We start from the raw sequence: 72089 nt of genomic DNA, 5'->3' as shown, positions 1-72089 counted from the left end.
ATGGAGTCCCAGTGTCCATCATTTCTGATAGAGATAGTCGGTTCACATCAAGGTTTTGGAGATCGTTACAAGGAGCTCTAGGTACTCGCCTTGATATGAGTACAGCTTATCATCCTCAAACGGATGGGCAAAGCGAGCGAACAATCCAGACATTGGAAGATATGCTACGCGCGTGCGCGATCGATTTCGGAGGTAGCTGGGATACTCATCTCCCATTGGTTGAATTTTCTTACAACAACAGCTATCACACAAGCCTCAAGGCTGCGCCGTTTGAAGCTTTGTATGGGCGCAAGTGTAGATCCCCACTGTGCTGGGCTGAAGTGGGTGACAAGCAAATGACTGGTCCAGAATTGATCCAAGAAACAACAGACAAGATTTTTCAGATACGGGATCGCCTTAAGACAGCGCGCGACAGACAGAAGAGCTACGCAGATGTGCGAAGGAAACCGTTGGAGTTTCAAGTAGGGGATAGAGTACTTTTGAAAGTCTCTCCATGGAAAGGAGTCCCCCGTTTCGGCAAGCGAGGAAAGTTGAATCCGCGCTACATTGGACCATTTGAGATCCTGGAAAGGATCGGTCCGGTTGCTTATAAACTCCGTTTACCCGCCGAACTCAGTGGAGTTCATGATACGTTTCATGTGTCCAACCTCAAAAAGTGCTTATCTGACGAAACGTTGATTTTGCCGTTGGAAGAGATTCACATCGACAAACAGCTGCACTTCGTAGAAGAACCTATAGCAGTAACCGGTTGGAAAGAACAAAAGTTGCGCAGAAGCAAAATCAAGTTAGTAAAGGTTCAATGGAAATCAAGGCGTGGGCCTGAATTCACTTGGGAAAGAGAAGATCAAATACGCAAGAAATACCCACACCTCTTTCAGAGCATGGCTTCTGCCAGCAACATCTCCTAAATTTCGGGACGAAATTTGCTTAACAAGGAGAGAATGTGACACCCGGTAAATTCCCAATCCCTTAAACCAAGTAATCAACCTAAATATTAGGTAATTGTTATATGCGCCCTGCGCGAGCGCGCCATATTAGAATCAGCGCGTGCATTTGTTATGTGCGCCCTGCGCGAGCACGCCATGTTAGTCAGCGCGGGCATATTATGTGCGCCCTGCGCGAGCGCGCCATGTTAAGAACCAGCGTGGGCATATGTTATATGCGCCATGCGCGAATGTTTTGGCTTTATGTTTTCATGTACCTTAACGTTATGTTGTCTAATGGGTTGACCATCCCGCATGATGCTAAGGCGGGTGCATCCTAAATCGTTTATGCGCGTGCGGAAGGGAACTAACCTCCCCGCATGGCGGGAACATTGAGAGCTAGTTTGTCTGAATCTCCAAGATGGAATTGACTTCAACATAACTGATCACTATGTTGAAATACCAAGACCACCTGGAGAATCTACAAATGAAACTCAATGTCCTAACTGCGAGAAGGTTACGCACCTACCCGCAGCAAAGAAATGTCCTTCACGCAGAAAGCTATGCGCACAAAGTGATACGCACAGAACACTTAGTCTATTCTCCAGACGTAAGGAGATTACTCCCGCCCAAAAGGAAACAGTAGCGTGTTTCAGAGATTTTCCACTTTTTACTGTACACGGACAAAAGTACCTGAAAAAGCACACTGTAACATGAAAAGTCAACTGTCAGCCACCCTATTCTCACCAACCCCAGACCTGCATGTCCTGACCAAATCAAATCAAAATCTTTTATCCACTACTCCACTTTTAAATAAATAATAATAATTTCCATACATTATCATCATTACACCTAGATATGAAAAGATTACAATCCCCTAAAGCAAGGGATTGTGTTCCCTTGAGTTTGCCTATAAATATGTAACCTAAACTATCACCCAAAACACACACTTCAAACTTCTCTCTTAAGAACTGCAACTTGCACTAATCATCTCCCAAGCATCCGTTGTTTTCGTTTCCGATCCTGTTACCAGGTAAGCCAAGAATATAACCTTGAGATCTGCTTTCCAACCCTTATATTCTCCTAATTCTTGATCTTAATATATATACTTCTTGTTATTTAATCGCATTCTAGACCTTCAATTCCGAGGCCAACACCAAGAAAACCCGAATCTCGATTAATCCCTTAACAAGAACCACATGTGAGTCTCACAGCCCCTATTCTCGCTGTTTTCACTGTTTTTAAACTGTTTTCGGGGCGAGGGACACGTACTTAAATAATGTTTTATCATAGTATACTTACAAGCTATGCAAGCGATTATGTGTTTAAATTATATTTCATAATGAGCAATGCGAACGGTTATCTAAGGTTTTCGATGTATGTGCGCTAGAACTCGAGTAAGTGATCACTTTACCATTGGAACTCTAAGGGTAGGGACTGCTGGTTTGATCCACCCACTCGTAGGGGTCGCACCTCTTTGCATGGACGAGTGCCTAGTATGGTCATGGGGCAGTACTATGGGTTTGAGCCCGCTCGTAGGGGTCGCGCCTCTTTGCATGGACGAGCGCCTTGTTTTCCGGCACAACGTCTGCGCTTAACCCGCGGGACGGTATTATTCGCTCGTAGTGGCAGCGCCACTTACACAGACGAGCACGGTTTTTCAGATGTGTCCGCGCGTAACCCGCGGGACGGTATTACTTGTTTCGCTCGTAGTGGCAGCGCCACTTACACAGACGAGCACAGTTCCCAGAAATGTTCGCGCGTAACCCGCGGGACGATTTTATCAGAATGTGTTGATAGAACTATGTTTTACCAAGCATGTGTTTTAATGATGCTATCAGAATTATGTTTCAGAATGATTTTTATCAAGATTATGATGCAATACGATTTATCAAGTTACTAAAACTTGTGAACTCACTCAGTTTATACTGATTCAAATGTTTTTACGTGTCTTTCAGGAGATAACTAGGTAGCGCATGGAGTCACACTTAGAGCACCTCACGCTGAACATCTAAAACTAGCTTTTTGGAAGATTTTAGTTCTATCCCTTCGATGCGCGTGGTTGTTCCCGCCGCGCAAGGGGATACGGCGTGGAAATCTTCAACAGTTTTTATACTTGGATGTTTTTATGTAATTTTTTTAAACAATGTAATGTATTTGTATTAAACATTTCATGCGCAATGAAAATCTTACTTTGAATGTTTGCAATGGCCCGTGCTTAATTATCAATCCCCACTCGCGCGCGCCCGGCTGTTTCCGCCGCTCAGGGCCGGGTGTGACATTTTGTATAAATGGTTTCCGTGTAATGAAAGTGATTTTGTATTGAACGCCACTGCATATACAAATATTCTAAAAATGGGAAACAAAAAGCTTTATTTTATAGGCCACTTCCATATCAAAATAAATTTTACAACACGGTTCATTTTTGTAGTATTTTACAAACCTCAATGCACAAAAATAAAATATAAATATTCTCTCTCAATATTACTATTATATATATATATATATATATTAAAAACTATTTTCGGTTAACTCACATAAACAACTATTTATCTAACTCTTGGTTCTTCTTTTAACACGTGTACCATGGTCGTTATAAGCTTATTACATCTTATTTGTTCTCTTTCTACATCTTATTTTTTTAGCTCCACTGTCACTTGATTCTCTCCACAGTTAAATCTCCTCCGCAATCATCGTCTTCTCCACCATGTAATGTCAGTACAACGTATGTCGACAGCGGCACACGGTTCTTTATGCGGGAGTTGTCTTCGTTTTTGGTTTCTATGATCTTTTCCCTGTCTTGCTACAAATTGAAAGGGTAATGTATTTCCTTTTCATTATATGTTATACTTTACTAAATCACGTGATATAACAAATGGAAAATAGTGTATACTTTAGATATGGGATATTGGTTTTTAATACTCCTAACTTTCCCTCATTGGTAGATAACACTCCCAACTTTTGATTTGTCACCCACCACTCCCAACTTTCACCCTATTTTCCTGTACCACTTCCCGTCTAAATGAACACTAATCTCGTTAATGTTTTGGACTAAAAATGTCATTCAAATTAGTTGAGGGGGTAAAAAAGAAATTTTATTTTTAACACACAACCTCCATTTCCGATGACTTCGTTTTTCCGGCGACCTTATTTTTTCCGGATAATTTGAGTTTTCCGGCTATCTCGCCTTTCAGAATATCATATCCATCATTTCACCGAGCTTCACATATGATTTGAGTTTTCCGGCGAGTTGCAGGTTTCTGGCGAACACCATATCCATCATTTCACCGCCCACAGCCCCAAACCGCAACTCCCGCCACCACCAATGTCTCACCCGGCCACCTTTCGGGATCGCCTGCGTGCCGGAAAATCGAGTTGCAAGTTTTCGGCGAGCACCATCTTCATCATATCTCCACCGGTGCACAATCTTCATGATCTCCATCACCTTTTTACACCTCTGAACCATCTCCATTTTCTGAAAAACGAGATAGTCGTAAAAATCAAATTCGCCGGAAAAAAAGAGGTCGCCGGAAAAACGAGGTCACCAGAAATGGAGGTTGTGTGTTAAAAATAAAATTTCTGATTTACCCCCTCAACTAATTTGAATGACATTTTTTGTCCAAAACATTAACGTGGTTAGTTTTCATTTAGACGGGGAGTGATACAGGAAAATAGGGTGAAAGTTGGGAGTAGTGGATGACAAATCAAAGTTGAGAGTGTTTTCTATCAATGAGTGGAAATTGGGAGTATTAAAAACCAATATCCCTTTATATATTCACACATGTTACTTTTAAGCCGATTAAAATATGTTCTCAACCCAAAAGCCCACAGCTGAAAATCTGACAAGCCCAGCTCAGAAAATAAGTCCTGTCCAGCCCATCGAAAAATAATACCAAAAAAACAAACACACATGACAACCCCAGAAGTAGAGGTGTTCCATACTTCCGTAGAACGGCAAGACCGGCCGAACTAATCATGTTAAGCGAACCAGTCGTTTAACATTATTAAGTAATGCTTTGGCTTATGTTTTATACATTCTCTTCTTTGTCTTCGATGTGCTTTATACCTAACAAACTTTTTTACTTGAGTCTTTGGCCATTGGGTAACTCTGCGACTTAAGTTTTCATTCTTTAATTGTATACGAAATTATTCGGTGGCGGATCTAAAAATATTCGTTAACAGGGTTGAAAATATGTCGCTTTGAAGCAAGACAAGTAAAAATATTTACATTAAGTCGTATTAAAATCAAACTTTTAAGTGGCATACTAATAAAATTACACAAGGCTATAACATATATAAATGAAACTGTAATTCTCAAAAAAAAAAAGGAAAAAAGAAATAATAATAATAATAAAAATAAAAAGATTTAAGTGTCAAGTCACATTTAAGTAAGTTGTTGTCCTCTCAACATGCTTCGGGTCCTCTCCTATGTTATCTCTTAATTGAATTAGGTATTTAACCATCAACACGTTCTTTTGTCTAGTCATAATGTATTAAATGTATATAGCTACACTAGTTTTTATCCCCCGTATTACGGAGGTTGTGTTTATTTTTCGTGTCTAATATTCATATTTTTTTGTATTTTAATTTTATGTATTATAAAAAAGTTAATAATATACTTAGGGTTTGATGATGAAATAGTTTCACAAATAAATGACATGTTATAACCCGTTTAAAAGCTATGAGTTTGATAAGACTCATGACCCACTTATTTTTTTACTATAAAATTGTTTCTTATTATAAATAATATATTTTTCTTAAAAAATTGGATATTAATATTTAGTATATCCATACTTTATAAGATTTGCATATTAAATACTTTGTGATATTTATTTTTATAACAGTGAGATGTTATAACTCGTTTAAGGTTATTTAGGTATGATGAGACCCATACCGTGAATTCGGGTCAAATGCACTTGAAGTCTTCATTTACAAATAAAACAATATGGTGGCTTGAGTAAATGTAAGAAACAATCATAAAGCTTTTAAATGTTTCGTTTATTTACGGGGGTTGTTTTATATTATTTGTTTTTAATATTTATTTATGTTTTGAATTTTTTTTTTATTGTATGAAAGTTAATAATATACTTATGGTTTGATGATAAACTGTTTCACAAATAAATGAGATGTTATAACCCGGTTTAAAAGCTATGTTGCTTGATGAGACCTAGGGCTGTGCAACGGTTCAGAACCGCGAGAACTGAACCGGAACCGAACCGGAACCGAAACTGAGTGAAAAGTAGAACCGGAACCTATTATAGTGTCACACCCGGCCCTGAGCGGCGGAAACAGCCGGGCGCGCGCGAGTGGGGATTGATAATTAAGCACGGGCCATTGCAAACATTCAAAGATTTTCATTGCGCATGAAAAGTTTAATACAAATACATTGTTTAAAAATTACATAAAAACATCCAAGTATAAAAACTGTTGAAGATTTCCACGACATATCCCCTTGCGCGGCGGGAACAACCACGCGCATCGAAGGGATAGAACTAAAATCTTCCAAAAAGCTAGTTTTAGATGTTCAGCGTGAGGTGCTCTAAGTGTGACTCCATGCGCTACCTAGTTATCTCCTGAAAGACACGTAAAACATTTGAATCAGTATAAACTGAGTGAGTTCACAAGTTTTAGTAACTTGATAAATCGTATTGCATCATAATCTTGATAAAAATCATTCTGAAACATAATTCTGATAGCATCATTAAAACACATGCTTGGTAAAACATAGTTCTATCAACACATTCTGATAAAATCGTTCCGCGGGTTACGCGCGAACATTTCTGGGAACTGTGCTCGTCTGTGTAAGTGGCGCTACCACTACGAGCGAATAATATAATGCCGTCCCGCGGTTTACGCGTGGACATTTCTGAAAAACCGTGCTCGTCTATGCAAAGAGGCGCTGCCCCTACGAGCTAATCAATAATTCCGTCCCGCGGGTTACGCGCGGACGTTGTGCCGGAAAACAAGGCGGTCGTCCATGCAAAGAGGCGCGACCCCTACGAGCGGGCTCAAACCCATAGTACTGCCCCATGACCATACTAGGCACTCGTCCATGCAAAGAGGTGCGACCCCTACGAGTGGGTGGATCAAACCAGCAGTCCCTACCCTTAGAGTTCCAATGGTAAAGTGATCACTTACTCGAGTTCTAGCGCACATACATCGAAAACCTTAGATAACCGTTCGCATTGCTCATTATGAAATATAATTTAAACACATAATCGCTTGCATAGCTTGTAAGTATACCATGATAAAACATTATTTAAGTACGTGTCCCTCGCCCCGAAAACAGTTTAAAAACAGTGAAAACAGCGAGAATAGGGGCTGTGAGACTCACCTGTGGTTCTTGTTAAGGGATTAATCGAGATTCGGGTTTTCTTGGTGTTGGCCTTTGAATTGAAGGTCTAGAATACGATTAAATAACAAGAAGTATATATTAAGATCAAGAAATAGGAGAATATAAGGGTTGGAAAGTAGATCTCAAGGTTATATTCTCGGCTTACCCAGTAACAGGATCGGAAACGAAAACAACGGATGCTTGGGAGATGATTAGTGCAAGTTGCAGTTCTTAAGAGAGAAGTTTGAAGTGTGTTTGGGTGATAACTTAGGTTACATATTTATAGTCAAACTCAAGGGAACACAATCCCTTGCTTTAGGGGATTGTAATCTTTTCATATCTAGGTGTAATGATGATAAAGTATGGAAATTATTATTATTTATTTAAGAGTGGAGTAGTGGATAAAAGATTTTGATTTGATTTGGTCAGGACATGCAGGTCTGGGGTTGGTGAGAATAGGGTGGCTGACAGTTGACTTTTCATGTTACAGTGTGCTTTTTCAGGTACTTTTGTCAGTGTACAGTAAAAAGTGGGAAATCTCTGAAACACGCTACTGTTTCCTTTTGGGCGGGAGTAATCTCCTTACGTCTGGAGAATAGACTAAGTGTTCTGTGTGTATCACTTTGTGCGCATAGCTTTCTGCGTGAAGGACATTTCTTTGCTGCGGGTATGCACGTAACATTCTCGCAGTTAGGGACATTGAGTTTCATTTGTAGATTCTCCAGGTGGTCTTGGTATTTCAACATAGTGATCAGTTATGTTGAAGTCAATTCCATCTTGGAGCTTCAGACAAACTAGCTCTCAATGTTCCCGCCATGCGGGGAGGTTAGTTCCCCTTCCGCACGCGCATAAATGATTTGGGATACACCCGCCTTAGCATCATGCGAGACGGTCAGCCCATTAGACAACATTAAGTTATAGAAACATAAAACCAATACACTCGCGCATGGCGCATATAACATATGCCCACGCAGGTTCTTAACATGGCGTGCTCGCGCAAGGCGCACATAACAAATGCACGCGCTGACTAACATGGCGCGCTCGCGCAGGGCGCACATAACAAATGCACGCGCTGATTCTAACATAGCGCGCTCGCGCAGGGCGCACATAACAAATGCACGCGCTGATTCTAACATAGCGCGCTCACGCAAGGCGCATATAACATAATTACCTAATATTTAGGTTGATTACTTGGTTTAAGGGATTGGGAATTTACCGGGTGTCACATTCTCCCCCTGTTAAGCGAATTTCGTCCCGAAATTTAGGAGACGTCGCTGGCAGAAGCCATGCTCTGAAAGAGGTGTGGGTATTTCTTGCGTATTTGATCTTCTCTTTCCCAAGTGAATTCAGGCCCACGCCTCGAGTTCCATTGAACCTTTACTAACTTGATTTTGCTTCTGCGTAACTTTTGTTCTTTCCAATCGGTTACTGCTATAGGTTCTTCTACGAAGTGCAGCTGTTTGTCGATGTGAATCTCTTCCAACGGCAAAATCAACGTTTCGTCAGATAAGCACTTTTTGAGGTTGGACACATGAAACGTATCATGAACTCCACTGAGTTCGGCGGGTAAACGGAGTTTATAAGCAACCGGACCGATCCTTTCCAGGATCTCAAATGGTCCAATGTAGCGCGGATTCAACTTTCCTCGCTTGCCGAAACGGGGGACTCCTTTCCATGGAGAGACTTTCAAAAGTACTCTATCCCCTACTTGAAACTCCAACGGTTTCCTTCGCACATCTGCGTAGCTCTTCTGTCTGTCGCGCGCTGTCTTAAGGCGATCCCGTATCTGAAAAATCTTGTCTGTTGTTTCTTGGATCAATTCTGGACCAGTCATTTGCTTGTCACCCACTTCAGCCCAGCACAGTGGGGATCTACATTTGCGCCCATACAAAGCTTCAAACGGCGCAGCCTTGATGCTTGTGTGATAACTGTTGTTGTAAGAAAATTCAACCAATGGGAGATGAGTATCCCAGCTACCACCGAAATCGATTGCGCACGCGCGCAGCATATCTTCCAATGTCTGGATTGTTCGCTCGCTTTGCCCATCCGTTTGGGGATGATATGCCGTACTCATGTCAAGACGAGTACCTAAAGCCCCTTGTAACGATCTCCAAAATCTTGAGGTGAACCGACTATCTCTATCAGAAATGATGGACACTGGGACTCCATGTTTTGAAACCACTTCTCGAATATACAATCGGGCTAACTTTTCCATCTTATCGGTTTCCTTGATCGGCAGGAAGTGCGCTGACTTAGTTAGCCGATCCACAATAACCCAGATCGTGTCATAACCCCCAGGTGTCCTTGGCAGTTTGGTGATGAAGTCCATAGAGATTTGTTCCCACTTCCACATGGGAATTTCTGGCTGTTGAAGCAACCCTGATGGTTTCTGGTATTCAGCCTTTACCTTCGAACACGTCAGGCACTTACTGACATACGTCGCGATGGCGCCTTTAAGATTGGGCCACCAATACAGCGTTTTAACATCTTGGTACATCTTGTCTGCGCCAGGATGTACGGAATACCGTGTCTTGTGAGCTTCGTTTAATACTTGCTCGCGCAATCCTCCCTTGAGAGGGACCCATATGCGGTTAGCGAAAAATAGATTGCCGTTCTCTTTAAGTTCCAAACTTTTAATCATACCCCCAAGGCATTCGTTTTTAACAAACTCCGGTTTCAAGGCTTCTTGCTGAGCGTCTCGGATGCGGGTAGAGAGATCTGTGTGAATGGTCAACCTTAGAGCCTTGACTCGTAGCGTTTTTATTCGCTCCTTCCTACTTAGCGCGTCTGCTACCACATTCGCCTTTCCAGGGTGGTACTTAATTTCACAATCATAATCATTCAACAACTCCACCCATCTTCGTTGCCTCATGTTTAAATCCTTTTGATCAAATATATGTTGAAGGCTCTTGTGATCCGTAAAGATTATACACTTTGTACCATAGAGGTAATGGCGCCAAATCTTTAGCGCGAAGACAACCGCTCCAAGTTCCAGATCATGCGTTGTGTAGTTCTTTTCATTGGTCTTGAGTTGGCGCGAGGCATACGCTATGACCTTGTCTCGCTGCATAAGGACACATCCGAGTCCCTGATGTGAAGCGTCGCAGTAAACGACGATGTCATCCGTCCCCTCGGGCAGAGACAGAATTGGCGCACTACATAACTTCTGTTTCAACATTTGAAACGCTGCTTCCTGATTTTCGCCCCAAACAAACTTCTTGTCTTTCTGAGTTAGCGCGGTCAGAGGTAGAGCTATCTTGGAGAAGATCTCGATGAAGCGTCGATAGTAGCCAGCTAGTCCTAGGAATTGCCTCACCTCAGTTGGGGTTTTTGGCGCTTCCCAGTTTTCGATGGCCTTGACTTTGGAAGGATCAACGTGTACTCCTTTCTTGTTTACGACGTGACCGAGAAAGTGAACTTCTCTAAGCCAAAACTCACATTTGGAAAACTTTGCATACAACTTTTCTTTCCTCAACAATTCCAAAATCAATCTCAGGTGTTGCTCATGCTCGGTCTTGGTCCGAGAGTAAATCAGAATATCATCTATAAACACAATCACAAACTTGTCCAAGTATGGTTTGCACACGCGGTTCATCAGATCCATGAATACAGCCGGCGCATTAGTTAGCCCGAAAGGCATCACTAAGAACTCATAATGGCCGTATCTAGTTCGGAAGGCTGTTTTCGGCACATCTTCCTCATGGACCCTAAGTTGGTGATATCCTGACCGCAGATCTATCTTCGAATAATAACTGGATCCCTGCAACTGGTCAAATAAGTCGTCAATCCTCGGTAAGGGGTACCGATTCTTGACTGTCAGCTTGTTCAGCTCCCTATAGTCAATACACATTCTGAACGAACCATCCTTCTTCTTAACAAACAATACTGGAGCTCCCCAAGGTGAGAAGCTTGGGCGTATGAAACCCTTATCCAATAGTTCCTGTAACTGATTGGATAGCTCTTGCATCTCAGATGGAGCTAATCGATAAGGCGCTCGAGCTACTGGCGCAGCTCCTGGGACTAAATCAATACGAAATTCGACTTGTCGCGGCGGCGGTAATCCGGGCAAATCTTTAAAAAAACTTCTGGAAATTCGCGCACTACTGGTAAGTCTTCAATTCTTCGCTCATCTCCTTTCTTCTCTACTACATGCGCCAGGAAGGCGTAGCACCCTTTCCTTAGGCACTTGCGCGCTTTTAGGCACGAAATTAGTTTCGTCGCAACTCCCCTTCTTTCCCCTTGAATCACCAAGGTTTCTCCGTTCAACAGTGGGATCCGAACCTGCTTCTCATGGCAAATAACTTCCGCGTGGTTCTCGACTAACCAATCCATACCTACCACAATGTCAAAACTTCTCAAGTCTATTGGCAACAAATTAATATTGAACCCGTGACCTCCCATGACTATTACACATTGTTCAGTTCTTTCGTTCGCGCATAACTGCCTACCATTGGCTAGTTCTATAGTATAAGGCGTGTCTAGCCTACTGGTTGCTAGGCCTAGGGAGTTTTTAAACTCAGCAGATATAAAACTTAGGTCAGCGCCAGTATCAAATAAGACAGATGCAAAATGGCCGTTAAGCAAAAACGTACCGGTTACCACATTCGGCTCTTCTTTAGCTTCACCCGCGCCGATCACAAAAGCTCTCCCGCGAGCTTGGTTTCCCCTTTGCGGGCAATCCCGACTGAAATGCCCTGGCTTTCCGCATGCGTAGCAGTTGTCGCTCGCTCCAGCTTCTCTGACACGGCAATTTATCGTCTTGTGCCCTGGTCTGCCACATTTGGCACATTCGATTCTTGCGCATTCACCCTCGTGGTGATACTTGCATTTGTTGCACCATGGGCGAGGCCCGCTGTATCCTTTCCTTGATGGCTCCGCGGCTTGGATCGCGTAAGCCCTTACGCTCTCCTGCTTCTTGAACGGTGGTTGCTTGGAGTCGGACCCTCGGTGGTGAGAGTTCCACTTCCTCTTGGGATCAGAGGTTCGCTGCTCGATTCCGCGCGTAGTTAACATACCCGCACGGACCGTATCCCTTGTAAGGGTGATGGCCCGCGCTACCGCCTCATCAAAGGTTGGAGGCGCTGCGGCGTTGAGCGGAACCCTAACAACAGGAGGTAACCCAAAAATATACCTCTCGATCTTCTTTTCCTCCGTGTTTGCCATGTCTGGTACCAACTGGCAAAGCTCGTTGAACCGGTTGTTGTAGGCGTCGATATCCGTTCCTACCATGGTGTGGTTCCAGAATTCCTGTTGTAGGTTCTGAATTTCTGCGCGAGAGCAGAACTTTCTCATCAACATTTCCTTCAATTCCTCCCAGGTCTTGTGGAGAGCAACTTCTCGCCCCAATGTTTTCGTTTGAAGCTTCCACCAAGACGAAGCTGCCTCTTGGAACATGCAGGTCGCGTAAAGGACCTTCTGGTTCTCACTACATCCGCTAATGGAGAGAACTGTCTCCATCTTGTCAATCCAGTTGTAGAGCCCAATGGCCCCTTCGATACCCTTGAATGGCCAAGGCTTACAGGCCATGAATGTCTTATAGGAGCACCCTTTGTCCAAGGCTCCTGAATCGGGTTCTGGGGTCTCGTTCTGACGACCCTGACTTGATTCGGCCTTGCTGGCCTCATGTGTCGCAATCGCCTGCGCGATTATTTCCGCGAGTTCCTCGGGTGTCATGGTAATTCCCTTGGCTCTGGTTGGAGGCATTCTCGCTTTAAAAGAGTGAAAATATATTAAACTTAGCGCGTGTACTCTGAGCACATAATGTTCTTTATCTTTATTCACTAGACACTGTGTGACCCGTGTTCCTAAGTGTGTGTATAGTTTCTTTTGAAAATATTCTTTGAAAAATATTTCATGCGATTCCCCAACGGTTATAGTCTAGGTTAAAACTTCTTTTCCTAGTTCGCTATAACCAGTGCTCTGATACCAATCTGTCACACCCGGCCCTGAGCGGCGGAAACAGCCGGGCGCGCGCGAGTGGGGATTGATAATTAAGCACGGGCCATTGCAAACATTCAAAGATTTTCATTGCGCATGAAAAGTTTAATACAAATACATTGTTTAAAAATTACATAAAAACATCCAAGTATAAAAACTGTTGAAGATTTCCACGCCATATCCCCTTGCGCGGCGGGAACAACCACGCGCATCGAAGGGATAGAACTAAAATCTTCCAAAAAGCTAGTTTTAGATGTTCAGCGTGAGGTGCTCTAAGTGTGACTCCATGCGCTACCTAGTTATCTCCTGAAAGACACGTAAAACATTTGAATCAGTATAAACTGAGTGAGTTCACAAGTTTTAGTAACTTGATAAATCGTATTGCATCATAATCTTGATAAAAATCATTCTGAAACATAATTCTGATAGCATCATTAAAACACATGCTTGGTAAAACATAGTTCTATCAACACATTCTGATAAAATCGTTCCGCGGGTTACGCGCGAACATTTCTGGGAACTGTGCTCGTCTGTGTAAGTGGCGCTGCCACTACGAGCGAATAATATAATGCCGTCCCGCGGTTTACGCGTGGACATTTCTGAAAAACCGTGCTCGTCTATGCAAAGAGGCGCTGCCCCTACGAGCTAATCAATAATTCCGTCCCGCGGGTTACGCGCGGACGTTGTGCCGGAAAACAAGGCGGTCGTCCATGCAAAGAGGCGCGACCCCTACGAGCGGGCTCAAACCCATAGTACTGCCCCATGACCATACTAGGCACTCGTCCATGCAAAGAGGTGCGACCCCTACGAGTGGGTGGATCAAACCAGCAGTCCCTACCCTTAGAGTTCCAATGGTAAAGTGATCACTTACTCGAGTTCTAGCGCACATACATCGAAAACCTTAGATAACCGTTCGCATTGCTCATTATGAAATATAATTTAAACACATAATCGCTTGCATAGCTTGTAAGTATACCATGATAAAACATTATTTAAGTACGTGTCCCTCGCCCCGAAAACAGTTTAAAAACAGTGAAAACAGCGAGAATAGGGGCTGTGAGACTCACCTGTGGTTCTTGTTAAGGGATTAATCGAGATTCGGGTTTTCTTGGTGTTGGCCTTTGAATTGAAGGTCTAGAATACGATTAAATAACAAGAAGTATATATTAAGATCAAGAAATAGGAGAATATAAGGGTTGGAAAGTAGATCTCAAGGTTATATTCTCGGCTTACCCAGTAACAGGATCGGAAACGAAAACAACGGATGCTTGGGAGATGATTAGTGCAAGTTGCAGTTCTTAAGAGAGAAGTTTGAAGTGTGTTTGGGTGATAACTTAGGTTACATATTTATAGTCAAACTCAAGGGAACACAATCCCTTGCTTTAGGGGATTGTAATCTTTTCATATCTAGGTGTAATGATGATAAAGTATGGAAATTATTATTATTTATTTAAGAGTGGAGTAGTGGATAAAAGATTTTGATTTGATTTGGTCAGGACATGCAGGTCTGGGGTTGGTGAGAATAGGGTGGCTGACAGTTGACTTTTCATGTTACAGTGTGCTTTTTCAGGTACTTTTGTCAGTGTACAGTAAAAAGTGGGAAATCTCTGAAACACGCTACTGTTTCCTTTTGGGCGGGAGTAATCTCCTTACGTCTGGAGAATAGACTAAGTGTTCTGTGTGTATCACTTTGTGCGCATAGCTTTCTGCGTGAAGGACATTTCTTTGCTGCGGGTATGCACGTAACATTCTCGCAGTTAGGGACATTGAGTTTCATTTGTAGATTCTCCAGGTGGTCTTGGTATTTCAACATAGTGATCAGTTATGTTGAAGTCAATTCCATCTTGGAGCTTCAGACAAACTAGCTCTCAATGTTCCCGCCATGCGGGGAGGTTAGTTCCCCTTCCGCACGCGCATAAATGATTTGGGATACACCCGCCTTAGCATCATGCGAGACGGTCAGCCCATTAGACAACATTAAGTTATAGAAACATAAAACCAATACACTCGCGCATGGCGCATATAACATATGCCCACGCAGGTTCTTAACATGGCGTGCTCGCGCAAGGCGCACATAACAAATGCACGCGCTGACTAACATGGCGCGCTCGCGCAGGGCGCACATAACAAATGCACGCGCTGATTCTAACATAGCGCGCTCGCGCAGGGCGCACATAACAAATGCACGCGCTGATTCTAACATAGCGCGCTCACGCAAGGCGCATATAACATAATTACCTAATATTTAGGTTGATTACTTGGTTTAAGGGATTGGGAATTTACCGGGTGTCACATATAGTAAACCGGTCGGTTCCAGAACCGCTAAAGCCGGTTCTCGCTAAACGGTTCTGGCTAGAACCGGTTCGATCATTTATTTATCAAATGAGTTATGCAAACTTTGCGATTTGCAAAACAAGTTTATACAATTGTATGTTTTCTTTCACGGTAAAACTAATTTAGATTACAACATGAACATCCATTATATTTTTTATTAAAACCTAAGTGTTCAAGTTAAATAAATCATTAGCAACGATAGATTAATGGAAGATCATATCATTTTATATTAAATTACATTGATAGCTTAAATCAAAATTTATCATGGTTGCTAGTTCTTGAACGTAAAGAAAGAAGATTTTGAATCAAAAAATGATTGAACGGATGCTGGTTAATAAGTTACTCTATAAAAAATGGGGATTGGTAAATTTATTTAAAACGTTTTGAATATTCCGGTTCTTCGATTCCGAGTCTAGAACCGCCGGTTTTACCCAGAACCGAACCGGGAACCGTTTTATGCAAATTCTGATAACCGAGAACCGAACCGGTACACACATTAGCGGTTTTGAGGCACCGGTTCGGTTCCGGTTCCTCGGTTCTAACGGTTCCGAACCGTTTTCTGCTCACCCCTAATGAGACCCCAGACCTGTTTATTTTTTTTACTATAAAATTGGTTTTTTAATTATAAATAATATATATCTTTTATTAATAAATCAGATATTAATTTTTAGTATATCCCTACTTTATAGGATTTTTATATCAAATATTTGGCGGGATTAGTTTTTAATTTAATGAGATGTTATAACCCGTTTAAGAAATATTGGGTTTGATTAGATCCATATCCATGAATTCGGGTCAAATGCATGAGAAGTCTCCATTTAAAAATCAAGAAAATCTGGTGACTCCAAAAAAAGGGGGAGCGACCACATCGCGACACATAGGATTTTATTGTTTTCGTTTATATATATTATAGATAGATACATAGTATGGTAAAAACAATTCATATTCCAACCTTTATTTTACTAAAATAACAAATGAGAATAAAAACTAAGACAAAAGTTTTTTTCTAAAAAATATGGTTTTCAACTTGGTTCAATTAAATAAAATCACGCTTACAAATTAAAACCAAAGCATTATTGGTTTTAACTCATAAACCAACGTGTGTACGCATTTGGCTTACTTCGGAAGACTTTCAAATGAAAATTAACTCGAAACTAACTTTTAGAGATTTTAAATCGGTTAGATTAATCTTTTTAAACTTGTTACGTAAAAAAAATAATGTGCAATAACAACATAATTAGTATTTTGATGTGACTTATAATAATGAATGGATTCGTTTGAAAGAACCCAGTCAAGCGAATAACTTTCATTGTAGCGGGCGTGCGTAGATCGGGCAACACTTGAGTGTAACATGCCTACTTCCAACATTTATGTTTCAAACGATAGAACTACACACGTTTGAAATCTCACTTGTTTGATCCGACAATAAGCTCATATCGGGCATGGATCACGTACCAAATTATTACTTAGCAAATGACCTTTAAAACAGTTTATTTCAAGATTATACAATATAATTTTTGTAATATTTATAATAAAATAGAAAATAAAAATAAAAAGCAAATTTTAGGTTATTTTGTAACCACTAACATTTAAAATGTTATTTAAAATGTTGAGGGTGGTTGAGATATGCTTTAAAATGGGACTATTGAAAGCTATAAAAATAATGCATTTTAATTTTCTTTCGGCTACTTTATATTTGCTTTTTAATATTCAACTATAAACTACTTATCTTAATTCTTAGGCATAAATTAAATTCGTACCTTCTAACATTATAAAATTGATCATTACAGTTTAAAAGGGTATATTTTGTTTTCTTAATGTACGTATAGATAACTTTTTTTTTTAAATAGTGTGGTTCAAGGAATCATTCTTGAGTACACGTAAGCAAGTGATTGTTTAATATAATGTGTTCGAGACATGTCATAAACTCAAGCTTCATGTGTCGAGCTTGATTATGTTCGCACCTAAATGACCATAAGCGAGTCAAACTTAAAACTCTCCAAAGTTAGCAGAGTTAATCTCGAGCTTCATACATTAAAATGTGTGTGTACATAAGTCGGGTTAAAACCAGACCAAACCGAACTTGAAATTGCTGAAAAAATCAAAACAGAATACCAAGCCAAGATAGGTGAGGCGATGGGCTGGTCTCGGATTGGACCAAAACCGAATATAAATATTTTATGCTAAGATCTGATCTTGTATATTTCGGTTTTCATCCGGACTGAACTAAACCGGACCAAACTGAACCCGAATTCACCCTAACAATAAAAACAAAAAGTCAAACCGAACAGAATATGATTAACAAACAATCACACGCTAAATTATGTCATTACAGCAACTTTTGTTGCATACAACCATATTGAATTGTTATATATATATATATATATAAAGGTATAAAATCAATCATCTAGATTTGCCATAATTTCCACTCAAACAAAATGACAGATCATTGACAGCATACAAAAGAGAAAGGTTTGTTGCTTTTCATCATAAATAAATAAACAAATACAATGAAATAAATTAATGCATCATATTCCTTTTACAAAATACAATGTTTCTGTTTTATGGCCACCAATCCTACAAATAAATATGTCCACCGTTCCAAAGAATATGTCCCCTTTCTCCTCTATATCTACATATATCACATACGTATATATCTACCTTTGAATACAAATACAAAAAATGACAAAAAAGATTACCAACAAACTGTACGTGAACATCATGATCGATTTCTTCTCTTTTTTAATGCGGAAAACAATGTCTATTTTTCGATGGTATTTGAATCAGGAGATGACACTCGGGTCTTTATCGGTTTTAGCTTTAATCCCATGCTTTCGGGAGAGAGTAGCTCTGGTGCGATGCATGATGGGCTTAACGGGCTTCTTGGGCTGCCAGTAGACGGGCTCGGTCTATAAAGTCCATACCCCATTAGAAAGTATTCCATGGGTATCAACATTGCATGTGGTTGCTCTTCGGTCACCATTGATCCACAAACTTGTACCTGTATAATTAAAGTTAAAGCCAGTATTTTAAAAGTATAAGACTGACTTTTGATACAAACTTTTAACTTTGTTAGCACCCTTCGGTTTGACAGAAATCAATCTTTGCATAATATAACATTCACATCAACTTTGAAACTAAAGAATAGAAGGTTTGACTTTCAGAGTCGAAGCATTTCTTAGTGATTAAAAAATAAATTTTAGATAAAATAAACTTTGAAGTGCCTCATGTATGAATATGTTAGGAGTTATAAATCTTTGAAACATAACTAAAATAATTCACATCAGAATTTTCAAGTTAAAGTCAACCTATCAAAGTCAAGCCTAGCACTTCTAAAAGACAAATTTAGAACAAAATCCTTACGCCTTTTCACCGCCATTTCTTCTTATAGAGTGCTACTTATATGATCTAATAAGGGTATCAATCTTTATCACTAAAACTAACAAATTCACATCACAATACCATCGACAAAATTAGCATGTTTGACTACCAAAGTCAAAACACATAGTATATTTGACCATCAAAGAGTAAATATTTAAACAAAATTACCTCAACTAACGCACAATATCGTCTGTCCAATTTTCCAGTCATGTGAAGGGCTTCTGAATGAAACGGTGAGCTGTCCCCGACAAATATAAGTGTTCTGCATTTTAGCTTTTTTAAACCCTCGGTTATATCGGGTCTCTTATCAATTGCTTGAAGATACCTCCACACGTTAATACTCTGTCTTTCATCCAATAACTGAAAATATAAAATAAACAAATTTAAATTAAAGACTTAAAGTACACATAAGCATGATATCTAGATCTAAAGATGAAATTAATGACCAACCTTCCTGCAAGAATGAACTATATCTGATTCCGGGATTTCTGGATTGCCTCGGACTTCCTGATTTAATTTAAGGATATAATTAAATAAAATACAAAAAATGGTATTAAGTTAAAAATAGAAAAAACAAATCTTATTAAAGAAAGTCAAAATCTACCTTGCTGAAGTATCTTTGAAGCAAACATTCTTTCAATAATCCACACATACCATAGTAATAGAGTAAATTTGACATCAACTACACACAAGAAGCAATGATACAGTTAGTATAAACCTAATTTATATAAGGCCCGAATATAATTACTTTATTAACCCTTTTCTTTTCTTTATCTAATGTACCTTATTGTAAAACCATTCGGTCCATGAAGGTGCTTTGCAAAGAGGGGAAACAAGTATTAAACCAGTAACTCTGTCTCTATACTTTATCTGTAAAACAAAACCATATTTTGTTAAACTTAAAAAAATAAAATTCAATTTGCAAGGGTATAATGGTAAATTATCAAGAATGAAAAAGGGTAAACGAGTAGTCTAACTGCAAAGAGTGTAAGAATGTAGGCACCCGCCATTGCCCCCATACACATCACTGCACCAAGCCTAATCAACAAGAAAAAAAATATATAATTTTAAGACAAAGTAAAATCAATAATAGAAATATCAGTTTTAAATGGTTTACCTAAAATAATTGAGGACCTCGAGAATCTGATCACAAAGATCTTCCACAGATAGAATAGGATCATCGGGAGTTATGGCTGCTGCTCCTAACTGCAACGACTCTTGTACAAATCCCAGACGAGAACTTTAACGTTAATAATATAATTTTAAAAACAATAACGCATAATTACAAAATAGCCCGTTCACAGACCTCGTGTCCAGGTGGACTGATGTGATAAATGCAGAAATTATGAAGGAGCAATGAAGCTGCTTCGGGACAGAAGAATAGTCCTTGAAAACATAATATATCTGTTCACAAAAATAAACCTTAATTAGACCAAATGAATCATAAAATAACATGAATGGGATCAAAAAAGTTACGATTGCTCACGATTTAAAGCTAAATCAGGATATGTAATCAAAGGTGGTTTTTCTTGGTCTCCATACACGATTATAGACAAGGACCCACGTCCAGTTTGAATAATATGTTCCTGAAAATATATTTGGCAGCACATATTAATCACCATATAATGAGACTTGTAATTAAAAAGCTATTGAAATCATATTCTATTATTCTAAAAGAAGATGGGAACTTAGTTTTACATGAACAATTATTTGTTTTAAACCTTGATCATTGTTTTATTCCATAAGGAGTCGGCTGAAGAATATTTATAAAATTAAGAACTATATAAAAACAAAAATGAATGAACACGCGTCATTGTATTGAAATGCATATGTAAGTCAATAATTAAAAAGTGATATCAATGATGTTTGAAGTCGATAACGACTGATGAACCAACAAGATATAAGACAGTAACTTCTAACCAGCAATTTTTACCATTAAAACAAGAATCTAGTATTAAAAACTTGAGCTAATTCAATCAATATGAGGTCATTCAACAACCAGATTCCAAATTGAAGTAATTTAACATTAAAAAATTCATCCTTTTCAAGTTTGTGTAATTCTAACAATAACCTAACAGTCATTAAAAAGGAATTGGTCCAATAAAATTGAGACTTTTTGGATTTTGTGGCATTCATGATAAGAAACAAACACAGAGAAACAGATGTTAACAGCTGGCAAATGTAGACAATATACATAAATTCAAGAACATATTTGGTTGTAATTAGAATAATATTGCTTTAATATTTCAAGATTTTGACAGTGAAAATAAAAGTCAAAACAGATCTACAATTCCATAGGTAATTAATTGACAGTTGAAAAGGAGTAAATTGTACTGCAAATATAAAACTAAAAATAAAAAAAAGTGGTTTCTAAACTGGGAAAGAGAAAAAAACACTAAATCACAACAAATACAAATACAAATACAAAAAAATAAAAAATAAAAACCCATTAGTTTTCTCATTTCAGCATTTCATCAAACACCTTCTGTGCAATACACAAAAGTGAATCAAAACTAGTTAGAAAAGAAAAAATTGAGCTCATCCCTCAAAAGTGAATCAAAATATCCTCTAAATCACACCAAACACAAATACAGATTGAAAAAAAAATAGTTTTTTTTTTCATTTGAGCAATATACAAACTCAAATTAAACCAAAACATTGAGCTCATCCCTCAAAAGTGAATCAAAACATCCCACTAATCACACCAAATACAAATAAAAATTGAAAAAAAAATAGTTTTTTTTTTTTTTTCATTTAAGCATTTTATCAAACACCTTCCGTGCAATATAGAAACTCAAATTAAACCAAAACAATGAGCTCATCCCACAAAAGTAAATCAAAAAATCAACTAAATCACACCAAAAAAAACTAATTATTCCCATTGAAGCATTTCATCAAACACCTTGTGTGCAATATATACAAACCCAACAAAAGAACAAACCTTTCCACCAAGATAAATAGTTTCCATATCAACAGAGACGGAATCGCTTGAATCCGCCATGGATATTATTATTATTGTCTTCTTCTTCTTCTTCTTCAATTTGAGGTTTAATTGAACTTAACTTTCTCTCTCTAGAAATTAGAAATAGAAATAGAAAGTGTGCTGTCTTATCATTTATATTTATAACAATAATAATAATAATAATAATAATAATAATAATAATAATAAGCTTCTTCTTCGGTGGTTTAAATACGAAGCAATTCTTTCTTCCCTCTAATAATAACAATCTCTCTCTATAAAAATAAATAAACTCCACCGACGGTATTCTCTCTCTCTCTCTCTAAAATGCGCACATGGGGGTCCGAGAAGATGATAGCGAGGTTTCCGTCACAACGGCTGTTTACTTAACTATATGTTCTGGTTAACTTTTAACCATGGTTACCGACACACTACCATCAACCCATCGAAACGTCGTCGGCAGCACGATTATCTTTTATTTATTATTTTGGATATTAGACATAATGTTTTTGTTGTCCTGTTTGGTATGTGTACTCTTTTTAGTTTTACTTCTTGTCTTTAGACCAAATGTCATTTCATTGTATAACGGTCATATTGTATATGAATACACGATAGAATATCTTTTTATATGTGTTTTGAGAATTGAAGAGGTAGGTCCCCGCAAAGCTCAGTTGGACCCGCAAGACTCACCTTGAAGAGGTACGTCTGCGCAAAGACCAACTGGATTCGCAGGACCCACCATGCTCAGAGAGATGAAGACCTTACACGCAGTAAGCCAGCTATTCCCGCAGGAAAGCCTCCCTTGGTACAGTACCCTGCCTGTCCCCGCAGCTGTGGGTACAAGCCAAGAAGGAAGGCTACCCGCATTAACAGTAAGGCTACACGCATAAGGCACTAACTCTTAATACTTCAGTAATGTCACCTGAAGAAGGAATGAGCAGGGCGGGAATATTCCCGCCCAAAAGAGCCAGTCCGTACGCTTCTAGAAGATCTTTTGTACTATACCTACCAAGGTATGGACAAATGGACAAGATCTGACGAAAGCGACCCATGAACCAATCACAGGGTGACAGCTCACCGACAATAGTACGAGGAGGAGCACGCTCCAGTACAAAATGTCACTATCAGCCGCTGCCTACCCACCAACTCCCATCGTGGCACGAACATAGCCCATAGTTGGTGGAAAAGGAATATTATACAGCTGGCCGTACCTGCTTGGAAACCTACCTTCGGCTATAAATACTCCAACACCTTGGAACGGTATCATCATCTTCTCTCTAGCTATTTCTCTCTATATACACTTATATTCAGAGCAATCTAGTCTGAGTCTCACGTCGGAGGGTGGTCACAAGGAGGAAACCCCCCCTCTCAGTGACGAGCTCACGGTGTCTGTTTTGCAGGTCGAGAAGAATAACCATCTTTGCCGGACCTAACCCTCGTGGGGAATATCTACTTAACCCTAAGATTATCCTTAATCTGCCGGGGCCATTTAGTGTTTCTTCAAGAATGGTCGTTATATTCAAACACCACTCTTAGTGTGTGTTAACAATTATATATAATTCGTATAGTTCTCACATGACTAACTAATGTACGGATGACAACTTTTTCAGTTTATACGGGTTGTATGGCCCCTATACGAGCTGTATAGGCTTCAAACACATAACACTCTCCAACGCAAAACAACAAAATTTTGCACCTATGCGTACGAGCCGTATAGGCGCATATGGTGTCCAAATAACCTATATAGCGTGTGAAAAACCTATGCTTTTGAGAATGTTTTATGCCATATGTTTAATCATAAGAAACTCTTGCTAGAAAGTTTACTGAGTCAAGGGAAATGGTTAACATCATGCTAACTAATGTGATTAGGTCAATTGTAGCTTACTTTGTTCAATTGACGATCATGAAGTTATAGTAAGAAAGTAATAAAAGGAACAATCTAATAGGATATTCTAGATGAGAATCGGGTATTTACTACTGTACAACTTTTTAAAGATTTATTTACGGGGTGTTTAAATGTTAGAATTTCAGTTTATTTTATTTAAGTTTCATTCGGTTGTAACTGAAAACCAAGCTGATTCAAATTCAATAAGTTTCATACCGGCTTGGAGTTCGGTTTTTCTTTTTCTGTTTTTGGTCGAAGAACCTTTTCTTTAATATTCTTATTTTTTATATATTTTTTAAAGTACTGGGTTTGATTATGATAAATAAGATTGGTCTAAAATTGTTATTGGATTGAGTTAAATGCAAAAACTAGAATAACCATTTTTTATTATTTTGTTTATTCAAGTTATTCTGTTTGAATTGTATTAAGCTTTTGTGAACGCGAAAAGTTAATCTGAAATTTAGTTTCGTTTTAATAAGTTCCAGTTTGATTAAGTTTTCAATTTAATCGGGTTTTAACCGAATAATTAACACCCTATGATTAATAAAACCATACTTGTTTGTTTCATCTAGCTAATTAATAGGTTTTTTCAGTTTGATTCGGTTTCAATTAATCGATTTCGATCCAAATAATTAACACCATTAGGATTATTTATACCATATATGTATGTTTCATTTAACTAAAACTACACGTAGAATTATGCTTTGCATTTTTTAACACGAATGATTTGTGTTGGACCTATATATGTTTTCTTTATCTTTTTTGTTGAATTCGATTTGGAATTAAGTATATGATTTTGCTCTTTTTCGGTATATTTCCATTTGTCAATTGGAATCAAATCAAATTTTCTAATAGATTAGGTTGCTTTGACTGATTGAACTTGAAGCATATATTATACTATAATAAAATCAACTACCAAAATTAGGTTCCGATTAGGGTTAAATGCAAATAAATGTTGTGACCCCATTTTCTTTATCTTTTAAAATTAGTGCACATTTATGTTTAAAGGACATTATAATATTAATTCAAATAAATACGTTGAATAGGGTGATGTGATAAACAAGGTTGAGGCGGGTAAAGTAGCTAAGCACGAGAAAGCTTGCCTTGAGAATCAGCACGTGTTCGTACCATTTGCTTTTGACACTTTTGGCGCTCTCGGCCCTGACGCGGTTCAGTTCCTTAAGCGGGTTCAGCAGGTGGTCAGCAGTAACTCCGCTCATGCGAAGGGGAACGTTGTGTTTAGTAGGGTATGGTTTGCTATTCAGAAGGGGGTAGCGGCGCAGCTTGTTGCCCGTCTATTTGCCGTTAGTCTGTAATTATCTATGTAATAGTAACCAAAATATTAATTGCTTTAAAATAAATAATCTAACACATTGTTTCCGGTTACATGTTCAAGCCCAAATTTGAAGGATGTAAAGCCATGTATAAACCTTGTCATTACTCATTACTTCAAGAGAAGTTAAGATCATACCATAACTATATGAAGAGCTATCATAGGAACCAAGATAATATGTTGAGCTCAACCACAATCTTATGGTCTATTTTGTATTCCAATGTCCTTAAGTACCTTCTAAAAGACAATTAACCTGAATGTTTGACTATTAATTTACCATCCAGTTTAGTGATCTATTTCCAAACCCCAATTACTCTAGGGTGAACTGGGATGTAAGAGCCAATCAACGACTGTTGGGGATAAGCAAGCATCACCCTATTCAACAGGTGGGACCCCCTCACACTTAGACCGCCAAAGCCACTTCTAGAGAAAGCTGAGAATGAACTGTTTTAGCAAGAAAGTCCCAACACGCCTTGGTTTTAGGTTTCACCGCCTTATCCGAATTGACCTAATGCATGTATAATGCATGCAATTTGTACCTCCTCCCCAGCCCCCCCCTCCCTTTTCTAAAAAAACGATAAGAACTTCCTTCTAAGATCACCAAGCTTTTGAAAAACTTTATCTAGGACACTGTATAGAGTAAAATACTACACTAGAAGACATTCAAACACACAAATTTCAACAAATAAGGAACTCTACATAAAGTAAAATAATGCACTTAAAACATTCAAAACACAAATTTCAATAAATACGACACTACCCCTAAAAAAAATCAAAGTCTACCATGTCAATCACCGACATTTTAACTCCATCCTACTTTACTTTTCTTATTTAAAATTACTTGTACTAATGCAATTGTACTTGTAGATCACTTACAAGATTTATACGTAGTCGCATATAGCCATAGTTCACAATTAAAAAGTTTTTAGTTAACACGTGTATATTTTGTTTTGAACAATGAATCTCATTTTAATTTTTCTCATTTGTGTAACTCGAACCCAAAACCTCAACCTCCCGACGCAAGGTATTTAAAATGCATTCAACATGTTTGATATTATTTTTAGGAAAAAAAACTTATAAATTTTATTACGAAAAATGTTGTCATTACGAAGAGCAAGTGAGTATTTACCAAAGTGCCAGCCAAGTGTCCTCTAGCTTCCTATTGGTTAACAGCGTGTACTCTCACACGTGGCACCAATTCAACCAATCAGAAGCAAAGAAACACGTGTATCCTCCAAGGGCAATTCCGTCCAAAAACATTTCCACCAAAATCAAAGACTCAAACTCAACCGCTGTAACTGAACACACCTAACAAACAATGGCGGTAATCGATAGAAGAAAACTGGCGTATAAGTTATTAATAGTATCAAGTTTACTGTTATGCAACAGTATACAGATCTCGTATGGTTCTAAATCATCACCTGGAGTTGCTCGTAGAGATGATATACCTTTTATTAAATGTCAAGTGTGCGAGAAGCTTGCCAAGGAATTGTACGAACAGGTTCGAGATAAGCAGTCGAAGATCACTCCGAAGAAGGTAGTTATTATTATTATTATCGTTTGTCTATCTATTCATCGGTTTTAGTTTTAGTTTTAGTTTCAGTTTTTTAGAAATTGTTAGTAGTTTAGTGATTTGTTAGTGACCTAATTGTTATATAATTAGGGACTGAGCATATATCAGGCTGTAAATGAATCCGCTAAGTGTTTACCGGACAAATGAACAGTTCATGGACAGTTAACTGAACAAAATTATTTGTTCGTGTTCGTTTATTAAGGAAATGAGCTTGTTCGTGAACAGGTCACGAACGTAAATGAATGAATACAAATGGACATGATCACACGAACAATGTTTTATTTCATTTGAGTAACAGGAAATGGTCAGTGTACATTATGGTTCGGTCCGGCTACCAAGTTTGTGTATGTGTTTCTTTTAAGTTTTAACAACTATTTTTACATATAAATAATCAGATGATATTCATATATATTAATTGTATTCGCATGTTAATTTTACATATATATGTTTTATAGCTACTAAATTTGCTTAGATCTATGCGATAAGATTAGAAATTTTGTTAAAAAGTATTAAAAAACATTTAATGAACGAATATAAACAAACATAAGTGGACGTCAGCGAGCACACTATCGAATGCTCACAAACACAATTGAACGAAGAATCGAAGATGAACTCTGTAACTAATCGAATGAAATTTCTTGTTCATTCATTTATTAAACGAGCAAACATAAACGAACTTCCCATCGAACAATTCACCAAACTTTCGGTTCGTTTACAGCCGTAAACATCCATGTGGATTAGTTCGTATTTGTGTGTAATTGATTTTTATGATAATTTTGTATCAGATCTCAGAGTATGATGTAATTGAGATTTCGGAGAATATATGCAATTTGAAGAAGCATGAAGCTGATTGGATGTTGAAAATCGATATTGTAGAACAAGGTGATAGATTGGAGGTAAATGTTCACTTGATTTTTGCTATTTGTTTCTGTTCAATTATAGTGTATGGAAAACTGGCAAATGATTAGGATTTACATGTACCTAGTTGATTTTTTAGCGCCTGTTACTTTCTAGATAATTAAGATGTACCGCCATCTGCCTTGTTATAAGGAGATGTTAAGCATCTACGTCTACTTTTATAAATTTGGCAGATTCTGGAAGTCTATTTCAGTCAATGATTTAGCTTCAAAACTTGCAAAAGTTGGAAGATTTGATGAAATAAAATGGTATAAATGGATAGCCTTGACTTTATATGATGCTTTGGATAGGTATCATACCTTTTGAATTTGGCCCATTGGTAGGGTAACGCAACACGAGAATATTAGATGCTCAAAATACCAACTTACATATACACATATAGAATCAGGAATGTAGACTTTAAGATTTGCTACTAATTATCTTTTACTTTTTCCGCTTTTCCATTTTTGAGTCTCATTAATGCGGTACAAGGTTATAGTAAGATGTAGTTATGGATAATGATTTTGAGACCCTGAAGTAGAGAATGAAGTTTGGTATAAAGTAAATGGAACTTTGTTTGATTCTTTGGTTGGTATCTTATCTTTTGATTTGGACCACTGGCAGCTTGTTGAACAAGATTCCGAAGGCCAATGTGGTTCAGAATGCAAAACTATCGAACGAGCTTGTCAAGAGGTAACTACTTATTTATTCTTTTCTAGGGTGCAAGCGTTTACTTGTAAATCCATCTTTAAACACTTACTTTGTAACGCTCCTGTTACTTTTCGTGGATTAATTTTGAATACTTTCGGTGTTTTTTTAGGTTATAGGATACTGTGACACGGATGTTGCGGAGTATATATACAAAAAGAAGCCTACATTGAGTTCATTGGTTAATTTCCTCTGCAAAGATCTCACTACAGCATGTAGTACTAAGCCACCGCCTGTCCCTAAGGTAAATCCATTATCTCACTCGTGACATAAAGCTTCATTCTCTTCTAATAAATCAAACGTTTTTTTTTTGTCTTTTTAAGTTGTTTTTATTACCATAAATTACCAAAATACTGTTAGATTTCAGTATATCATATTTTATTCTGCTAAAAGCTTCAAATACATCTACTTTTTTACTGTGTAAACCTTTTAGGGTCGGGAGCCGGGGGAGACTTTTGCCCCAAAGTCTGCAAAAGAGGCTGAAATGGAAAAGATGTTAAAATCAATGGAGGGTATGCCAGGAGCACCTGGCATGAAAATGTATTCAAGAGAAGAACTCATGAGTGGAAAAGGCTTAGATGATGAAGACGATGATGACGACGACGATGAACCATCAATCCCTTCGAATTTGGTAAGAACTTAGGAACCTCTAAGTGGTAATTTCAACCTTGTTTCTTAGAAGTGGTGGATTTTGGTTATGTTTAATCTTTAAAGGGTCTAAGGTTAGAAATATTATATGAAAAAAGGGTCAAATGTAGGCCTGTAAACGAACCGAATGAACACGAACACTTAACCGGACATATATTTTGTGTTCATGTTCATTTATATAAAAAATGAACATGTTCGTGTTCGTTTATGTTAGTTCGTTTAAACTCTAAATGAACAGTTCACGAACATAAACGAACATTGATGAACAAATATAAACAAACATAAATGAACAAATGTAAATGAACACAAACAAACATTAACGGAAATAAATGAACACACTTAAATGAATATAAATGAGCTAATATAAAACCAATAAGTTGATGAGTCATCTAGATAATATTTAATTATTTTCTATTAACATGTAAACAAATATAAATAAACGAATGTTCACAAACATAAATGAACGAATGAAACATGTGTTCGTGTTCATTCGTTTAATTAAACGAACTCATTTTTTGTTCATGTTCGTTCGTTTATTATTATTATAAACGAACATAAACGAACTTCTCGCCGAACGGTTCACGAACAGTTCGCTGAACGTTCGGTTCGTTTACAGGCCTAGTCAAATGGGTCAAAGAGGTCTTCCCAAAGTGTATGCCAACAGCCTCTTACATAGTTTCACCAAAAAGAAGGGAAAAAAAAGATTATTATATATGCTATGCCAAGGCCACACAGGTTTTCAGTATTCTTAACACCTTGGATGACAATAAAATGCAGTTTTAATTTTTGAAAGACAATATGTTAAAAACTTAAAATTGTTCTCTTCTAAGAAGTTTAAAGGCATTTTCGTCATCTGGTGTTATTTTCACTAGAATTTATGTTAACGAAACCACATATAATCTGGTTTTGCAGTCATGTTTAATATATTAGTTAGTTATGAGTTTAAAAAAACATAAAAGTCCCAAAATTTGTCGAGAATATATGTAAAGTCCCTCGAGCTAAATATTAAAGTCTATACACTTGTAAAAAAATGCACATACTTGTCAAAAAAAAAAAATTGAATTTGGCGATACAAATTTATCGTGCAGTGTTGAACGCCATTCATCAAAGTTTGACCAGTTTAACAGATAAGGAGTCGATATATGTTAAAAAATTTAGTGCTTGTATTTTAGACACGTTTAGGGATATTAACATACAAAAGCTAGGTCGAGTGCTTTTTACGTTCAATTTATGGTTATTGATGGAAAACTTTGTTTAATGTGACACGAATAGGGCAAGATTATGAGAGAAAAAGATAGAAGCAAGAAGGTGGTGGATTGGAAACAAAAGATGACAAAAGGGATAAAATATGCTCATGAAGCAACAAAGAAACATGCAACCAAGATGGCATTTAAGTTGCAGAGATGGTGGAAAGCAAAGAAGGCAAGCTTCACACAAAACAAGTCAAAATCTACCAAAGTTGAGCTTTAGGGTGTGTTTCTTCCCTTCTTTTGTCAACTTAATTTTGTAATCAGTTTATTAATTTTTACTTAATTTTGGGAATTGAGTTGTATAATTTTTGTTTATTTAAGGGAAAATGATAGGTTATAATGTTACCTGAACCATGCTTCACTAAGCTTCATTTGTCACAGGGCGAGTTATATTAAACAACAATTACATATACATTTGGGTTCTATTTTCTTGCCATTCTACTCGCTATTGTTCATGTAGTCCGTTTAGGGGTGTAAATGAGCCGAGCTATGATTTGTTAAAAACTTGAATCCAATTGACTTTAAGCGATCTCGGGCTTGAATTTGAGCTCATTTAATAAACAAGTTGCTTCACATACAAAGCTTTAATAAATATTTATTATTTTATGAAATGTATATATTTACTTAACAAAAACTAATATACATATAGTTATGGTAAAATAACTAAATTATGTTTTATTATATATAAATCCAAAAATTATAAATATTTATAAAATAAATACACATGTATATAAATTTTAAATACTGGACGAGTGATGAACGATCTAAACCCGAACCACGCTCAAACTTTAAACGTATCGCCTAAAACAAACGAAGCTCAAGCTGAAGACAGCTCGAAACTGTCTGAGCTTGGGGTCTCACTCTTAAACTAAACAGCCAAGCTTAAGCTTTAAACAAAGTGCTCGATCGAGCCAAGCTTTAGCGGGTTGGAGACTTGAAGCTAGGCCTTCTTACACCCCTAAATAAATGATTTTCATTTGCAATGAGATAAATAAAAAGAATCAATCCGTGTTAAATATTTTGATACAGAAAACAATTGCAAAACAACAAATTCAACAGTACAAGAATTCCAATGACATAGGATGTGTGTATTAGCGCATTTTGTAATGTTGGGTTCTTGAGACGGCACATCGTTGACCGTTTAACGAGTATTTGAGTGTGATATCCACGTCTCGTGGATTCTTCTTATTTTGCGCGACAGTCATGCTTCCAGTAATAAATTCACCTTCACGTACAGTCAGCACCTCTTCAAGGTATAAAACAGTTTGTTTCCAGTGTGTGTTTCTTGATCTTGGTCCTGGATTGCAACAATATCAAAACTTAATCACCAGAAGTGATAAAATAAATAAGCGTAATGGTTGACCCGAACCCTATTCGTCAAAACATTTTTTTTAACAAATAACTAGTGAATAGGCAGTCCTCTATGTTTATTTCAAGAATGTTTCTTTATAAACATTAAAACTAGCATAAAATAAGCAAAACAGGAATCAGAAATGAGTAATACCCTTCTACTAGGAGAGCAAAAGTGCTAAAACCTGTGAGCAAACACCCACACCATACTAGTATATGTAATAGCATTTCAACAGCAAATGTTGTGCTGATTACTATACATTACAAATAACTGGTTCAGGTCTATAAAAATATACAAAACTGTTTGTTAAACAATCTGGTGCAATTAGTTTATTTCATTATATACTATTTGGATTAACATGCGTTGTTACCACATACACAAACAGTGGCGAAGCTTGGGCTTATTTACGGGGGTGACCGAAGTCATGGACAAAAAGAATTTCGGGTCAACGATTCGGTTCGTGTCGGTGATTCATGTCGGGTCAGTGATTCGGGTCGGGTTGGATCAAGCAATATGACATTTATATATCTAATTTTTCTTCATTTATTCAAACAATTGTTCTTACAATAATAAAAACAAAATAATTTTTTAACCAACAAAGACCTAAAATATTAATGATGATGCGAGAGGAAGGGCGAGCAGGGATAAGCAAATTCGGCGTTGATACCGTTAACGAAATCGGTACAGATTTGGTACCGTCGGTACCGAATAGATACCAAAGTTTTGAGTTTTGGTACCGGTATATCTCAAATTTTACCTTCAACACCGGTATCGAACCGAATATTTTGGTATCGGTACCGGCACCGCTACGGCACCGATCTCATCCCTAAGGGTGAATATCCAGAAGAAGAATTCCAAAGACCAAAAATATTTATAAAAACAAATCTTTTACTATTCGACTACTATTTTGTAACTTTTGTTTATAAATATTGCGAGGTTTTAGAAAAAAAAACAAACTACGGGGTATTATATTTAAAAAAAATCAGTAGTGACCGGCGGCATTTTGGAAAAATACATCAGGGGTGACCGCGCTTAATACCTATAAAAATTTTCGACAAAAATCACGAAATTTACCCCACTAACGGAGAACACGGCAGTGGCCGGGGCCACCCCTGGTCCCCACATAGCTTCGCCCTTGTACACAAAAATAGAGAGAGAGAGAGGGGGGGGGGGGCATCAACCCTACGCGCACGCTCTTAAAATTGTGTTAACCGGAAGGCAACCTAAAATGGGTTAGCGGGTCTACCTGCTTAGTTAAACAAATTGACCAGTTTAACTAAACGAGTTAAACATGAATATGACCCCTTTTCAAACAAGGTGGATATGACAAAACCTTGCTATCTCCGCGCCATGTTAGGAATTGGCCGCTACTCACAAGCATATAACATGAAACATGCAATGGATTCCAAGTTACTCTGATGACGAAATAACTGAAAAGTCAATAACACTTTCAAGAATATCACATGCAATTATGGAGATCTCAACAAGAATCCATATGAAATTGGTCATCTTACCATAGTCATTTTTGCAATGCTAAGCAAAATGTCTCCCAAGAGCATTATACATAAAAACATTTACCTAGAATTGATTTTCATGTATAATACATCAATACTCTTGATAAACATTTAGCCGAACATTGCAGAAACAATGAGATGGTGACTAAATTCATTAGATGCATGTCAGAATCATGAAGGTATTTTGCCTTTCTAGCTATTTCATCTTCTGATTAACTTGGAATCCATCGAATGTTATATGTAATATTACTTTTGAGCTTTCTTTTTGTAGAAACAACACATGTTATGCCAAATAATGTTTGAAACAGATGAATTTTGCTTAAAGTATTCTTTTAAGATGTAATTTAATGAAATAAACTCATTGCATCAGATAGTTACAAAGAAAAATTAGTTTTTTTAGGACTTGAAACTGTTATAGTAATATACAGCTATTGGCACAGCATTTGCTTTGAATATGCTATTCCATAATCTAATATAGTGTGGTGTGGTGCTCACTGCTCGCAAGCTTTAGCACTTTGGTTCTACTAGTAGGATAAGGATATTACTCATTTGACACATTTCTTTCTTCAGTTTGACCAATTCTTATTCCGGTCCGCTTATTTGATGCTTGATTCTGATTCGCTTATTTGATGCTAGTTCTATTATTCATATAAAAACACTCTTGAATTTTGAAATACAATTTTGAAAGTGATAAACACAGAAAAGGGCTGACTTCAGTTTCTTGAATTTTGAAATCTGATTTGCTTGTTTAGTGCCATTTTGTAATCTTTTTAAAAGTTTATAAAATTTTTCAGGCAACACCCATTACTGAAAAAAAATATCCAGGCTTGTGCACCAATTCCTGTTTTCAGGCAACACCCATTACTGAATCGGTTTAATAGCATATGTGGACAACTTTTCAAGTTTCCATATTTTTACCAAATACTAAATACTATCTCGAAAATTTTAAAAACTAAAATAAAGTTTATGCGACTAAAAAATGACCGTTGCATGCTGCTATGGGCTATTTTTGCAAAATAATAAAGTTTGATGATATTCTAGAGGATTTGTGTAGTTGGTTGCTAGAAGTAAAAACTGAGGCAGAGTATCTTGCTATTTTCGCAAAAAAGAATAAAAAAAAGCACTAACGAACCTGTAGAAAACCCTGTTAGTTTGTGACACACGGTAAACGCTACATCAAAATATGCTACTAACGCATGAATGTAATCGTCACGTTCAGCCACAAGTTTAAAAGGTGCTGTGAAAGAAGCATCTCCTGATGTCATCTTTGAGATATCCATGGTCTGTAGAAACAAGTTGAAGATTGTCAGTGGCAAAATGGTAAAACTAGCATGTTGGGTAACAGGTCAAAACGTTTAAAACTTAAAAGGTTCATGTTTACTGAAAGCGGCTAATTTCACGTGAAGAGCAAATTGATAAACTTGAATCCACCAAAAATAACAGGTTTAAAATAAGGCCTTATTTCACCCAGTCATTCGAGTGGATACATTTTCATAAATATAATATGAGTAAGTTTTTAAACTGTTTTGACCCGTTATCATAAAAATAATTTGAAATGGACCAATCACTCCTACCTTAAGTAACTGGCAGTTTGTGACAATCTGATTCTGGTCAACTGTGTCAACAAGAGGTTCCATAATTGACTGCTTCCTAATGCAACTCATGTCAAAACCGTACACATTGTTCCAAACTGCATGTTTATGAAAATCTTAATAGGATAGGATTAAAAAAAGCACTAATTAATACTACAGAAAGTATTCTTTGAGGTAAGTGATATTCGCAGTGTTTTGAAAGAGTACATATGGTATCTTCAGTGTTTGAAAATGTAAAAATGATGCGATGAAATTTATATGATTTTTAGCAAGATAATATATAAAACAATGATTTCTGTTATTTTTTGGGAGGGTGGGATCACTTACATTCAATCTTGTCTTCTTTGTACTCGGCATCCTCAATTGCAGTCAGATAGAGAGAAGCATTATCAGGTAGCACAATTCCATTATTAACCTGTGAAGGGAAATCAAGACAAATTTAGAATTAAGAAGAAAATAAGTTTCAGTTCTACTATGAAAGTTCTAACGCATGACAAAAGTGAGGTGTTAAAATTACCAGCCATTTATCCCGAGCATATAAAACAGTATTTAACATGTTTTCATATAACAAGAAATATCCCATCCATTCTGAAATAATAATATCCACTTGAGGGACCGGAAGGTCAAGTTCTTCAATTTTTCCTTTCAAAACGGTTATAACTGCAATATTTATCAAATTGGCAATGAGTTACAAGCATATTATACGTCTTAAACCATGAAAAAACTTAGATTTACAAGTCATTACCATTTGAATAGCCATTTGCTTCAACAATCTCTTTTGCCATGTCAGCCATCTGAGAGCACTCAACCTGTAAACACACCAAGTGGTGTGACACAAAAATTTTACATAATACTGACAACATGAAATCTATATAATCAATAACATTGTATACATAAAAAAAAAGAAAGAAAGACGCGATCTTTGGTAAACATTACAATGCGGTCAAAAAGAAGATCTATAATAAAAAGGATGATTGGCAGAAAGATGGCATGATATTCAGTAAGCAAGGCAAAAAAAAAACATTCTTGCTTAATCATTGTACCCAAGATGATACACATTCTTCGAACTGATGATGCATACCTAGTAAGCAGAATAAAGTATATCAAAAGAGTTAACTAAAACAAAATCCACTTACTTTCACCTTTTACTATGTATATAAGAGAAAATGTGTTTCCAATGCATGTAACATACCTTCAAGTTTTATCATTATAAGTACTTTCCTATAGTTGGTAAAATGATGGTGTTAATAATCTCTTAACTGCTTATTGGAAATAGCTTATTAAGCATGCTTCATCCAAATACTCAAAAGTGACTAATTGCTTTTAAAAAAACACAAATATAGACATTTGTTTAAACAAACAGCAACATCCCCTTCAGTGCACCGTGTACCAACAGATCACCACGCCATATTCATGCAATGATTCTAATCAGTTAATATAAGAGATAAAATGGGATACATACAGCATAAACATGTTTTGCCCCGGCTTTTGCACAAAACAGAGATAAAATCCCTGTCCCTGCACCGACATCAAGAACAATCTTGTCCTTGAATAAGAATGTGTTTCTATAGATAACATTTTGGTAAGTCTTAGTTCTCACAACATCCTTCAGCATTTCCTGCAAAGTAAACAACTGTTAGGCCTCACAATAAAAGATAAACATACTTGTGTGACTGTGTCTAGATAAAACAAGATAACCAGTTCACATCAATAGTTATTCTAACCATCAATACATTGCTTCACTTTACTTCTCTGTATTTACAAAGCATGTTCTCATCAGGGGTGTAAACAAGCCAAGCCAAGCACAAGCTCGACTAGACTCGTTCAACTTATAGAGAGCTCGGGCTCGGCTCTTTTTGAGCTCCATTACTAAGGCTGGAGCCAAGCCCAGCTCATGAACAGTTTTTCAAGCTCAAGCTCAGCTCGTTTTCTATTTATTAATTAACTATTTAAATATTTATGCTATTTATATAAAATTATATGTATATATATCTTGATATATACTACTTAGTATGCTTTTATCATAACTTTATATACAATAATTATTATTAAATAAAAACTCGTGAGCCAGCTTGATAAGTGAAGCTCGGCCTAATATAAACTCTGGAATAAATTAAATAGGAATAAAAAAGCAATTATTTTAACAGACAGCAGCCAAATGTAATGTTGCTTGCTTTGCATCAATCAACTTACTTCATGAATACCTGCAACACAAAATTAAATAATAAAATGAGTCAACAGTCAATAATAACTACATTATATACTAATGGAATGATACACGTAACGTAATTAGTGATTAGTGATTTGATTTGATTTAGTTACCGAAGTGAGAGTATGAATCGAAGTAATAATCTGCGCTGGTTTTATCATCATCAGCTACAGGCTCACTCATGGATGAATCTTCATTATCAAGGTTAGAGCAGCTTCCAGTAGCAGCAATTGCTTCTTCTTCATCGTCTCCGTATTCGAATCTAATCTTTGTTGGCTTACCACCATTCATTGTTATTGTTTCTAGGGTTTGGATTCTTATTATTATTATTGAGAGTGAAGAATGAATGTGACGACGGACGGAGAGTTTGGTTTTAGGGTTTACGAGACTTTATATGGCGGGTGGGCGGGACCCTTAATTAAATAAACACAGATTTCTTTCTTATCTTCTAAAATTATTTTTTTTGTTTTAATATATATGAATAAACGAATTCGGTCGGTATAGGTTACGTTTGTTTGTAAAAGCATGCACAACGGTTTTTTTTATTTGCACTTTTGTCCATCTAGTTGGCAGCCCACAAACGAGGAAGAAAAAACCAGTAGCGTTGTGGGGCAAATTCATTGGACCAAAGTTCTTCACGGTAGACCAAAAGACGGAAATCAAATCATTACACCTGTCTTACATTAATATATACATACATTCATAGTTTTAATAATTTTTAATTGGGTTTATGGAGGTTTTGTGTTGTAGAAGAAAGTGTGGGTTTTTTTTAAAAAAGTTTGGAAACTGATATGACGTAGATGTGGGTTTATTGAGGTCCATAATAACATTGACATTTGTATAGCTTAGGCCCTTAGATATACCTTAACGCTCAGGGCGTTAAAACTAATTTGGCAAAAGGTAACGAACAGGGCACCACTCCTGTTATGGTTTAAGGGGCGTTAAAGACAATATGAGTTAAAATGTTGACGTACTTTGAAACAGTTACACTCACACACAATAAGAATTGATTTTATATTAGATTGAGGGTTAAGTGAGGTTAAACCGTTTCCTGTAAATGAGATGACGTAAAAATATGTGAGTTTGCGCTTACGTGGAGATAAAGAGCATGATTGTATACAACAAGCCTTATAATAAATAAAATAAAATGATTGGTAAAAACACAAAAATAATAAAACCACTAATTAATTAAAGACATTTGGCAGTTTGGTGTATTAAAAGCAACATTTAGTGTGGCATGTTCCCTTCGGCAAATAGACGAATAAGTGGATCAAAACAGCATTCTTTGACACACAAAAGGTTTATTTTTGGACCAAACTTGCCACCAGAAACAATAAAATGTTGGATTAAAGTTTTACACCACCAACCAAACCACCATTTCTACTACCATATCTTAACATAGATTTAAACAGACATCCATAGTACCACTCTTATGCTAATCAATTACTAGTAAAGCAAGCTATGATCCTCCGTTTTCAAAACCATACATAGATTTCTTGATAGGCCATGGTGCACCGCTCATAACAGCTTCAACGTCCTCGATTTTCCTAGGAACCTTCGTCATGTTTAAACAACCATCCGCGGTAACATACTGTCACATCCCACAAGAAAATAATGTTATATATCGGAAATTGGATATCCAACACTTATTAGCATTATATATTTGACTCTCAAATACACATATCCATGAGTATATTAGTTAGAATTTACGTAAAAATTTTATTCGGGTTATTCAGATCACCGAGAAATTATGAAACTAACCCGCAATCCAATCTGTGTAACCCGCATAAAACTCCCAAACCAGATTAAGGCGACCTGCTTAAACCGAATCATTTTTCGGGTCGAATGTTAACTTATTTGGGTCAACTTGTTTTGACACAAACACTTTTCTGCTTAGAACCCGTTTTTATCGTCACCCAACCCAACCCGTCGATTTTGTCATGCTAAGATTCATCCCTAACGATTCAAATAAGCTAAAAAGAAATTGAATCATATGGGTTGCCGAAAGTCGCCAAAAACGTGTTTTTTCAATGCAAAAAACAATTTCAAAACAAAAATAAAATTACTGTAACCGTATTTGACACACTAATTGCTTAAAAAAACTACAAAATTTTAAGTAATGGTTCACGTCAACCCAACCCGACTAGCTTTGAACCATAGAAAACCCCCCGACCCACCCATTTTGCCACATATAGTCAAAGTGGCTCATCAGTAGGTAAAATAATGCATTATGATAAATAATATTCTGGAAAGAAAAAGTCAAAAGGTATTCATTTACCAAATCGCTCTCAATTCTAACTCCACCAAATCCCCTAAATTTGTTGATTGCTTCGTGATTGAAGAATTTTGATGTTTCGGGGGATTCCATGGCCGGAACCAGCAATGCATCAATGAAATAGCATCCAGGTTCAACCGTGATCACCTACAGAAGATATTGCAAGTGTCCTTCATTATAAGTATGTCGATACCAGGAGAGAAAAAATGGCATTAGCAAATAAGTCATGTACTTTAATTCTAAAAAGCACATTTGCCTTTTGGTGATTTAATGATAAAAGAAAATGCAAACAATTAATTTTCTTGCAAATGCAAAAGGTTAAGGGAGCATGATAAACAAACCATTCCATCCAATAGATTTCTACTTGTGCGTAGGGACTTTAATCCTTTTTCTTTGGATCTTTCAGCTCCCTGTAGATATGTTCCATAATTAATATCATTAATTGAACATCAAGAAATAGTAACCAAAAAATGAAACAAATAATGTGCAATTTCTATGAACCTGTAAATAGCCACCGGGATCGTGGGTATCAAGTCCCATGAGGTGTCCCAAGCCATGTGGCATGAAAACAGAACCCAATCGTTCAACCATCATTTCATCAACATCACTAGAACCAATATCACATGAATTAACGCATAATTATTAAGATAGGTTGAAAAATATATTATTTTATCAAGAAGTGAATAATACCCAACAAGAAGAGATCCTTTCTTCAGCGTTTGAAGAATAATTTTCTCTGCCAATCTGATTATAATAAAAGAAAAAGAAAATCAGACTAAGAGAGCCTTCTGATGTCACTAATTCCACCATATAAGCTTATAACATAGATAACATCAAAACACGTTTATAGTCATTGTCGTTGCTGTCAACGTTCTTAAATATGCATCTGATGCATGTGTCATGTGAATTTAAACTAATTTTAGGTGCTTCTAATCTTTTTGGACTGGTGGATTCATACTAATTCTTGCACTTAACGGAAAAACTGTTCAGCTATAAAACTGATTTAACTTTATGATTTTCACAAATAGCTAAATTGTCTTCATTAGGGAAAGAAAGACCAAAATCTTACTTGTGCATATCCACCCAGTTTACACCTGCCCTCATGCTAGATATAACAGCATCATGAGCATCAAGAACAGCCTGGAAATTCAAAAGGTAAAGAAAAAAAATAAGTTAATAAGCTGAAAAATGTCAGTTTCAGGGTTAGTTAAAACCATAAAATAAGCTAAGTTTAAGACATGAAGAACCCACAATAAATCCAAGTAACTTGCTTTTTTAACACTAGAGCAGAAGAAAACCCTTACATTGTAAATTAGACGTTGATCGCTTGTGAATTTCCCGTTCACCTGCACATGCATGATCATGTTACCAAAAAAAACAAATACTAACTTGCATTATTAGCTATTTTGTAAGCATTTGGCAGATAAACGACAAGCTTCATATGGTATTGAATAACGCACTAGTTAAGCATACCTAAAGACCTAATTTTACTGCTGAAATAAAAATCACTTTATAATTCTCTTTTAAGGATCTCATCATAGCACAAACTAGTTACACGATTTGTTGCAATAAACTTACAGGGAATGAGCAGGTTATGTCAGAAGCATAGAAATGGAATTCAGCTCCCATATCCAGTAATGCCATATCTCCATCTCGCAATGTCTGCACAATAGAAAAGACATCATTCGAAAGTTGTTTAGAGCAAAAGAAAGTTGAATTAGAAGAAAAGGAGTTATCAAAAAATTTGTATTAGGGATATAATCAAGGAAAGTATAAAGTGTTAGCTAGTTTGGTTGAATACAAAGACGGGTTGGAGCAATGAACTGTAGTTCATTTAAGTTTTGACTATTCTGACATCCCATGTATAACACCATTTCAAAATAATTATTATTCACAGCGTTTGTAATATTTGATTCAAAAGGCAGTTTTCCATAAATCAGACTAACCAGAATAGATTTCAAAATGGAGATAAACACTTGTTTCTAGACATCTTAAAGAAGAAAAAGAAACAAGTTTTATGATGAAATATCATTTAGTTATTTTCGAGTTTGGCCCAACCAGACGAAAAATTTGTACTGTCACCTCAGAAAAGGTACATGAAAAGAATTCATCATTCTTGTATAATAAAAAAAATCCATACCCTGTCATTTGGAGCTGCTGCATGCCCGTAATGAAGTACAGAACTGCCAGATGGAAAATCCAACCATTGGTAAGCATCTCATAGAAGCAAGAATATGTAAAAGTCATATAATACAGATTCAATCAGAATAAACAAGCACTATATATATCCATTTGTTTTTATCGTCAAACCAATAAGTAACACAATATTTTAATTTTTTTTCCACAAGTTTTTGTTTTTCACAATAACCAAACAAATCATGTTTTTCTTCTGCATATATTGTATCCATGTCAATCCAATATTAGCAGCAGCATTGCATGCTCCATTCAGCTAATGCCAAGTTCAACCATACTATCATTGAATCTTTATTTATTTTCAAGAACCTACTTTTTTCACAAAGATCGATTTTAGTATTTTAAATGTAACATCCTACTTTCGGTTATTATAATAAAAATAAATTTCGTTATTTCATAGTGGGTCGTTATCGGTTTAGATAAATAGAATACGAGTTGGGCTAGTGTTGGGTAAATGAATATGGGTTATGAACTTGGGTTAGGAAAGAAAGAAGGAAAGACCATGGGCTTAAGCCCATGGTCCATAAATATATAAACCCTTAATATCCATTTAATCCTCATTCACACATATTCCATACACCACCCAAAACACACACTTAAGATTTCTCTCTAGTTCTTCCTTATCTCTAGCCGAAATCAAGAAGGAAACCGAGCACCGACCCGAGGTAATGATAGTTTAATATTGTACCAGCCTAAACCGTTAGTTATAGTCGCGTAACGACGAGCCGACGCCGTTAAACCGTTTAAATCACAAGATTCGGGTGGAATCGGGTATAAACCGGACCTAAGATGAGTTTAGGGATCACCCTAGCTCAAATCTGGATCAAACGGGACGAAAAACGATGAAAACGGTGGAAGAACGAGTGAGATCTCGTTTTTCCGGCGAAAACGCGGTTTTCCAGCGATGACGGCGCCGGAAAAGATAAAGGTGTCAGGGAATGTTCCCTGACCTAACCCTAGTTCGCTAAGGAAACTTAGAGAACTAGAGGGTGATTCTTTAGCTAGTTCGCTAAGGAAACTTAGTGAACTAGAGGGTGATTCGTTAGCTAGTTCGCTAAGGAAACTTAGAGAACTAGAGGGTGATTCGTTAGCTAGTTCGCTAAGGAAACTTAGAGAACTAGGGGGTGATTCTTTAGCTAGTTCGTTATGGGAGCTTAGCGAATCAGAGGGTGATTCGTTAGCTAATTGTTATGGGAGCTTAGCGAATCAGAGGGTGATTCGTTAGCTAGTTCGTTATGGGAGCTTAGCGAATCAGAGGGTGATTCGTTAGCTAGTTCGTTATGGGAGCTTAGCGAATCAGAGGGTGATTCTCTACCCAATTCGTTAAGGGAAAAGTAACGAACTAGGAGTTTAATATAAAGACAGAATGGTACCTGGACTTAGAAAAGAATTATATAATTACATAACAGCCCTTGGAGTTTGGCAATTTATGAAAGATACCTTTAAAGGTAAATGAGTAACGATTAACTAACCAAGTAATTATTTAATGAAGTAAAACAGCTTAGACGTGTAAGACTAATTAAGTAGCAATGAGATGACTAGAGCGGTACTTAATACTGTAATTATTATACAGCTAGTCGTGCACAGCTCAAGAAGGGAATAACCGTAAACGGTGAACGCAACCGCACTGAGGTGAGTTTCTAGCCCCACTTCTGTGTTATGTTTTCGGGGCTGTGTGCATACTCGATATGTTTGTTAATACACTTATCCTAAGTGATAAGTGTATGCCTTATATGAATGATGTGAAATGTATGAATGATTGCTTGTTAGTACGTGAACGATCTTCGGATATTGCACGTACTGTCAGGTTGTAGTGTTACGTATAAGGTAAGTATAATGTATTTGCTTATATGTATGAACGCGATAAAGTTAACAAACGAAGGAAAGGCATGGTTGTATGGTAACGAAGAGGGACCAGACCCTAATAATATCTATGATGTTAGGGACCAGACCCTAATAATATCTGTGATGTATTTCATGAAAGGACAAAACATATTGAGGTCGACTGCCACCTTATCAGAGATCGAGTAGTAGGCACACAAACTGATCCTCCGTCCATTCAACCGGTTCATGTGAAGACAAACTTTCAGCTTGCAGACATTCTAACTAAACCGCTCCGGAAAGCTCAGATAGATTTCATTTGTAACAAGTTGGGCATGATTAACATCTATGCTCCAACTTGAGGAGGAGTGTTAAATGTATTGCTAGTTGTTTTAATTAGGGTTTTAGCCCATGTAGTTTGCTAAAGCCCATGGGCCCTTTATGGGTTGTAGTTAGGGTTTTACTTGTGTATATATAGGTGGTTCCCCCTTTGTATTATTCACACCTTCAAGTAATAAACATTACTTCACTACAACCATCTTATTCTTTACAGGGACCAGACCCTAATAATATCTGTGATGTTAGGGACCAAACCCTTATAATATCTGTGATGTTAGGGACCAGACCCTTATAATATCTGTGAGGTTATAGGGCGAAAGGCTCTTTAAAACGTATGTAAAGAAAGTATGAAGGTAAGAATGAAAGTATATGCACTTATGTGTGTACGAAAGAAAGTTAAGAGGTTAAGTATGAAATGTAAGAAGGTATTGAATGATTATGTGATTAACTAGAACTCACTCAGCGTAGCTGACTTTTAGTATGCACGCAGGTGAGTAGAATGAGGCAGGTAGCTTGACGAGGACACATGGCAGAGTTGGACGAAGCTGGCATCTGAAGATTTTGCTATGATGTTTTATTTTAAAAGACTATGTTTTGTTTTTAAATGACTATGAATGCTCGATAAGACAAGAATTATGGTTATAGAATGTAATGGTTTGAATGTTTTTAATATTCCGCGAATGTTTTAATTAACTATGATATTTAGAACTGCGTTTATGAGTAAATCCAACACGAAAGTAGGGCTACCGGTAACGGGGCCTTACATTAAAAAACTAACCAATGTCATTCATTACAGAAATACAGTGCAAAACAACGATATTCTTGCAGCAGAAACGATATCATTACCTGTTGTCACCAGTTGCACAGATACAAGTGTATGAACAATGCCTACAACTGCCATAAAAATAGGTGTGATAAAGAAATATGCTTTCCAGTTGATACTCTTTCATTCCTGGTTTGACCTTCCTCATTACCTGCTCAAGATGCCAAAAATTTTACTATAGAGTGGAATAAAATATACAAGAAAAAAATTATAGCCAGCAATCAGAATGGGAAAAAGAATCCTTTGGTGTTTTAAGAGTATGCCTAAATTTGTGGATTAAATATCCATTTTCTAAAATCATTAACCAAACACTTCTATTAAGAATGCAAGGCGTTCCTTCATTCCCACATCCATAAACCAAACACTACCTAGATAAGTAGCGAAGATAGACACCGTACAACAAACAAACTAAAAGACAACTATAAATTAAATTCACCGCCTATATTTCAACAAGAAATAACTGTAATCTATTGCACGATTTAGATGTCTAAGAAACCTGAAGGAACAGTCAACTACTCGGCAGTCCACTACCTTAAAAAGAGAAGCCCAACAGGACCAATGAATGGAATGAAAATAAGAGAAAGATGCATGGTAGACGTGGAAGGATTTAGTTAATTTTGATGTGAGAGAATACTATATAGGCAGGCAGGCATGAGTATTATGTGTGTCCTCCATTCTTAAAACTCAAACCCATCAACCAGACACTTGTATTATGAATATAAGTCATTACTTTATTCCCATCCATAAACCAAACACCACCTGAAGATTATTCAGTAATCAACCATTTGCAACTAACCTATTCATCATCATCATCATCATCATCATCATCATCATCGTACTCAGTATATCCCACCAATAGCAAAGCTATGGTAGGGTCTGAGGAGGGTAAGATGTAGACAGCCTTACCTCTACCCCGTAGGAATAGAGAGGCTGCTTCCGGTGAGACCCCCAGCTCGATGGTAGTTTTGCATCAAGCCTTGGACATAAGGCACATAACACTCAACCATTGGGACACCGGCCGATTGGTGCATGTACCCTTGTCTTTTGGCTATCAACGCTACAATTTGCAACTAACCTATTGCATAATAAAAATTTACCCACCTCAACATGAGCTTCAGAGCTTATATCATTGGCATACTGGATTGCAGCAAGTTCCAATTTTGACTTCAGGACACGACATTCGGTCAAAATAGGGTGCAAGATCTTAAGATCTGTCTCAAACTTCTCGATGCCCTGGAGAGCAAATAAAATCAATTATTGTCATGACAAGTGTACTTTAAGAGTACTATAAAGTATAAACTTCAACAATAACATAATTATGTTCGGCACTTTTAGCTTGCAGAAACTGCTTGGTGTAACACTAGTACACTACTCATCACACCCAATTTTTATAATTCACGTATTCATCAAATTTTAACATTTGAATCAGTATAAGGTTTTATTATTAAATTACTTATTTTAAATCTATTAAATTTTAACAGGACCAAATTAATGTGTAAATCCAAATCATCTAGTGTAAAATCTTTATGTAATAATTGGATGCAGACATCGAAGCTGATATAAATTTAGTGCATAAACATTCCAAAAGTATCAACCTATTCACACCACCATGGTGTAAATGTTTTAAGGGCATTAGAGATGCTTAAGGTAAGCCCAAAACACATTTCGTTATGAACTCAACCATATGCCATACAAATTTAAACTGCAAATACAAATAAAACCATACTGCCCTACGGTGCCATTATTAAAGAAAAATGGGAGCTAATGCTACAAAATAAACAAGACATAGCTGCAGTTACAAGGTACCTCAAATTCTGCTGGTTTAGAGAAGTTTTGGCTATCAGTATTCAACCCATGTAGAAGAAACAACAAGGGTTTTCCAGATCCCTGGTATTCATTATTAAGGACTTGTATAATCTCATCAGTGTAATATGCCTTGCTAACCTTGTATGTTTCCTAGAAGATAGATATATTGCAGAGATTAAAATTACTAAGATACACAGTAAATCAAGACTTCCATCTAAATGATGGAAAGCAATGTACTGCTACCTCAGACACGAACTGTGGTGATGGACTTACTTCGAAATATGACAATGACTTTATTTCTCCCATCCAAACAGCATACTCAGCAGGCAATCTTGGAGCAAAAAGAATTGATTTCCCAGTATTTACATCCTGCACCAGCACAAAAGAAGAGATAATGAACAGCAATAGAAAAAAGGACTTCAATGATCATACAAAATACAAAATACAAAAAACAATACACACTGATAGGTTGATGTTTTTTTCCTGATATATAAGATATATAGCTTGTGTTAGAAAAATATAGAACTATAGTGACATGTTTTAAGGACAGTCGAGACTGATATATTCAAGAACAATATGCATATATCTAAGGCCTTATAACTGTTTCTAAATAAACCATAAAGTAACATCAAAATTAACATGAACACAAAAGGTACTCACAATAGCTCCATAGAAACCAGGCTCTCTCACTCCAAACAAATATGCAAAATAGCTTTCCTGCCTAGAATAAAGTCATCAATTATCACTTATCAGTTAAAAAATTTATAATTATCGCTTATCAGTAAAATACTTAATCACACGTCCTGATACAAAATAAACATATAAAGGAAATAAAGTGCACCAATCACTGAAGCAGAAGATAACCATATTTACTTTTTCAACATCAATCACACAAATAGCATAAATTTAAGGGGGTTACAAACTAGTACTGTAAGAAAGCATCTGTGCATCATGTAGTCATCATTAATTTAAACTCATCGTAAAAGCATCTGCAGGCTGACTGTTTTATGAATCAGAATCAGTGTAGATACTCTAAAATTGATGTAAAATAAACTTACCTAACATTAGGCAAACCGTTTGGCAGGAAGTTCATTTATGTTTGCTTGCTTAATAAATAAACAAACATGAACAAGGAGTTTCGTTCGATTAACTAAATGAACAAACACAAACAGAGACCACATCCATTCAATTGTGTTCGTGAACATTTGATAATGTGTTCATTTATATTTATTTGTTTGTGTTTGTTCATTAAAGATTTTTAATACTTTTTAACAACTTTTCTAATCTTATCATATAGATTCGATCAAAATTATTAACTCTAAAACAATAATATGTATGCATGTTAACAAAAATACACCAACACAAACTTAGTAGCCGGACAAAAATGTTGACACTGACCATAAACATTGTTTGTAATCATTTGTACTCGGTCCATTTATGCGCGTGAATTCATTTCCTTAAACAATGAACACGAACAAGAAACTTCGTACGCTTAGCTGTTCGTGAACTGTTCGCTTGTTTGTGCTGCTTAACGATCGAACATGAACAAGGCCTTTGTTAGGTTCTGATCGTATACAGCCCTAGATGATAAACTACAAATTACAAATTCAATAACATGCACTAATATCTTCGATTACAGGCAACGAAACTATAACTATAACTACCGATGAATCAATGATCTAATTCAAATTGATAGATGAAAAATAATACCTAAATAAGTCCTCGTGATCAGTACAGTAACGAGTTTGCTCCTGTCCGCCCTAACAACACAATCAATCGGATTATTATTATTATTATAAAACTGAATTCAACTAAAGTAAAGTCGTTTAAATGAAATGAATTAGGTTTACCTGAAGAAGCACAAATCCATGTAAAGGACGAGATGATGAGTTCAGGTATTCGCGTAGGTGTTTCAACAGTTTCTCACGGTTTGCGATGTGAAGCTTCATCGGAACCACCGGAGGAGGATGCAGTGAAGAAGAAGAAGAAGAAGAATCCATGGCGATTGACGCCATTGACGAGCTTCATCCGTCTGACCGTAAATGATTGCTTATATTGATTACAGTACAACTTTTGATGCAGACTGAACAAACTGTTTTAATACTTTTGGGCCTACGTGTGTTAACTGGACTGGACTGGACTAGACTAGACTGCCTTTTGTGAGTGAGTGAGCTAGAGACGCACACATATTTGTATCTAATTAGTATCCGATTCTCTAATTGGTAACTCCCTAACCGGTTTATAACTGAAAAGATTTGCCGGCTAGTAATCGGTTATTTATTTTGGCTTCAAAACCGGTTAACCAGAGTCGATTTTAAGTTTTTTAATTATTTTTTTAAACATGTTTTCTTCCCGGTTATACCCAAAACTGGTTATACAGGTTAAAGTTTTTGTGCTTGAAAACTGGCAGTGCCGACCTGATTAATCGGTCTAACCGGTTAGTTGATCATTGATCATTAACCGGTTTTAGAATAATAGGTTAACCGGTTTGTGCATGTCCTGATAAAACCTTAGAGATAGAGGTGTACAAATTGGAATATAGGGCCAAACTAGTTCTAGTTAGTTATAAACCAAATTGGTTTGGTCAACATTGTTTGAGGAGAAATCGAGAAACCGATTCGGGTCATAAATCGGTTTGGTGGAAAATATACGAACTCATACAAATCAGTTTAGGTCGAGTTGGAAACAGGTTCATGTAAGCAAACTGACGTTTTGGTCGGTTTGAATATGATTTTTGAGTTGTCGAGTTACGAAATGGTTTGGGTCACAAGAGGGGGGAATTGCTATCTAGAGTAGGGTCGAGTTGGAATTAGGGGTGTGCACAAAACCGAAAAAACCGAATTGAAACCGATAAAACCAAAAAAACTGAACCGAATAAACCAAACCGAATTAGAAACCGTCGGTTCGGTTTTGAACTTTAGCAGAAACCGGAATACTGGTTTTGGTTCGGTTTTGTATTTTGTTAAGAACCGAAAAAACCGAACCGAAATAACCAAAAAATTGAAATAATCATAAACATTAAAATAAAATGTATATCGATGACCTTATGTTTAGTTTTACATATGGTTAATAACAAATATATTTGGTTGCTACATATGATTAATAACTAATAGTACTACTACTTTTAGTTTGATTTTTATTTTTGATTTTTAATGCATTTTTTCTTAGCTTTTGATATTTTAATCCCAAATATTCAATATTCTATTAGTCATTAGTTTAAAGATAAAAAAAATATCATGCTGAATTTCATTATCTGAAGTGCCTTTTTTGCCCAAAATGTTTTGGCTTGATTAGCAAAACCGAAAAAACCGTTGTCGAAACCGAACCGAACTGAAAAACCAAAAACAGAAAACCGAAAAAACCGAAACCAAACGGTTTTAAAAAGTCATAAAACCGAAAGTTTGGTTTTTGGTTCGGTTTTAATCAATAACCGCATCGAACCGCACCACACACCCCTAGTTGGAATCGATTTGGGTAAAATTGTTTTTTTTTATGTTATCGGGTTGGGTTAGAAACTAGTTCATTGGGGATCAAACAAGTTTTTTTGTCCATCTATATATGTGAACATGAAGATTTGTCTTTTTTTTCTCCCCCTTAACTAGGAGGTTCGATTCGTGTACCCATCATATAGTTTCGGTGACATCAACGGGGTGATGATGGGAGTGTAGGCGAATGGGTGACGTCCACTAGTCAGATTCTTGAACTAAACGTGTTTTATCTCACCGCATTAGCGTGCCTTCGAGCGAGTGTTCACTGGCGTTGGCCTTATGTGAGTTTTCGTCGATTCAGAAATTCCTGATGTCATGAATTTAATCAATAACTCATTTGAAAGATTCGTTGACCGTTAAAAAATTAACATATTAACAACTTTTACCTTTCATTCTTAACTTCAAAATATATTTGTGAGTTAATTTTGTCAAGGAAGTCCAATCATGTAGGTAGTTTGTCAAGTTATTCACTTATTTTAAGAGTATATTTTATTAATAAAATATACGAAAAAAAATATAAAAAAGACATTTGTAAACTTGTTATGTCACCTACTTTCAACAAAAGGTTATGTGCATCAGTGAACAAGTGTATGCACATGCATATACACAAGGGACAATAATTCTATTATGAATACAAGTTTTAAAAAACGTAAGACCCAACATGACTAGACACGTATACCACAAGAACTAGTAAACATGTTGTAACATGACAAAAACATTTACAGATGTATAAACCTATTAAAACTTATTATAACAAATGTATCAATTTATAATATAAAATTAAGTAATGTTTAAATTTCCTATACAATTTGTAAGATTTTCATAATATATATGTCTATTTATATTATATTAAATGATAAAATTAGCAATTGAAACAATTATAAAAAATCTGTTAACGTTGCCAAAAATAATTTGTAAATAGGTAAGTTACATTTAAAATTTGAAATGGGTTAAACTAATTCTTAGACCTCTCTTTACACCTGTCGTGTCTTCGAGCGAGTGTCTACTGCCGTTGGCCTTAGATGAGGCTTTTTCTTGGACTGAAAGACGAGTGGATCTCGATACAGTGAATTTAGCCAGTAACTCACTTGAACGATTCGTTGGTTGTTCAATAAAAAAATCATCTACTTCTATTAAATATCCAAACTAAAACATATTTAATAAAACTGTTTTTTATTTTTTAAAAACTAAAAAACAAATAAAAACTAAAATAAAAACAAGTGGTGGTTATACTAATCAACGGGTGAGATCTAAATAGATATGGATAAGGGTGGATGGTGTTGCACCACTCAATTTCAGCCTATTAAGGCTTTTAACCTCCAAATGCAATTCTTAATGCTGATTCTGTCGGCTTATTTGTCTCCCACGGCAAACTTCTTTTTTTAATAATATTAATAATATTCTACTTGCCTCTTATTATAATTTTAATAGTGTTTGTTAAACACAATTCCAACTGTTGTGATTAACATGGTACCTTTCATTAACATCTATAGAGAAATATTTATCAGTGTCTTTCTATCAGAGTCCTGATAAAATAATTTGAACGGCACCCATACACACGGTGAAAAAGAAAAGGAAAAAAAAACCTATACATGATTTCGGATTAATAGTATTTGTAAGGTTTAAACTTTAAATATACTGATCTATCAAAAATCCGATTAAATGATCCGAACAACACTCCTGATAAGGATGACAATGGAATGGGTTTGTGACGGGTGTGTTGGTAGACAATAACATACTTGATTGTAAGATTGTATACCATAACCGGTCTCAAAGTCGTCGAGAGGACCGTATGTATTAAGTATAGTTATGTGTTAAAAACTAACCTTTGGGGCATACCTTTAATTTTTATATAATTTTATTAGCCTAAGAAATTAGAAATATAAAAACAAAAATATAGTGAATCAACAGATAACTCTATTGCCAAGGAAAAAGAAAAACAGAGATAAATTGTTTTAAGCATATGTTTGGGTTAACATATGTTTGATGTTTCGTGTAACTGGATCGAGTATGCATATTGCATTCGAGTTCTTACTCGGAGACTCTACTAAAACCAATCACGTATATGAATTTCCGTCCCATATATATATTCGAGTATGCATATCCGGTTCGAGTTCATTTCCCATCTCTAATTCTATGCCCGTGAATTAAGGTCATAGACTCATAGCTGTGATAAGTAGTTTTTAAGGGAAAAGGCTTATAATAATGCTTAGAATATTTTATTTATTTATTATTATTATTATTATTGAGCAATGAACATTTGGCTAAACTCCTGAAAAACTTTTAAGGGGTTCGATGTCGTGAGACCTAATCTACTCAGTAGTGCTTCACCCAAGCTTAAACACAGAAACATAACACATGATTGAGATTGAAACCCACGCCGTTAAACAGGAAAAACTCTTAAGGGAACCTTGTTTTCATTTATGATAACTTTTTATAGAAAAGGCATATTTGAATGTGTTTTATGATATCATATTTTTCTTTAATCATTTATCGTGAACACCCTTTATAGTTTACACCTAAACGCACCATTAATATTTTAATATTATCATGTTCGGTTGAGTTGATAACAAATATATCATTTACTCTTGGAACAAAATATTTGAACTACGTCAATAAATCGAATATTCAACCGTCTGTTCTTATTGTTTTTTCTTAGTATCAATTAAGAAAAAACAAAATATATGTTACATAAATCTTGGGCCATTTGGCCTGCATGAAGATCTGCTAACATGTTTTTTGCCATCATCTTAGGGTACAAGGTTAGTAAACATACATTAATGTCGGTTTAGGTCAATTAAATACACAATTAAAACACGTAATCTATATTTTATACTTATTACGTATATTCTCTTTTCCCAATTTTTAATTTACTTTATATTTTAAACAAATTTTATTTAATACCATCGAATTAACGATAAAACATCTTAAAGGAATTTACATTTTATAGGAGTCTCACTGATCTTGATATTGTTAATAGTTTAGGGTCTTAACAACCATTAATAGGCTATCAAAGTATTTTTAAACACACGCGATCTTTAAGGATAAAACATCTTGATTTCATATATAAACAACTAAGAAGTACAATGGGCGAATTAAATAAGAGTTTAAAGATAAAAGGAGATAAAGAATAGATAACAGATTAGCTAGTTAGCGTATTTTGTGGAGATAATTGTTATAGCTATAGATAAAATATAAGTTTATTTTATTATGTGTTTTGAGTGTAAGTATTATTATAGATGGCTTAGGGTTATTGTTTTTTATGTGGTTTTCGTTCTTAATAATATTCAAAGAGCTGTTGTGAGTTACCACAAACTCAATATTCCTGATAATATGAATAATTTAGTCTTTTATGTTAACACACACATATAGATTGTGATCTCATACACATGGTTAATGTAAACAATTATAAAAGCTTTAGGATTGAAGCTAACTATGGACACAAATCATGTATAACTTCATCATTACAACATGACGTTTATGCATCATACGTGTCATCCTAATCCATAAGATCCATTGTACCTGAATAAATCCAAATCTTGTATGATGATATATATACATTCAAGAAGATTATTAGAACCACCGTGTTTTGAGGAATGGCAAGTACCGCGTTCTTGCTAAGGCTTTTTGTTGGCTATATCTATTATTTATGGTGTACCACATTACATGACATAAGAGATGAGAAAAATGAGAAGTAACATTAGTGACAACAACATTTGTCCTGCTCCAACCTTATTGGAGGATTTTTTAAGTTTGTCTAGGTAAAAAACAAACAAGAACTCAAAGCAGTATTGAAGGAACATGAATTGGTCCTTTTTAACAACATGAGTTGGTAACTATATCAAACATGTCTTGCTAATGTTTGATTAATTCAAGCATTCAACTACGTTAGTGCAATTTTATTACAGCAAACACCATTTTCTTTGTCTCCATTAAACTCACTGATTTGTATTATTATTATTATTATTATTATTATTATTATTATTATTATTATTCGAAACGACGACTTTCTAGTATGTTAGGTTATCATACTCTTCAATTTTGGAGATTGAGCCACGCTGCCCCACTATGACCAAACTATGTTTTTTAACCAGACTCACGTTGGCTTTAGAGTTTAATTAAGGTATTCCTAGAAAAAACTCATATTCACCGACTGTTATTTAATAGTTGTTGTGACACCACTGATTTGGTTTGTTTAAGCGGTTAAATTAAGTAGGTGTTAGATTGAAATGTAGTAAAAATTTACCTTTTCTTATAACTTTGGGATTAGACGGCCCCACAAGAAGAAAATTATATGGATAATTTGGACTTTTAGGCTTGTATCAAAATTCAAAAGTCACACATGTCACTTCCTTCTAATCAAATTATACTATTCTATCCATAAACAATAGAACAAATAAAACAAGATAGTAAACTCTAACTTATACGGTTTTAAGCTTATAAAGTCGAGATGACACATTATGAATATATAATAACTAGCTTTTTACCCGGCGTGCTGCACCGGACATGTTAGTAAACTCGAACGATGGTAAAACCCAAGTGTTGCCGGCCCCAAGCATTGAGTCGGTAAGTCGAGCCGAATTCGGTCGGTTACGGTGACGTGTGTTATTGTACCGAAGTTAAAACCACACTAGTATTTAGAACCCGCACTTTGTCGCGGGACCGTCATGTTGTGGCCTGGTAAGCGTTAAAAGGGGTACCATTATTTGTATCGAAACATTGATAAAACTAAAGATGCCGCAATGGAAATCCCAGTATTATAAAACATCATGTTCTTGAAGTTTGAAAGTGAAGTAATAGAAGAAATTAATTGAAAGTTAAAGAGTATTTAAATCCAATAAGCCATTATAAAACAATATTTAATTGTGTATAAATTACTGACTAATAATTTGATATAATAGAAATAAAATATATCTCATATAAATATTTTATTTAATATATTATGTTTTATTTAAATATCTAATACTCAATATGGTTAGAAAATAAATATTGGGTTCAAAGAGTTGTGACATGTGACGCAACCATTTACCTATAGGTTTAGACAAGAGACGACTAGCAATGGAAGTAAAATAAGAATGTCAGATATCATAATTTTACGATCATAATGATAAATTAGCATAATTACTAAACATACATACATACATATCATTGTTAGATCACTGGCCATGCCATAAAAAATTAACGGAGTTAAGGATTCGTTAGACTGAGATTGTTATTAGTAACATAACTGAAAGTTGAATTGTCCATAGTAAAATTATTTGTTGGGATTAACATTGCCTAATTGATAATAGTTTAAATTATTAAAATATCAATTTTTCCTAATCCAATTCCTTACAATTTTTTTATAATCAGTCATATACTAGTATTAATAGTCATGAGTGACAATTAGAAGACAAAATGTTGACTTGATTAGAGAGATGCTAGCTATTATTAATTAGTAGCTCTAAGAAGCACGGATAATCCTAATTAATCAGCTATATATGCACATGAACCAATCATTAACATCAACTATAATCTAATGATTGGATTAGAAGGAAACCAAATAAAACAGTGTATGATATAGATAATAAATATTCATAGTTCCAAAATAAGCACTAATTAAAAGGGGTTAACTTTGAGTCACATGTTTGCATCATCCATAGTTCCATACTTTAGTATGCTAATTCAATAAAACAATGTATAATAGTAATATATATAGATAATAAATATCCGTATTTTCAAAGGGCTTATATTCTTATGGAATCAAGATTTTGCTAAGATGAAGTTCCTTTCAAATGACGAAGTTTCAAATCTCATAGTAAATGAAAATGGTTTTATAAATATTTGCCAATAAAAAAAAGAAGAAAAAACTGAACCCCAAGGTCAAGCTTGCAACCCATACATCAAACTTATCTCTCTTTATTTAAAGACTTCAATGTCATAGTTACTATTATAAACCAAGCAGTACAATACGAATTTAATAGTTACTATTTAAATTCCTAATCGTTTTAAAACATTGTCAAACCTAATGTCCGCCATAAATGTACCGGACGGGTTATGTTTATATCAAATCCGATTAAAATATAATATATGATGAACATCTTTCAAATTAATTTGCGATCATTTGATTTTCTTTATGATTTTTACCGCTCCGCATAGTAATTGGTAAACATAACCAAAATAAATTATGACATGCAAACGTTTACATGAAGTAGAGGACATTTAAGCACGTATTTATCTATCTGTAAAGATAGAATATGTTATCTTTAACAAAAATCTTAGTATTTATATGATAAATATACCGTAATCTATATAAGTACATCATGTATGATTTGAACCCTCGAATTTTTGGTTGTGCGACACACACCTTTACCACTAAGATGTACCATCAAAGACAAAGATAGGATGTGTAGATGCATTATTGATACATATAATTTTCCTGAAAAAGTTTTTTTTATATATATTTTTGTGGTGATGCATTTTTAATTTGATATATACATAAACAATTAAACATCTAAATTTCTAACAGTCTATAAAGCATGTATGTCCATGCACATAATGTAATTATAAAGTATTGGCAAATACAATGATGAAGTATAAACATATATACATTTAACTCGTTTTTTTAAACAAAAGCATCTTAAAAGTATGGTTAGAGCCAAACAACTAATATAAAAAAATACCACATATATATATTATAACAACTTTTATAAATTTGTTGGGTTATTTTTCTTGATCAAATCTAATCAAGACCATTGCAAATCTGCAGCTGGTTGGGATCTAATTGCACATGGATCTTCATCATATCAAACCCACGTCAATACGATTCGTAAATCTCATGATATGTTTTTTAATTAGACAAATTCCACATTTTTAATTTCATTTTTTTATTTAATTTATTTGGATTTTTTAGTTGAAAGATCATCACATACATAACAAAGGAATCTCAACCCCTACATCTACATGGCTACATCTAGTCATACACCTAAAGTATGGTAGATATATACAGATACACTTACCCATTGTACATACATGTATGTATACATAAACCAATAAACTTAATTAGGTACTTTTTAATACCTTTTAGGCGTTATACATAAATATTGCTATTGTATATCACTACTAGAAAAACGAGTTTCACCACCATTAAAAACAAGAATTACCTATGTTTTTTTTTCTGATCTACGTTGGTGAAACGAAATGTTAGCAAAAGACCCTAAAAACTTAATTGATAAAAACATCCATTGGTAATTCATCCAAGTGATAAGTCAACGTGATATTTCGTTAAATCTGTCTGAGTTTTATTATCGTGTATTAGGTCGGTGATCCGTTAGTGAATACTGAATATACGTTCGGTGATTGTAGATAAATTTATATGTTGGTAAAGGTGCTTTAGTATATAATATTTTAATAATATACTTTTACCTACAGTATAAATAAAATGAAAACAATAACACATATTTAATCATTTTGTACATAATTTAGGAATGGTGGCAAATTGCAAAATTTGGAGTTGGTCAAATTGGAAATGGCTAGACCAAACAGTTGTCACCAGAAATAAAATACATATTACAATTTTATAAAAAGGTGACTTTTGATAATCCAAACTTATTATATAAAGTTATTCAATCATTGGTCCCTTAGCTAATTTAAAATACACTTTCTCTTATACACACAATTTGTTTTAATGCAGGACCATCCAAACCACATAACTTTACAACTCTCAATACACATTGTACAAATAATCATACAAACTCTCATTTGGATTTAATAATTTGTGCTCTGGGAAGGATAAACCACCTCCATATATAAATAGAGTTGTTTAGAAAGGTTTCATCAACTAAAAAAACACACACAATAATAAGTCATAACAGTTGTTTGCAACAAAACAGTTGTGCAAATGGCAATAGATATTGTTCAACCAACTGTAGGGTTATCAAAGATTGCTGTTTCAGAAACACATGGAGAAAACTCACCATATTTTGCTGGATGGAAGGCATATGATGAAAACCCATATCATGAAATACATAACCCTTCTGGAGTTATACAAATGGGCTTAGCTGAAAACCAGGTAAATTTCACTACATGACATGACATGCATGACATATTAGTAATATGTCATGACTTATGACTATATCAGTTCGTGAGAGTTTTGTCGATTAGTACTGGTGTGTCCCATCAGAACTTTATAATTACATTATGTGCATGGACATACATGACTAATATTGGTTCGTGGGTTTCGGTTTTCTTAAACAGGTTTCGTTCGATTTGCTTGAAGAATACTTGGAATCACATCAAGAAGCAACAAGTTGGGGTAAAAAAGTGTCTGGTTTTAGAGAAAATGCTTTGTTTCAAGATTATCATGGGCTTCTAGCTTTCAGAAAGGTAATAATAATACTGTTTTAACAAAATGTAAAGTACATTCTAGCATTGTTCATCATGGTTCAAAAAGTCTTAACTAGTTTATATTTGATTGTTTTATAGGCCATGGCAAGTTTTATGGAACAAGTAAGGGGAGGTAAAGCAAAATTTAACCCCAAAAGAGTCGTGTTGACCGCGGGTGCAACCGCTGCCAACGAGCTTTTAACCTTCGTCTTAGCGAACCCCGGTGACGCGTTGCTAGTCCCAACTCCCTACTATCCAGGGTACGGATGTTTTCTTTATCATCCTGAAGTATGTTGTTAATAATATATGTATGCATGTTTTATTAACGTGACATTTCTTGAATGTTTCAGATTCGATCGTGACTTGAGATGGAGAACGGGTGTGGAAATCGTTCCAATCCATTGCGAGAGCTCGAACAATTTCCAAATCACTCCCGAAGCCTTGGAATCTGCATATGATCATGCAAGATCCATGGGCATGAAAGTACAAGGGGTTTTAATAACAAACCCCTCAAATCCGTTGGGTGCAACCATCCAACGGAAAGTTCTAGAACAGATCCTGGATTTCGTCACGAGAAAAAATATTCATTTAGTCTCGGACGAAATCTATTCAGGATCTGCATTTCATGCTGACGAATTCGTCAGCATAGCAGAAATCCTGGAATCAAGAAACTATCAAGACGCAGAACGGTGTCACATTGTGTATAGTCTTTCTAAAGATCTCGGCCTCCCAGGCTTCCGCGTTGGGACCGTGTACTCTTACAACGACCAAGTGGTTACAACCGCCCGACGCATGTCGAGTTTCACCTTAATATCATCACAAACACAGTTTTTGTTGGCGTCCATGTTATCAAACAAGGAGTTTACCGAAAAATATATAAAAATCAACCGAGAAAGATTGAGGAAACGATATGAAATGATCGTTAACGGGTTAAAGAAAGCGGGAATCGAGTGTTTGAAAGGGAATGCCGGGTTGTTTTGTTGGATGAACTTGAGTCCTTATTTAAAGGAAGCAACAAGAGAAAGCGAACTCGAGATATGGAAGACGATAATGGACGAAGTGCGGCTAAATATATCGCCGGGAAGCTCTTGCCGATGCTCGGAGCCTGGTTGGTTTAGGGTTTGCTTTGCAAACATGAGTGAAGAGACACTTGAAGTTGCACTTAGAAGGTTGCATGAGTTTATGGATAAAAGAAGAAATGAAGAAATGAGTTTATTGTATTAGAGCATTCACAATCCATTCCCCGTCCATATCCCTATAATTACACTACAAAACACTACATTTTATTTCCTGTTTAATTAAATAATAATTTTTATACCTTTATTACTACAGTTTTCTCTCTCCTCTACTCACAACCTACTTAACAAATATTAAAAAATAAATAGGGGCAAACAATGTTCCCTAAATGTTTCCCCAAATTTACAAAAATCACTACATTTCTCTCTGCACCCTATAATTTACACTCACAACCATTCAAAACTCTACCCTATAATTTACCAATCCCCCTCACATAATTATGGGGGATGGGTTGGGAATGCTCTTAGTTCTATACTTTTAAAGGTAATTAAGGATTAATTAGCTTTTTATTATTTTTATATTTTTCTCTTGTGCAAATCATGAGAATACACCATCACAAATTCACATGAAAAGTGGAATTTGTTTTTTAATTACATGTGTAATTGTAATCCGATTGTATCTAAGATGATTGTTACATTTCTATGGATGTAACTTTTTTTAAACTATCAAAATTTCTCAATATCTTGTGTAACAAAAATATAGAGAAGGGATCAAGTTGATCCATAAAGAAAATACGAAATACTGAAGTATACATTTACACGGGTCTTAAACTAGTAATTTTATAAAAGTTACAGCATACTATTGCTATATACCGCCACTATTACATAAAACAAGTCTAATAACTCATCCATATAATCAACTAACTAAATAATTATAAAAGTCTAAAATCCAATGACATAACACATAAACATGGTTATACTATATTACGCCATGCTCGTTGATCTTATTCTCATCGAACACTTGAGAGCTAGAAATCATTTACATGAACAAATAATTCATATTCATTTGAGTATATATATATATATATAGTAATATAAACAATAACAATAAATGTAGTTCTCTTTATTATTGTTACAAATTAAGTCATTTGTAAAATATAAAATTTGGAAACGTATAGGACGGCCAAATATACTTATTTTATTTCTTTATTTACTCTTTTAACACTTATAATATCAAAGGTCGTTTAGCTCAAAGATATCTACTTGTTAGTATTTGGTGTAAAATTCCTTTCATTTTCGTCTTTTCGGTTAGAGATTTGCTCATAATTCATTAATCAATCCTGCTTTGCAATAAAAAGAAGGTGTTACGAGGCAATTATCATGACGACGTGTTGGTGCATATAAAAATCAAGAAACGAAGTTATTTTTCATCAGAAAGTCTCCACGACGTCTAAAGTGCTTGACGACATCAAATCTTTAGCGTTTCTTTGGATAAAAATTATATCTTCGTTTAAAGGGCTAAATTGGAAGGATTTGTGTATTTTTTTCTTTCTAATGGTTTTGTTTGTTGGTCGCTAGTGTTTTGCTAGTTTGCCTTTGTTTAATAAAAGTTGCTGTTAAAAAAAATCTGCTTGTGCGTTAAACAAGTTGAACTGAACTTGAGCCCAATCGAACTCGTACTTGGCCGAACTCTTTTTACAAATTAGAACTCAAAAGTATCTGGATTTACCCCCATGATCTCACCTAGTAAAAGTGTAAAAACGAGGTTTAATAGTACTAACTAAGACACGACTTTGTTTGTTTGTTTGTTTGTTTGTTTGTTTCTGACCTCGTACAAGTCAAAAGCTTCTGTGTCTGTCGGAGACGTTGTTCGGCGAGAGTAGCAAACATAAGATCGATCCGAGGTAAATGCTACTTGTATATAACTTCATCATCATCATCATCATCATCATCATCTGATCTAATTTCCACATTTTTAGTAGTATTTGTGTTTAGTTGACTTTGAATACGTACCATTTGCTTGCTTAGATGAGATCTACTGATTATACATATCATCATCATCATCATCATCATCATCTTGATTTAGGATTAATTACCTTGTTAAATCAGCTTTGTTGTGCTGCTTTAATTGACTTAATTGGTCAGTGATTTGAGATTTAGTGTTTTAATTAATCCTTGTCATATTTGCTGGATAATTTAGTGTAATTAGATTGAATTCTTGACCAATGTGTGTTATATAATATTCATCAAATAATTCTCAGGAGGTGCGCGTGCAAACGAGGCGAGCTACTCCAGATCGGCTCGTTGATCGAGCGGAGCTTAAACGACCCCGAGCCTGAACTCGTGTCTAAATTAAGCTCGTTCAGTAATCGAGCCCAAACCCGAGCTTCACTTATCGAGCTCGAGCCGGCTCGCCAGCCTAAATGAGCCTGTTATTTATATAGATTTTATAAAATGTTATGGAAAGATAACTATTTAATATATATTATATATAAAAACATAATTAAAATTTATTATAAATATATATAAATTATTTAATAACTAGTAAACGAGCCGAGCTCAAGCTTTAGAAACAAAGATCAAAACAAGTCGAGCGAGCTCGAGCTATATGTAAGTTAAACAAGCCGAGCTCGAGCTATGTGTAAGTTAAACGATCCAAGCTCAAGTGATAGAACCCCAAAAATAGTATATTGAGTTAATAAAAATAAACAAGAACAAGGATAGTTGGCCCGATTCGAGAGGGGCTAGTCTCCAGTTAATCTGATTCGAGAGGGATTAGATCTCCGATTAAAAAGGTATAAAACCCTTAATTTGATAAACATAAACATTTATATCCATAAACTAAAACATGAACACTTATACAGACACAATTTTATTAATATATGTTACGTTACGTAGACCATTCAGTGTCCTCACCCATTTGTCTCCCTTGGACCCTTCAGCTTAAGACGGGTTTGTATCATCGAGCCTAGGCGAGCTCGGCTCGTTTGCACCACCGCGCACACTTGTTTGAGTTTATTATGATCTTCAGCTCCTTGGATCCCCTAAGCAATGGGGTATCCCTTGGCAGGGGTACCGGGGGGGGGGGGGGTAGGGCTGGCATAGCAGGTAAGACACAACATGACAAGACACGATTATTTGTGGTGCCAGACACGAACACAACACGATAACCAATCGTGTCATTTTTTCCAAGCACGGACTTGTTTAGAAACAGGTTACACGACACCATCAGTATAGGGACACAATAAATATTGCATATTTTTTTATCTGAAAGTGTTTCACGACTCCCAGATTATCCAAGCGTTATCTAGCACGAGTTCCCAGCAATATTTCAATCTCAGTTAATGTTTAAAACTTAAATAACATGTTAAACATGGATTCAGTTTCATCATACCTTGTGTTGTTGATTAGATCACCTGTTTATTGTTTCGTGTTTGGACGATGAAATAGCAAAATTGAGTGTGAATTGCAGATAAGATGGCAGCAAGATTGAAGCAGTTGCAATCGAAGGCCGGTCAGGCATCAGAACTTTTATCCAAACACGGAAGTGCTTACTACAAGCAGCTAATGGAGCAAAACAAACAATATGTTCAAGAGCCTGCAACTGTTGAGAAGTGCAGTGAGTTGGCCAAACAGTTGTTCTACACGCGTCTTGCCAGGTTAACTCTATGGGTCCCATATCTTGGTTTTCTTGTCACTTTCTAGTTGTTTATGTTCTGTTTGGTGGCATAGTAACGGGTGTAAACGAGCTTAGCCCGAGCTCGATTAGGCTCGAGCTCGGCTCGCTTCAAGCTTTGTTTCTAAAGCTCGGGCTTGGCTCGTGAGCTGTTTTTTCATGCTCGGCTCGTTTTTATTTATTAGTAATTTATTTACATTTTTTTAATTATTTTTGTATGTTTTGAGAAAAAACCTTAAACGAGCGAAAGCTCAGCTCGAGCTCGTGTAGTACCTGAAATGAGCCAAAGCTCGGATGGATGTGCAGTGTAAAAATTAATATAGAAGTCCAAAAAAGGTAAAACATATAGGCTCGAGCTCTGGCTCGATAACTTTACGAACTTTGATTGAGGCTCAAGCTTGGCTTGAACCCGAAAAAGCTCAGCTCATTTCGAGCTTATTATCAATGCCACCTCGAGTAGCTCGCGAGCGGCTCGGTTCATTTGCACCTCTATTGTATGTTAACACACAATAACGTTAACTTAAATTTAATTTTTCTAAAAGCTTGATGTATCGAAGCAAATCAGGAAAATCCCTTTGAAATTGCAAAGTTTTAGCCTGCAGTTCTCGGTCGCAAACAATTTGTTTCAATTTCTGTTAAGATCTTTAAGGGATTATTTCTACAAGTTGGTTTATGACTTTGTGGCACTTTAGAAGCAATTAGCAAACAAACGATGAACTCTTAGCTGATACCGAAATTTGTTTGCATGTCATATAAAAACAAGAATATCATTTAAGGTTAAACATTATAAAAGCAAACAATCATTTTGGATGGATTGTTTAAGTTTCTAGTAGAGAGGCCAGTTTCGCCTACTTACTTATAAAGGAGTTGTTTTGGATCGTCTTTTCATCCAAAACGACTCAAATAAAAAAAAAAAAAAAGTAGCTAAAAGGTGAACGAGTTGAAAGTCATCCAAAGTTCATTCGAAACGCATACAACACCATAAATTGTTTTTTTAAAGATTTTGATTCATGGTTCCCATTGCGATTAGCTTATAAAAATAAAACTACAGCGTTATTTAGCAAGCTGAGTTTTGTAATTGATTATGTATACAGCCTTCCTAGCCGTAACGAATCATTCTGGAAGGAACTGGACTACGTGAAGAATTTATGGAAAAACAAGAAAGATTTGCACGTTGAACAAGCGGGAATCGCCGCTCTGTTTGGCATTGAATGCTTTGCATGGTTTTGTGCTGGTGAGATTTTTGGAAGAGGTTTCACAATCACCGGCTACCATGTTTGAGTTTTCACCGTTAGCTATACATAAAAGAAAACCCTGTTTTGGGTTTTCTGTTTCATGATCAAACTTGATTTAACTAAATGCAATGTAATATTCTTTCTTGGAAATTTTGAAGCTCGTTGTAATTCGGTTGCGTTAATAATCTCTGCTCCTGCTGTTGTTAGTTTGATCAATGTATCTGCAGAATGGCATACAAGAGTTATTACTTGTTTTCTGTTGCTGAATCGAGAGGGTACTTTCGTCGTTTTGTTATTTATTATTTCTTGATGGTAACTAATATCAAAATTTTGGTTTTGTTATATCTATGATTATATTTATTGTTAATCACTTAATCGGTCCTCAGTGTCTTACATTTTTTTCTCGCATAGGTGTTATTCGTGTGCATCGGGTAGTCTTTTTGAGTCGATATTGTATTAGAGGCCAATGGACTATGTTGGCTGGAAACTGTAACCGGTTATTAACTGGTATAGTAGAAGCCAGTTTGGAAACGAAAACAACCATAGGTTAGGGACCAATTACAAACATAGAAACTGGTTAATCGGTTGAAATCAGTTATTAACTGGTATAGTAGAAACCAATTAGTTTTTTTTTTTTTTTTACAAATAGTTATTATATATAACACAAACCGAGCTACATCTGGATAATGGGTAAGCGAGCAACAAGCTGCGCCGCTATCCCCTTTTGAATCGCAAAGCCCATTCTACTAAATATAAATCCTTGGTTCCTCGGGCTGGGCTCTGCGAGTCACTGTGGACCACCTTCTGCACCCGCTCCAAGAAGCGACCGCCACGGGAGCTAGGGATCCAAATGTGTCGAAGGCAAATGGAATGAGCACGTGCTGATTCTCCAAACACGCTGCCTCATGCTTAGCAGTTTTGAAAACGAGAATAACCATAGGTTATGGTTAAGGACATAGGAAATGGTTAACCGAATTGTTTTTCGTTGGTGTCGTGTTTTTAAGACAAGTTGATACTCGTTCTATATAACATCCAATTTCACTTAATGTTTCACTGTGGTTTTATTGATTTTTGTATTTTGTTTACTGGATAAAACTATATTTGGGTGAATAAGCATAAGTTATTATTCAGTTTCTTAATTTACTATGCTTATAAAATAATTTCTTGGTTATTTTATTATAATTATTCCTCTTAAGTAATGTATTTATTAACAAGAAGGTTAAAAAATATATAAATAAAAATATCAAATAATTGTATTATATTTTCTATATAAATAATATGTTGTTTTGGCTCGTGATTCAGTTTCTATAGAAAATAATTGTTGTTTTAACTCACGATTCAGTTTCTTTATTTATTTATAGTTATAAATTAATATATTATTTAGTTATATTATTTTAATTATTTCTATAATATGTTGTGTTCATTATTCGGGTTATATCACGAATCAAACCAATCCCGAATTACAAATTTGATTTAATTCGATTTTAAATCGAAACTGAATTTCTAATTCTATGTTGATTTTACAAAATCAGATTCAGTTTAAACCGAATAACCCAAAAAATAAACCTATGAACACCCAACCTATGGACTCGGCTCATTTAAACCTTTGTTTACATCTTTTAAACAAAAAACTTATACGTATCGAGTATCGATCGACGTATGTGTACATGTTTGCGTATATCACAACATCCAAAATCCAATTTAATATGAACAAAACCAAAAAGATAAGACACATAACAAAGATACCATGCATATTCCATAATATTTTCCACAACTTAAAATAACAGTAACGGAAGATAGCTTGATGTTACTAATAAATTCAATTTTTACAATAAACAATAGCCGATTTAAGCTTCTCGTCGCGTTCTTCATGATTCATATCGCTATAATAATTCGGCGACAACGTCATACTATGGCTACAACTGCTTGTCGCCACAACTTTATTGTTCTTCGTCTCTAAACACTTTGAATCTTTGGACTTCAAACATCCCAGATACCGTTTCAACTTTCTGGTGAAACGGTAACAGAATGTTTGGTGATTGCATCTTAGTAAATCAGCGATCTCGGGCGTCGATGGGGGCGGAGAGACCGTTGGAGTGGTGGTGTTAGATTGAGATGGCACCATTGTGATACAGAAATGAGAAATGAGAAATTTCGGTTTTGAAAAGTGAATTTATTGATGATAAATTTGGTTGTGAATTTGAAAAGAGATGTTTTCCATAAATGTTTATTGTTGGAAACTTTCACAAGTATCTTTCCTATATATGTATTTATTGAAAGTTCAGAATTATATGTGAATATATTGACTTAGGTTGAAAATTATTAAATGATTTTTCAAAGTGTTAAAATGTGTGATTTTTGTAAGCTTTGATAATTCGATTAAGATATGTTAGTGGTTGGTGGTCCAGTAACAATGACAAAATTTCTTAAACAGCTAAAGGTCCGGCGTTCGAGTTCCGGGAGTTAAATTAGAGAACAAAAACACATTACACATAAAAGTTAATAAAGCTTTAAAATTTTCTTTAAGATATATGGTTGTGGATGATATACGAAGTCTAATATAAATGGTCTATACGAAGTACAAAATACAACCGAAAAGAGGATAAATAAGGAAACAGAATAAATCTATACACAAATAATATCTATCTAAATTAACCGAAACTGATAAATTGTTAGGATCCGCTACTAAGACAAATTATTAAGTTAAATCCTACTTTAGTAAGTCTAATTTAAAAAATAAAATGAATTATCGTATTTTGCAGTTTTAAATTTTTAGAACAAGTTGTGTCTCGGCGTAGCTTATATAATTACCGTCGTATGCATTTTTTTAACCTAAAGAGAAAATGTTTGAAATTTGTTACCTGACTCGACAGTTTTTTTTCAACATTCATACACTGATAAATTGTTAGGATCCGGTACCAAGACAAACCGTCATTGAGTTTTGTGGACAGTATAGAAGTGGGTAGGGAAAGGGTTAAGAGGATATTTAAATTAGATGTTTGAATTTGAAGTTACAAATTTAATTTGTTAGCTAGCTGCCAATATTCAGCCTAAGTTTTGACCTAATATTTTGTTGCCACTTAAAGAAGTTGATGGAATGAAGCTGTTGAGGTAACATCTATAGAGAATCAATGGATCATCACCACAAGAAAAAGAAAAGGAAAATAAAACTCTTAAAATGAAACTTGGTTCATAAAGCTCCAAAAAGGAAGTTTCAATAAACCAAGTTTAAAGTTGTGGTTAAGAGCATGACGAACCTACCCTATCGAAGCCAGTCAAGGGAACTCGTACTTTTATTCTTTTATATATTGAGAGGTTGTTGGGGGTTTAAATTAAGGGTTAACGATGCTTAGTAGTAATTTAACAGAAGTGCGGGTAAATTCGTATTTAACAGACTAAGGGACTCAAAAGTGGATGAAAGTGTTGACATCGGGGTGTAGGTTGCTTAAATTCAAAAATGAGATGCGATCATACAAAGTACATTTGTCCATTGATTACAAGGGAGAAAAAAGTGCTTCTCTTATTTTTTAATATACTTTTATTTTTTTCATTTTGCCTTTTGTTAATTCGGATACTTTTTATTCATTTAAGAGGATGCCATTGAATGTGCTCTTGACGTGCGTGAAGGATGTGGCCTATGTTAGGTACTAAGGTCCATAAGATAGCACAACTTTTGGTCTTATATGATTCACCTCTGAATAATGAGTAGATCAGAAAGAGTTTTTTTATTTTTCTCATAAGAGGGGTGTCATTTTTAACCACAACTCAAAAGCATACACGAATAACTATTAACTCGAATTCAAAAGTGCCCGTGGTCATGAAAGCCGATCTAATAAACCCGAGTACAACCCGAACTAATACGAGTCGAGTACCACATACTTTTTAATGGGTTTCGGGTAACCCGAATAACCCGTTTGACTAACTATTCTAGTCAATTATTATATCTTATGCCTTAGCCTATTCAATGAATGTCGCTGCCTATCCAATTCGTTTTTCAAGTCACATATTCCGTTCTGATTCCAACCCTGTCTGTCGATTACTATTCCAACATTAATTAAATTCCATCGATTAGAAATGACTATTTATTCAACAATCGATTCATTGTTGGAATTGGTAGTCTCGGAAAATATGGTAAAATCTTAGTGTCGTCCTACAATTTAGAGTGAGTTGCATTTTTCGTTCTTTATATTTGCATCAAATTAAAGGTGTTGTCCTATAATTAGCGTATTTACGTTGGATCTCCTTTACATAAGTACAACTTAAATTCATAAACAACTGATTCCATTTTTTACCAATTTTGAGAAGTGTGGTTTGAGTCCGGGATGTTTGTTCAAATTTAATATTTTCGGTCCAAAAGTTTAAAAATTTGCTATTTCTGTTCATAGAGTTTCATTTTCGTCCTTGCTAACCACTTGGAAGGAAATTGCAACAAAAATAAAACCCTACGGACAGAAATAGCAAACTTTAAACATTTTGACTGAAATTGCAAACTTGGGCCAAAACCACAGTTCTCTCTTCAGAAAAGCATAATCAACGAAAAAACAAATTGCATCCAATAAAATCCAGCATCATCATAGCAAAAATAAACTTTACATACCAAAGAATATAAATTAGAATGACAAAATAATCCCAAAAAAGTTGTCAACCTGAAAATAAATAATAAGAAATTTGCAGCCAAAAAACCCCCAAATCAAAATCTAGTGAATGATGTAAGTTAAAGCCAATGCAACCACCATCAGCACATATGCTACCCCTTGGTCGATCGATGCTCCTATAAAACAAGAAAAAATTTAAACTCAATCTGCAATTCATTCCGAAACCCAAAATTATCAATCAAATCTTATAAAACTAAATCGAAGTTGATAGTACAGAAAGAAAGAAAGAAAAAAGGAGATCTACTACAATTTTTATCAGGATTAGAAATTTGCATTCTATATTTTTTTTGTTTTAGAAAAGCAAACTTCATTACCAAAAAAAGGAGCTAGCAAGACAATAAGCACCGCAAAATACCCCAAGAAAGAATTAAAATTGAAATTTACACCATCTATCTGATCTAAAGCCTCGAGTTTAGCTCAGTGCTTAACCCATAAAAATTAGCACTATATGTAACTGATTAATAATGAAAAAAATACCTAAACCAATCACGCGGATTCCACTCTAAACCCCTAAAGTATCGGCCATGCGTGGCATACCGGTCAACAACGGGGCTTTTTGCAAAAAGTGGGTATAGTGATATATTGGTATAAAGCCATAGAACCCCCTTGCAATCGTTACCCAATAATGATTGGTTTGGATGCAGAAAGGGGGGAGGGGTCTTGGAAAAAACGGCCAAAACCAAAAGCACCCCCATATAGCGCCCCGGCCACTGCGGATGGTCTAAATCGAAGACGATAATACAAAAATAAGTTGCAGATTTACTCTAGTTTTTTATCCAGAATATGAATTTTCATTATATGTGATTGATTAATTACAGATGCTCTTCAAAAGCCCTAAATCAATCACTAATTTCACTCTAAAGTCGCTAAATTATCAATCAGATCTCATAAAACAATAACTCAAAGTCGGTAACACAAAAATAAATTCCAGATCTACTCTAATTTCATTCAATTCACTCTAATTTTTACTCGGATTACTAATTTTCATTCAATCGAGTGATTATTTCACTCTAAAACCTAAATCATCATCAATCATCAGATCTCGTAAAGCTATACATCAAAGACGTTAACACAGACAACAGTTCCAGATCTAGTCCAGTTTTAGCTCGATTACAAATTTTCATTCAATATTCAATTCGAGTGAATAATAACACCTAAATCAATATCAATCAGGTCGTACAAAACTACAAAAAACAGTTCCAGATCTACTCTAATTTTAGCTCGATTACGAACCAGATTAATAATAATAATAAGTTACCGTCATTTGAAGGAGCAGGAGCTGCAGCAGGACCTTGAGCATTGATGGACGGAAGAAGCAACGTCATCACCAGAGCAAACAGCGTCATCACGAAGCAGATTCTCACGGTTTCCATTTCGAATTCAATTAAATGATTAAATTCAACTGAATTCAAAACTCAACCTAATCAGTGTGTGTGTGGTTTAGAGGTTTATTTAGTTAGTTATATAATGAGAATTTTGAATTTGTTTTTTTGGAATACCGTTGTTGATGATGAGTGGTGGCCACGTGGACGGATGGAGATGGGATGGAAGATGCAGCAGGTAGGGCTTATTTACAGAGAAAGGTTCTTTCGCACATGGGGGGCCTGCCTTTTTCCAGAGTGGCTGCCATCTTATTATTTTCATTTTGTTGTATTATTTTTAATTATATAAAATATTTGTTTTTTTAGAACGGTATGTTATCTCATCTTGATCGTCTTAATCAGGATTAAGCTGACTTTGAGTTTGGCTTGGGAGTTCCCAGGAAACCATACCGCCAATTGCCACTTGACAGTTGTTGTGCCACTACAAGATCATAATTTTCTGACGTAACACACGGTGAGACAAAAACTCGGATGGGCTCAGAATTCAAACTGACAACGTTGCACTGCCTAGCTTAAATCCTTCGTTATCATAATTATCAAAAGTGATACAAATAAAAACTGAACTTACGTTTTTATTAGAGAACCCAAGTCTTACTATCATTAAATCTGGATTGGCATTTTCTAGAGTGGCTGTTATGTTATTGTTTTATTTCATTTTGTAGTATTTTTTTAGTTAAATAAAATATTTGGCTGATTGGCATGTGGAAATTTATTTAATATATTTTTTATTTATTTTTGGAAGTATATTTGATATTTTTTATACATATATTGTAGTCTCTTTCCTAGAATGATCTGTTAATATATTTACTAGAAATTGCATAGATCATTATTGTTTATGGAAGATTTGGTTGTAGAGAAATTTCATTTACATAATCAGTTTCAAATAGAGAATTGTATGATCTTATAATTTGCTGTATGTTGTGGTTAGCAGATATAATTTAAAAACAGATGGGTAGATAGTCATTTTATGATCATATTTAAAATAAGGGTACAAGCATTCATTCGATTTTCATAATTTTTTTATTCAATATTGATTATATAGTATGCATGACACTCTTGTTCTAATAATTTTTTTAAAAACTTTTAAGAGCATCTTTCAAATCTTGTTATCATACTATATTTTCTAACTTTTTCGCCTTATATACACGAGATTTCATAGTTCAATTAATCTTTTTCATGTGTTGAACTACTCTGTATGTGTGCATACACTACTTAAGAGATTTCTCATTAGGGTTTGTATCCAAGAAGTGATTGTTGTTCATCTAAGATTGCAATAACTTTTTTATAAATAAATCCACCAAAGTTGACTAGAAGGCATTTTGGGTATGCTTTAACAGACAATCTAACCATGTGTGTAGTAAAAAACTGTACACCCAAGGATACACAAAGTTCTTTTCATGTGGGGTGTTTCCTCTTTTGGACGTATACAATGTCATAATGAAGTGTCGCGAACATACATGTTGCACACACCATATGTTAGAACTTAGATGTGTTATCATCTGTTCGTAATATAAAGTAGTGAAGTACCCCTTAAATTTGTCAACTGGTTAGAAAATGAAATTTGCATAAACTTTGGAAACGATGAGTTATATATAAAACTGCACACATGCAATGTCTATAGTAATGACAGTTCAAGAACCCGCTACATATAAAACAACTTATGTAAATGATACTAGGATACTAGAGTAGTTGTGTACTTATCATGTAAGCTTATGGTGTCTTTTCGTCAACTTGCTTGAGAGGTGTCACTGCTGGTAACTCTATATAGTCAAAATCTTCTGTTATTCCCACCTGAAAATCAAATGTTAACCATGAACCAAGTTAGAGAACATATATTTCTCGGAAACTCATAGTTAATTGTTCTTTTAAAAAATTAAAATCAAGTTAAGAAGTTTTGAGTAAGAAATAGCACTTCAGAGCCAAAATCATAGTGACACGATTTCTCTTAAGAAACTGGTCAAATAAAAAAAATATAGTTTAAAAGGAAACAGATTAAGAATACAGTCATTCGAAGTTTATATTTAACGCATTAGCACTTCAGAGCCAAAATCATAGTGACACGGTTTCTCTTAAGAAACTGGTAAATTAAAAAAAAAATAGTTTAAAAGGAAACAGATTAAGAATAGAAAGTCATTCGAAGTTTATATTTAACGCATAAGGCCTCCTAAATTAATATTCTTAAAAAACT

General features: G+C 35.5%; 5 protein-coding genes and 3 pseudogenes across 6 annotated transcripts in view; 4 read left to right on the top strand and 4 right to left on the bottom strand.

Moving 5' to 3' along the window:
- Positions 1-18103: 18103 nt before the first annotated feature.
- LOC143569516 (protein NDL1-like) lies at positions 18104-22068 on the bottom strand. Its single transcript, XM_077055405.1, has 10 exons — positions 21851-22068; positions 20396-20495; positions 20216-20313; positions 20027-20115; positions 19887-19947; positions 19693-19779; positions 19514-19591; positions 19360-19416; positions 19078-19269; positions 18104-18529 (listed from the first exon to the last, which is right to left on the bottom strand). Exons 1-10 carry the CDS (start codon positions 21908-21910, stop codon positions 18290-18292), a joined length of 1062 nt encoding a protein of 353 aa, XP_076911520.1. The 5' UTR covers positions 21911-22068; the 3' UTR covers positions 18104-18289.
- A 4149-nt stretch (positions 22069-26217) lies between these two features.
- On the top strand, positions 26218-30556 carry LOC143567940 (uncharacterized). The gene is made up of 6 exons (XM_077054217.1): positions 26218-26623; positions 27445-27555; positions 28181-28249; positions 28377-28508; positions 28698-28895; positions 30185-30556. The coding sequence occupies exons 1-6, from the start codon at positions 26405-26407 to the stop codon at positions 30380-30382; spliced, it is 927 nt and encodes a 308-aa protein (XP_076910332.1). The 5' UTR covers positions 26218-26404; the 3' UTR covers positions 30383-30556.
- A 577-nt stretch (positions 30557-31133) lies between these two features.
- LOC143569509 (protein arginine N-methyltransferase 1.1-like) lies at positions 31134-37152 on the bottom strand. Its single transcript, XM_077055401.1, has 8 exons — positions 36938-37152; positions 36082-36244; positions 35365-35428; positions 35137-35279; positions 34947-35034; positions 34602-34717; positions 34160-34310; positions 31134-31459 (listed from the first exon to the last, which is right to left on the bottom strand). Exons 1-8 carry the CDS (start codon positions 37117-37119, stop codon positions 31254-31256), a joined length of 1113 nt encoding a protein of 370 aa, XP_076911516.1. The 5' UTR covers positions 37120-37152; the 3' UTR covers positions 31134-31253.
- Positions 37153-38164: 1012 nt separating this feature from the next.
- LOC143569499 (uncharacterized) lies at positions 38165-48117 on the bottom strand. Its single transcript, XM_077055391.1, has 16 exons — positions 47936-48117; positions 47796-47845; positions 46746-46806; positions 46359-46454; positions 46086-46235; positions 45381-45512; positions 44303-44430; positions 41244-41286; positions 40682-40765; positions 40408-40449; positions 40173-40243; positions 39794-39847; positions 39605-39710; positions 39445-39513; positions 39107-39250; positions 38165-38419 (listed from the first exon to the last, which is right to left on the bottom strand). Exons 1-16 carry the CDS (start codon positions 48098-48100, stop codon positions 38288-38290), a joined length of 1527 nt encoding a protein of 508 aa, XP_076911506.1. The 5' UTR covers positions 48101-48117; the 3' UTR covers positions 38165-38287.
- Positions 48118-57452: 9335 nt separating this feature from the next.
- On the top strand, positions 57453-58237 carry LOC143566761 (1-aminocyclopropane-1-carboxylate synthase 7 pseudogene; annotated as a pseudogene).
- LOC143566754 (1-aminocyclopropane-1-carboxylate synthase 7 pseudogene) lies at positions 57721-59161 on the top strand (annotated as a pseudogene).
- A 3264-nt stretch (positions 59162-62425) lies between these two features.
- LOC143567930 (uncharacterized) lies at positions 62426-64152 on the top strand. The gene is made up of 2 exons (XM_077054208.1): positions 62426-62612; positions 63724-64152. Exons 1-2 carry the CDS (start codon positions 62431-62433, stop codon positions 63908-63910), a joined length of 369 nt encoding a protein of 122 aa, XP_076910323.1. The 5' UTR covers positions 62426-62430; the 3' UTR covers positions 63911-64152.
- A 7360-nt stretch (positions 64153-71512) lies between these two features.
- Positions 71513-72089, bottom strand: part of LOC143567920 (meiotic nuclear division protein 1 homolog) — a 2740-nt pseudogene continuing 2163 nt past the window's right edge. Inside the window, exon 9 of the transcript XR_013141491.1 lies at positions 71513-71692. The product of XR_013141491.1 is annotated as a meiotic nuclear division protein 1 homolog (transcript). The remainder of the gene's footprint in view (positions 71693-72089) is intronic.

This window comes from Bidens hawaiensis, unplaced genomic scaffold (assembly GCF_021521415.1).
Source record: "Bidens hawaiensis isolate Kalapana, Puna unplaced genomic scaffold, B.hawaiensis_p1.1 tig00001236_1, whole genome shotgun sequence".
Classification (NCBI taxonomy): domain Eukaryota; kingdom Viridiplantae; phylum Streptophyta; class Magnoliopsida; order Asterales; family Asteraceae; genus Bidens; species Bidens hawaiensis.
The sequence above is the reverse complement of the archived record's forward strand: the minus strand, read 5'-3'. Positions and strand labels throughout refer to the sequence as shown.

What these genes read in the sequence shown, in the direction of transcription:
- LOC143569499 (XM_077055391.1), bottom strand. Translation starts at nt 48,100, where the DNA reads ATGGCGTCAATCGCCATGGATTCTTCTTCTTCTTCTTCTTCACTGCAT. An exon ending in CTGGTTTCTATGGAGCTATT is followed by an intron (nt 46,455 to 46,745) that starts GTGAGTACCTTT and finishes GTGCTGGTGCAG; the next exon opens with GATGTAAATACTGGGAAATC. An exon ending in TTAGAATTGAGAGCGATTTG is followed by an intron (nt 38,420 to 39,106) that starts GTAAATGAATAC and finishes GGGATGTGACAG; the next exon opens with TATGTTACCGCGGATGGTTG.
- LOC143567930 (XM_077054208.1), top strand. Translation starts at nt 62,431, where the DNA reads ATGGCAGCAAGATTGAAGCAGTTGCAATCGAAGGCCGGTCAGGCATCA. An exon ending in TTCTACACGCGTCTTGCCAG is followed by an intron (nt 62,613 to 63,723) that starts GTTAACTCTATG and finishes TTATGTATACAG; the next exon opens with CCTTCCTAGCCGTAACGAAT.
- LOC143567940 (XM_077054217.1), top strand. Translation starts at nt 26,405, where the DNA reads ATGGCGGTAATCGATAGAAGAAAACTGGCGTATAAGTTATTAATAGTA. An exon ending in TCGAACGAGCTTGTCAAGAG is followed by an intron (nt 28,250 to 28,376) that starts GTAACTACTTAT and finishes GTGTTTTTTTAG; the next exon opens with GTTATAGGATACTGTGACAC. An exon ending in AGCCACCGCCTGTCCCTAAG is followed by an intron (nt 28,509 to 28,697) that starts GTAAATCCATTA and finishes TAAACCTTTTAG; the next exon opens with GGTCGGGAGCCGGGGGAGAC.
- LOC143569509 (XM_077055401.1), bottom strand. Translation starts at nt 37,119, where the DNA reads ATGAATGGTGGTAAGCCAACAAAGATTAGATTCGAATACGGAGACGAT. An exon ending in TCATACTCTCACTTCGGTAA is followed by an intron (nt 36,245 to 36,937) that starts CTAAATCAAATC and finishes ACAGTTGTTTAC; the next exon opens with TTTGCAGGAAATGCTGAAGG. An exon ending in CAAAGAAGACAAGATTGAAT is followed by an intron (nt 34,718 to 34,946) that starts GTAAGTGATCCC and finishes ATAAACATGCAG; the next exon opens with TTTGGAACAATGTGTACGGT.
- LOC143569516 (XM_077055405.1), bottom strand. Translation starts at nt 21,910, where the DNA reads ATGGCGGATTCAAGCGATTCCGTCTCTGTTGATATGGAAACTATTTAT. An exon ending in CTATTTATCTTGGTGGAAAG is followed by an intron (nt 20,496 to 21,850) that starts GTTTGTTCTTTT and finishes ATATATTTTCAG; the next exon opens with GAACATATTATTCAAACTGG. An exon ending in ACATTCTTACACTCTTTGCA is followed by an intron (nt 19,780 to 19,886) that starts GTTAGACTACTC and finishes TTTGTTTTACAG; the next exon opens with ATAAAGTATAGAGACAGAGT.